This window comes from Cajanus cajan, chromosome 2 (genome assembly GCF_000230855.2).
Source record: "Cajanus cajan strain Asha chromosome 2, NIPB_CcT2T_4, whole genome shotgun sequence".
Lineage (NCBI taxonomy): Eukaryota > Viridiplantae > Streptophyta > Magnoliopsida > Fabales > Fabaceae > Cajanus > Cajanus cajan.
In genome coordinates, this window is record NC_138518.1 from 70377281 (window position 1) to 70449369 (window position 72089).

At 35.0% G+C, this 72089-nt stretch overlaps 6 protein-coding genes across 10 annotated transcripts in view; 3 read left to right on the top strand and 3 right to left on the bottom strand.

Moving 5' to 3' along the window:
- Window positions 1-210: 210 nt before the first annotated feature.
- Window positions 211-1635, top strand: LOC145955168 (uncharacterized). The gene is made up of 3 exons (XM_083069877.1): window positions 211-808; window positions 902-1227; window positions 1282-1635. Exons 1-3 carry the CDS (start codon window positions 211-213, stop codon window positions 1633-1635), a joined length of 1278 nt encoding a protein of 425 aa, XP_082926003.1.
- Window positions 1636-12603: 10968 nt separating this feature from the next.
- On the top strand, window positions 12604-13825 carry LOC109805169 (Protein prenylyltransferase superfamily protein). The gene has a single exon (XM_083068880.1). It carries the CDS (start codon window positions 12704-12706, stop codon window positions 13547-13549), a length of 846 nt encoding a protein of 281 aa, XP_082925006.1. The 5' UTR covers window positions 12604-12703; the 3' UTR covers window positions 13550-13825.
- A 2969-nt stretch (window positions 13826-16794) lies between these two features.
- Window positions 16795-35648, bottom strand: LOC145954509 (uncharacterized). Of its 3 annotated transcripts, none has more exons than XM_083068887.1 (14): window positions 35499-35648; window positions 35307-35422; window positions 34307-34858; window positions 32689-33903; window positions 32239-32566; window positions 31667-31925; window positions 31342-31558; window positions 30880-31235; window positions 30271-30801; window positions 27046-28246; window positions 26601-26954; window positions 26069-26306; window positions 17039-19656; window positions 16795-16934 (listed from the first exon to the last, which is right to left on the bottom strand). In XM_083068887.1, exons 2-13 carry the CDS (start codon window positions 35412-35414, stop codon window positions 17183-17185), a joined length of 7833 nt encoding a protein of 2610 aa, XP_082925013.1. In that variant the 5' UTR covers window positions 35415-35422; window positions 35499-35648; the 3' UTR covers window positions 16795-16934; window positions 17039-17182. The 3 variants fall into 3 exon arrangements, with proteins under 3 accessions (XP_082925013.1, XP_082925012.1, XP_082925014.1); XM_083068886.1 differs by having other exon boundaries at window positions 35307-35427; window positions 35499-35637; XM_083068888.1 differs by lacking the exons at window positions 16795-16934; window positions 17039-19656 and adding an exon at window positions 25326-25917 and having other exon boundaries at window positions 35307-35427; window positions 35499-35639.
- An 8074-nt stretch (window positions 35649-43722) lies between these two features.
- On the top strand, window positions 43723-45464 carry LOC109792311 (uncharacterized). Of its 2 annotated transcripts, none has more exons than XM_020351709.3 (3): window positions 43723-43888; window positions 43981-44118; window positions 45206-45464. In XM_020351709.3, exons 1-3 carry the CDS (start codon window positions 43792-43794, stop codon window positions 45220-45222), a joined length of 252 nt encoding a protein of 83 aa, XP_020207298.1. In that variant the 5' UTR covers window positions 43723-43791; the 3' UTR covers window positions 45223-45464. The 2 variants fall into 2 exon arrangements, with proteins under 2 accessions (XP_020207298.1, XP_082925008.1); XM_083068882.1 differs by having other exon boundaries at window positions 43737-43897.
- Window positions 45465-47691: 2227 nt separating this feature from the next.
- LOC145954508 (LRR receptor-like serine/threonine-protein kinase GSO1) lies at window positions 47692-48696 on the bottom strand. The gene is made up of 2 exons (XM_083068881.1): window positions 48342-48696; window positions 47692-48232 (listed from the first exon to the last, which is right to left on the bottom strand). The coding sequence occupies exons 1-2, from the start codon at window positions 48451-48453 to the stop codon at window positions 47862-47864; spliced, it is 483 nt and encodes a 160-aa protein (XP_082925007.1). The 5' UTR covers window positions 48454-48696; the 3' UTR covers window positions 47692-47861.
- A 12193-nt stretch (window positions 48697-60889) lies between these two features.
- Window positions 60890-72089, bottom strand: part of LOC109804810 (uncharacterized) — a 14779-nt gene continuing 3579 nt past the window's right edge. For both annotated transcript variants that reach the window (XM_083068883.1, XM_083068884.1), the window contains exons 6-15: window positions 71691-71949; window positions 71366-71582; window positions 70904-71259; window positions 70295-70825; window positions 67136-68336; window positions 66690-67043; window positions 66158-66395; window positions 61732-64376; window positions 61465-61628; window positions 60890-61386 (exon numbers count right to left, since the gene is read on the bottom strand). In XM_083068883.1, the coding sequence (XP_082925009.1) occupies window positions 61062-61386; window positions 61465-61628; window positions 61732-64376; window positions 66158-66395; window positions 66690-67043; window positions 67136-68336; window positions 70295-70825; window positions 70904-71259; window positions 71366-71582; window positions 71691-71949 (6290 nt within the window). In that variant the 3' untranslated portion in view covers window positions 60890-61061. The remainder of the gene's footprint in view (window positions 61387-61464; window positions 61629-61731; window positions 64377-66157; window positions 66396-66689; window positions 67044-67135; window positions 68337-70294; window positions 70826-70903; window positions 71260-71365; window positions 71583-71690; window positions 71950-72089) is intronic.

A 72089-nucleotide genomic window follows, 5' to 3' on the forward strand; every position in this document is an offset into this window, starting at 1 on the left:
GACGATGCTGCCTTGTGTCAGATTTTTCCCACATCACTCAAAGGTAGGGCATTGAGTTGGTTTACTCGGCTCCCTCCCAATTCCATCGATTCCTTCAACACTTTGTCATCTTAGTTCACCATTCAGTTCGCAACAAGTCGCCCTCACAGTCTGACGTCCCTATCTTTGGTCAACCTTCGCCAAGACAAAAAAGAATCTCTCCGGACTTTCATGGATCGGTTTAATAAGGCAACTTTGGAAATCAGAGACCTTAACCCAGCTGTGGCACTACACCATCTTACAACGGCATTGAAGCCGGGACCATTTGTCAACAGCATTTGCAAGAAGCCTCTTTCGGACATGAATGACCTACGAAGGAGGGCCAATAAATACATGCAGATGGAAGAATTGGCAGAATTTCGAAATCAAGCCCGAGCCAAACAGTCGGCTAAGCCCGAGAAACCAGTAGAACAGACATACAGGGGGCAAGGCAAGGAGATAGCTCTTCGGGACCGACCCGTGCGAGGTCCCAAGTACTCCCATTATACTCCTCTTAATGCAAGCCAGGCTGTGGTCCTTGAACAAGCCTTGGTAGCAGAAGTGTTGGCGGTTCCAAAGAGAGCTTCCACTCCACCACGTGCTGATACCAGCAAAGCCTGTAGGTATCACCGCAATCGCAGACACTCAACTGAAGAATGTGCTGCCTTAAAAGATAAAATTGAGGATTTAATTAAACAGGGCAAGTTGCATAATTTTGTGGATCGGCCAGAATCATCTCGTCCTCGCTCTTTGTACCAGTATCGACACAATGATCGGCATAGGCAGGATCGTTCTGATAGACCTTAGCGTCAGCGAAGCAGGTCGCAAGAAAGGAAGGATGATTCGACACCTTCACATCGAAGGGTCATTAATACAATCGCAGGAGGATTTGCGGGTGGGGGTTCAACATCTTCAGCCCGAAAGAGACACCTTAGAGTTATTCGATCGGTCAATACTGTAGAGAAGCAACCTTCCTGGCGATTGCCAATAATAACTTTCACTGATGCTGATTTTCAAGGCATTGATCCTGTGCAAGATGATCCAATGGTGATCAGCGTGGACATTCACAATTGTATAGTCAAGAAAACGCTGGTGGATCAAGGCAGTTCGACAGATATTTTGTATTGGAATACCTTTAAGCAATTGGGTATCTCCGAGAAAGAATTAATCCCTTATGACGACCCGCTAGTTGGTTTTGCAGGAGAAAGGGTAAGCACCAAAGGATATATTAAACTTTTCACTCGCTTTTGTTTTGATGAACAGGAAAGCAGGGAAATTCAAATAAAATATATCGTGGTCGATGCTAACACCTCTTATAACATCCTCCTCGGTCGACCTTCATTGAACACACTAGGGGCAATTGTCTCAACACCGCATCTGGCGATGAAGTTTTCATCCGATAAGGGGAAGATCATCACGGTACATGCCGATCTGAAGGCTGCCCGAGAGTGCTACTTTGCTAGTTTGCGAGTTGCACCCATGGAAGCAAGGAAGTCAAAATCCAAGAGGGTTCATGTTGTTAACCCTTCGGCTCATCTGGTTGAAGAGTCGGTTTGGGATCTTGACCCGAGAATGAACGACGAAGAGCGTGTAGAACCAGTTGAATCAAAAAGGTAGCTACAAATCGGGTTACACCCAGGTCAGGTTACATACATTGGTGTCGATATATCTGAAGAAAATCGTTCCATCCTATGCCAAGTGATAATGAAAAACAAAGACCTTTTTGCATGGACACCTTCGAACATGCTTGGCATAGACCCCAATGTCATGTGTCATAAGTTGTCAATTTGTGCCGAGGCAAGACCGATTGCCCAACGTAAAAGGAAGATGGGAACGGAACGGAAGCTTCCAGTCGAATTAGAGGTAGCCAAATTGCTTGCAGCCGGGTTCATTCGGGAAGTTCACTACACCACTTGGTTGGCAAATATGGTAATGGTGAAAAAGCCGAACGGAAAATGGAGAATGTGTACTGATTACACTAATCTCAATAAAGCATGCCCCAAAGATGCTTACCCACTCCCGAATATAGATCGGCTAGTCGATGGTGCCTCCGGCCACAGAGTCCTCACCTTTCTCGACGCTTATTCGGGGTATAATCAAATCCCCATGCACCCACGCGACGAAGAAAAGACAGCTTTCATAACTGACTCGGCCAATTACTGTTACCAGGTAATGCCTTTCGGGTTGAAAAATGTAGGTGCAACTTATCAAAGATTGATGAATAAAGTTTTTCGACACCAACTCGGCAGGAATATGGAGGTGTATGTGGACGATATGGTTGTCAAATCCAGAGACCTTGTGCAACACGTAATTGACCTTTCGGAGGTGTTCCAACAGTTACGCAAATATGATATGAGACTTAACCCGGAAAAGTGCGTATTTGGTGTGCAGGGGGAAAGTTCCTCGGCTTTATGCTGTCGGCAAGAGGCATTGAAGCCAATCCTGATAAATGCATGGCAATCATCAACATGGTGAGCCCTCGGAACCTCAAAGAAGTTCAAAAGCTAGCAGGACGGCTCACAACTTTGTCACGATTCCTTCCATGTTTGGCCGAGATAACAAAACCTATTGTTGGATTGCTAAGGAAAGTGAAAAAATTCGAATGGTCTATCGGATGTGAGGAGGCTTTTCGGACTTTAAAGGAACGTCTCGGCTCACCACCTATACTTTCCAAACCCGATCCCGAGGTACCAATCGTGGTTTATTTGTGCGTATCAAATGATGCAATTAGTGTCGTTCTAGTTCAAGAAAGAGAGGGGCAACAACCCATCTACTTCATCAGTCGCATGTTACAGGAGGCCGAGACAAGGTATCAGCTTCTGGAAAAGGTGGCACTCGGGCTCGTCCACACCGCTCGGCGCCTCAGGCAGTATTTTCAGAGTCACCATGTCGTCATTCGAACTGACTGCCCAATAGCCAAGGTGTTGCGTAAACCAGAATTAGCAGGAAGGATGATGGCTTGGTCTATTGAGCTATCAGAGTTCGACATTAGTTTTAAGCCACGAGGGCCGATCAAATCCCAATACTTGGCGGATTTTGTTAATGAGTTACAACCGAAAGGTCATTTCCTGAGCGATTTGTGGACAATGCACGTAGATGGCTCTTCAAACAATCAAGGCAGTGGAACAGGTATAATCCTCGAGGGACCAACGAGGGTGAATCTTCAGCAATCTTTACGATTTGCGTTCAAAGCGTCAAATAACCAAGCCGAGTACGAAGCATTGTTGGCAGGTTTAAGACTAGCACAAGAGATCGGGGCCAAACGATTGGTATGCTGGACCGATTCAAATGTCATAGCAGAGCAGGTAAATGACAACTTCCAGGTTAAAGATTCCAGCTTGTTGAAATACTATCATTTATTTCAGAGAATGCGTAGTACTTTTGATGAAGTCCAAGTCAGGCACACACTGAGAGAACACAACGAAAGGCCTGATCAGTTGGCTCGGTTAGCAAGCAGTACTCGGAAACCTGGACAGTTGCGAACCACACTTCACCTTGACCTTGCAACTTCGAGTGTGGTAACTACCGAATGCATGACGATTGGGGAGCCCACTCGAACATGGATCACCGATATAACAAATTACCTTGAAAATGGAAAAGTGCCATCCGACCCATCTGCCGCCAAAAAGCTCCGAACACAGGCAGTCAAGTATTCAATTGTTGGAGGAGAGTTATACCACAGAGGGTTTTCAGTCCCGCTGTTGAAATGTATTGATGCGGAGCAGGCGGAGTATGTCTTGAGAGAGATTCATGAAGGAATATGCGGTTTCCACTCGGGTGGACGAACCCTAGCCACCAAGGTGCTTCGGGCGGGGTATTATTGGCCAACCCTCAAGGATGACTGCGTAAAATTTGTTAAGCGTTGTGTGTCATGCCAACGGCACGACAACCTTATTCATGCTTCAGCCGAAGAGTTACATGGTATTAGCTCACCTTGGCCATTTGCAATGTGGGGCATGGATATCCTCGGACCATTCCCAATTGCTAAGGGCCAATGCAAGTTTTTATTGGTAGCTGTAAACTACTTCACGAAATGGGTCGAGGCCGAGCCGTTGGCCAACATCACAGCTGCCAATGTCCAAAAGTTTTTATGGAAGAACATTGTTACTCGCTTTGGCATTCCACATGCCATTGTAACTGACAATGGGTTGCAATTCACTGATCAGAAACTCAATCGATTTATTCAAGATCTCGGCATCAAACACAGGTTTACATCAGTAGAGCATTCGCAATCTAATGGTCAAGCCGAAGCGGCTAATAAAGTGATCCTCACCGAATTAAAAAAGCGATTGGGAGAAGCCAAGGGAGCTTGGGCCGAAGAGTTGTTAGAAGTCTTGTGGGCTTATCGGTGTACGTCGTAATCCACAACTAAGGAGACACCCTTTCGGTTAACATATGGCACTGACGCCATGATCCCTGTCGAAGTTGGGGAACCATTCTTTCGGCGGCAACATTTTGATGAGGTTACTAATGATGCATCACTCCGAGCCGAAGTCGACATGATTGACGAAGTACGCACCAAGGCCCAGATAATAGCTGAAGCTTGTAAACAGCGAATGATCAGGCGATTCAGTTCTAATCTCACCAAGAGAAGCTTCAAGGAAGGAGATTTGGTGTGGAGAGTTCAAGGAACGGCAAGACGTAATCCACGAGAAGGCAAATTGGCAGCAAATTGGGATGGTCCATTTCGGATCCGACACAGCCTTGACAACGGTGCATATAAGCTTGAAGAACTCTCGGGCAAAGTCATCCCAAGGACATGGAATGCGTCGCATTTGAAAACATACTATAGTTAGCTTTTGTAATATGATGGCAAACAATGTAATCACAAGAGTGCACTCTTTTCCTTGATCGGTCTTTTCTCCCCTAATAAAAAATGAAAAGGGGTTTTGGCCGACAAGGTTTTTAATGGCACATATCAATGAAATACAGTTCAATTATTCCCTTTCATTATTAGTCTTACTTTAAAATCAAATCGATCAAAAAGGCTTCCCTCCCGAGTTGATCAACTCGGCCAAGGATGCGCCTTCGAAAAATCACTCAAAAAGGCTTCCCTCCCGAGTTGATCAACTCGGCCAAGGATGCGCCTTCGAAAAATCACTCAAAAAGGCTTCCCTCCCGAGTTGATCAACTCGGCCAAGGATGCGCCTTCGAAAAAACACTTAAAAAGGCTTCCTTCCCGAGTTGATCAACTCGGCTAAGGATGCACCTTCGGAAAATCGATCAAAAAGGCTTCCCTACCGAGTTGATCAACTCGGCCAAGGATGCGCCTTCGAAAAATCACTCAAAGAGGCTTCCCTCCCGAGTTGATCAACTTGGCCAAGGATGCGCCTTCGGAATATCACGCAAAAAGAAGCGCAAATCCGAGTGAATCCATTTGGTCTTGCTCAGTAAGAAGCGCAAATCCGAATGAATCCACTCGGTCTTTCTCACAAGAAACGCAAGTCCGAATGAGTCCACTCGACCTTGCTCAGAAAGAAACGCAATTCCAAGTGAATCAACTCGGCCTTGCGTAGAAAGAAACGCAAGTCTGAATGAGTCCACTCGGCCTTGCTCAAAAAGAAACGCAATTCCAAGTGAATCAACTCGACCTTGCATAGAAAGAAGCGCAAATCCAAATGAATCAACTCGGCCTCGCTCAGAAAGAAATGCAATTCCGAGTGAATCCATTCGGCCTTGCTCAGAAAGAAACGCAAGTCCAAATGAATCCACTCGACCTTGCTCAGAAAGAAACGCAATTCCGAGTGAATCCACTCGGCCTTGCGTAGAAAGAAGCGCAAATCCAAATGAATCAACTCGGCCTCGCTCAGAAAGAAATGCAATTCCGAGTGAATCCATTCGGCCTTGCTCAGAAAGAAACGCAAGTCCAAATGAATCCACTCGGCCTTGCTCAGAAAGAAACGCAATTCCGAGTGAATCCACTCGGCCTTGCATAGAAAGAAGCGCAAATCCGAATGAATCAACTCGGCCTCGCTCAGAAAGAAATGCAATTCCGAATGAATCAACTCGGCCTTGTGTAGAAAGAAGCGCAAATCCGAATGAATCAACTCGGCCTCGCTCAGAAAGAAATGCAATTCCGAGTGAATCCATTCGGCCTTGCTCAGAAAGAAACCCAAGTCCAAATGAATCCACTCGGCCTTGCTCAGAAAGAAATGCAATTCTGAGTGAATCCACTCGGCCTTGCGTAGAAAGAAGCGCAATTCTGAGTGAATCAACTCGGCCTTGCGTAGAAAGAAACGCATATCCGAATGAGTCCACTCGGCCTTGCTCAGAAAGAAACGCAATTCCAAGTGAATCAACTCGGCCTTGCGTAGAAAGAAGCGCAAATCCGAATGAATCCACTCCGTCTTTCTCATAAGAAACGCAATTCTGAGTGAATCCACTTGATCTTGCTCACCAAGAAATGCAATCCTGAATAAATCCACTCGGTCTTGCTCAGAAATAAGCACAACTCCGAGTGCATCCACTCGGTCTTCCTCAGAATGAAATTCGATTCCGAGTGAATCCACTCGGTCTTGCTTAAGAATGCAAGTGGTTTTCATGTTACAAGAAAAAATATTGATTCGACCATTCATTACTTGAGTCTTACGTACAAATTGGATAAGTACTTGGAATGAAGACTTATTAAAGACAACAGAAGTCAACAAAAGGGATAATATCATTTCATTCCAAAGTGGGAGGCTCTATCGGCCCCTGATCTACATCTATTCAAGCAAAAAGTTAAAGGTTACATAAGAATTATAAAAAACTAGGCTACTCCTCGGGAGTTCGGGTTGGATCGGTTTGAATGACAGTTTCGGGATTTCCCTCGGCCTCATTCTCGGGTCCTGGGTTCTCCTCGTCAACGGTGTTTTCCTCAGAAGAAGTTTTAGTGTCATCTTCTGCTTGGGGGGCAACAGTCGGTTCAGCGTCATCAGGATCGGCCCCCTCAGGCATATCAACAAAAGAAATCAACGACCCTTGATAAAAATCTTGGGTCATATCAAACTCGAAGCCTTCTTCAAATTGACCGAAGTGCTTGGCCTGCCGAACAGCGTGTTTAAAACTGGCTTCATGTTGAGCAACAATTTTCTCTTTCACCTGCTCCTTAAGGCTGTTATACGCAGCCTGAGCTTCCTCCAGTTGGCGACGCTCTTCATTAGCTACCTTTTGAAGGTCTAGAAGAAGAGTATCGTTGTCTCGCCGAACAACATCCAACTCGGCCGCTAGACCCCGATTTTTGGCCGTTATTTCTTCATTAACCGCAATTGCTTCGGCTGCAGTCCTCTCGACCCCCTCCAGACTTTGCTTCAGATTCATTACCTCGCCGATAAGCTCCATGGCTAGGTGATGAGCCAGGGCCAATGAGCGAGTTTGCACCTTGCAGAAAAGCCTCCACTTGGCTCTTACGTCCAGAGTAGCCAAGAACTCCTACCCAAATAGAGACACCATGTCAGACCGAATCACTGTCTCGACCGATGCATCATTGCTAAGAAACGCCCGAGACATCAGCTGAGGTGGCACCACAATCACAGTCCGATTAGGTGATGCCTCGGGCACTAATTTGGCCTTCTTGGCCTGTTCTTGTCGTTCATCGGAGCTCTTTCTTTTTGTGTGTTCCCGATTGGCTTCTTTCCCCTTCTTTCCTTTCTTTTTTTTGTGTTCAGGAGGAGGAGGCAATCGGTCATCATTATCGGGCCGGGGGGAGCGCGCAACAGCCGAAGTACCTACCCCCCCAGATTGTTGGACTTGCTTCACCCGAGCAGCAAGTAGGTTGCGAATGTTCAGCTCGTCGGCACCACTGGTAACCATGATTCCTGCAAAAAGGGTTAGGTAAACATTAATAGGAATTAAGCTTACAGTTGAAATAGGACAGATAGCATACCTATCAGGTCATTCCACCAACGAGAAGATTCAACCAAGTTAATTAAAGACCTAGTCGACAAGCACCGAGGAAGACGAAGTAATAACTTTAGATTCGTACGCTCTTCGGTCGTCAGCATCTTCTTCGGCACTACTTCGTAAGGCTGAGGGGTACGAGTCCAGTACAGTGGAAATAGAGGCTTCTCGTCCTTGTCAAAGAAAAAGCGTCGTCCATTTGGCCTGATAGTCACTCGAAAAAATCTGGCCTTGAAGTTTTTATATGATGAAGTGAAACTATCCAGTAGTAGTCGATCGCTCACTCGGCTTAAGGAATGCCACTTCGCCAATATAGAAGTCCGGGATGAGTAGAAATACAAAAAGAGGAATGGAGAGGGCTTAATGTGAAGACACTTACACAGGTGTTTGAAACCTTGCAACTGTGCCCAACTATTCGGGTGCAGTTGGGTAGGGGCAACGTTCAACACCCTCAACACCTCCATAGTAAACTCATCAAACGACAGCTTTACCTTGAGATCCCGAAGGAGGCAATCGTACATGTAGAACGACTCCATCTTCGCACCACTTTGATCAAGACAGAGCATGTCGAGATTCGGAGAAGCATTGTTTCGGCATGACCGAACTCTAACCGGATAAGGATTCTCAGTAGCGTCAAAGTTCAGGCAGTTGGTATAGTCCAGTAGGTTAGTGATCATATCCGTGTCTCTGTATCGCGAGTAGTAGGAGATTACCTCCCCATTCACCCACTCGTATCCAGGCACCTCGGATGGACCGTATCGCTGCCGATTCGATACACATTTTGTCTTTTCCTGAACTTCTTCACTCCCACTAGTAGAAGTCTCTTCCGAAGCAGAAACACCATCATTTGGCCTTTCGGCATCAACAGGGGACTGAACCGTGCTGGGACGACTTGAGTCTCTGGACAAGGACTCCTCGGACGACGACGACCGAGAGCCGCTGGCCGAAGAGCTTAAAGTAGTATTAACCATGGCGATAAAAACTTACCAGTTTCTTCGCAGGAACGCAATCGTTCGTCGGATCGGCTTCTAAGACCTTCGGCTACCACAATTCGGTTGAGAGCAGTACGTGCAAATGGCCCTACCACTCACCTTATTTATAAGCTCAAAAAGAGGCGAGAAAATTCAAGGTTTTAAAAAATGTAACCGTTTGATCTCCGAGATCCAACGGTTACAAATGCGCACCCGTTCACCTTACCTTAACAACCGTCTCCATTTTACCCTTAAAGAAAGCCTCATCTTCCTTCAAGGATGGGGGGCAGTGTACGGGTAAGGGCGTTCGGCCACCACCCTGTCGGCCGTCGAATGGCAGAACCAGGTGGCCGAGTGGCGTTCGGCCACCTAGATCGGCCCATCATCACTCATGGCCCTTAATCCATGATTAGGGGTTAATTAGCTGATTAAGGTGTATTACCTAATATGGTAAATACGTTGCAGGGCCCATGGGGTCCAGGGCCCATAAATGTCAGTATAAATAGCTCAGGTCAAAAGGTAATGTCACTGTTCATTAATTATCCTAGATATTCGTGCTTGTCCTGACTTGAGCGTTGGAGTGCCTTTTGCAGGTACCAACCCCTCCACTCGCATTGGATCGGAGCACTCATTCGGCCCTCAGATTACGAGAAGATTATTGGTATATCCTTTTGACAGGTACAAAATCCATTTATAGGATTATATATACACCATGTACACATATATCATCTACATAAACTACATAATTGTGCATAAAAATCCTTAATCATTAGTCAAGCGTATATACAACAAATATGTCGTATCAAAGTAGCATTACCATACTCAGGTCATCACTAGCATGACCCTCCACTAGCTAACCAAGTCATCTTGTTAACCATGTCTTGCTCTTATATTATATATGATCATTGCAGTTTTAATCACAAGAAAAAGAAAGGATAAGTTTGTGAAAAAATTCAACATAGAACGACAACATAAATAACTTGAACAACAACAAATTATCTTACAACACATGTTCAACTTATTACCAATTGCAACACATACATCTTACTATACAACATGACTTAACAACTTTAACCAACCAACATTCTCAACATGAAAACCAATAAACAAGTAATGTGTCATCACACATCAGTTATAAAGATCACATACAATAAATGTGAGCAGTTTAAGTAGCTAAACCTTATCGAACCATAATATCTGACTTATCCCAACCATGTCAAGTAAAGACAACTTTAAATCTCTCAAAGTGTCAAATATACAAGTTAAATTGATTTATCAGGTTTACTACTTAAATTAGGAAATTTTAGTACTACTACCAGGGTATAACAACTTGGGTGTGAGTATAATATAACATTAGCATGCATAAACTGAATTTTCTATGAGATTATTAGCTCATCGACTACCTTTAAAGTATTAGGCACCCGTCTAGTAATCGGTTAAGGATTTTATTCCTTGACTTCATACTTTACTCAATTAGTCACTTAATACATGTATGGTTCAACTTGACCCATACATCTTCCACATAAAACCTAAAGGAGATAACTTAAAACAACTACCCATTCAAAAACCAACTCATTTATTGAAGGATTCTTAACTTAGGCTCTCAGAGCACCATAACTTATATCCACACAATGAAATATTTTAATTTTTAAAATAACTTTTACTATCCTCTAGTTTTTTTTTATGTATCTCAATCAAGACATATATCTTCACCACATGCCTAACAACTTAATCAACTATAAAATATCATACAACCTTACATCATTCTTCAACTATTAAGCAACTTAAAACATCACATTTTATAAATTAACTAATGTCCAATGCCACCTGCATGCCCGACGCTATTGAGACATAGAACTTTTCTGTCTCACTCATGCTTACACCTATCCATTTGTTTGGAGTATGGATGAGACAGAAAGCTTCTTAGTCTCTCATGCTTGGTGTGGCAAAATCAACGCCTAACCTTACTCAAGCAAAGAATCTTTGCCTGACTCATGTATGATGTCACTAAACTGGCATTTGTCTTGATTACACTTGTCACTTCTCAAGTAGGGCCCGACATCAACAAGTCAAAGACATTCCTCTCATCATGCATGACGTCATTCAAATTACGTTTGAAGTGATTAAGTTAGAGATATTTCCGATGCCATTCAACTCATATTCGACATGACTAATTAAAGAGTCCCTAATTTGAGTCATGTAGATACCATGAAAACACACTCAATGTGATGAGAATTTTTGCACATGTAAATTCTCCTTTGCTTACCAACCAAATTTATTAACATATAATGACATATAAAGACACACATTATGATGATTTAATCTTACATTCTCATAAATATATAGTTCCAAGATAGACAATCTCATAATAAATTTGTAAGTAATATTAAAATACACTTCTAAGAAAATTGTGAAGAATTACTCCCCTTTTATAAGATTATAGTTGAATTAAAAATTAATGATTGAAGTGTTTCTTGTATCGATTAATTTTTTGACCAAAGTACTCTTCATTATTTTATATTTTTTGTAGTTAAATAAAAAACAAATGTAAACCACTACGATCAACCTTGATGATGAGAGTTGTACATAATTATTAAGTTTAAAACTTTAAGTCATGTTACCGTCATAATAATTTGATTAAAGTAAAGATAACCAACACACATTAATTAAATAAAAAACAATTAAGGGAAAAGAATAAAATAACAAGCACATAAAAATTAATTAAGCGAAAAGAATAAAATAACAAGTGTTGAATAATTTTAAAAGATTACTTTAAAAATAATAAAATTGTTAACAATTTTATTATTAACTAAATTAATCAATTTTAATAAATATACATTATTATTGTACAATATTTAAACCATCAAATAATCAAAAATCAATTTTGGTGTAATATTTAAAATAATTACTATTAAAGTTAATAAACTTATCTTATATTATTATAATAGTAAAAAAAAAAACTTTACATTGTCGATACATATTATTTTTTTTTCCCATTTTTATAAGTCAATTTTCTTAATTCTTAAATTAATTAAAACAATTTTATACATAAAACGAAAGTAAGATATGATACATTAAAATCTGTGTTAGTTAGGAATTCTCAATAAAAACAAGTCGATTCCATTCCCACCTACCACTGACTGATATATTTTTTTTTTGACAATTCAAAATTTGAGGTAAAACTGTAAAAAAAAAAAATAAAAAAAAACCTCTAGTTCCTAAAATAATTTTTTTTAAAAATGTTGCTGAAAATTTTAATTTTTTACTTTATTTTAAATTTATATTAAATAAAATTTAATTAATATAATTTTCTAATTATTATTTTACGTTTAGTTTTTTTTAATAAAAAAAAATTAATTAATTTTTAAATGATTACAAAACAAATAAAGATATTCTTCGTTCTCGACACAGACGGAAGATAATTTCTATGCCCATCAAATATGAACACGAGGGGATGAATATGAAATATGAGAACAAAAACAGATACGAAAACATTGAAATTCAAAGCAGTTTCCATTCCGACAAAACCAAAGATCTCACTGTATACAGTTTGGAGACTCAAACGTGTTTTTGATTTACCCTCGAGATTTGTTTCGATTTTAGAAACATTGTTGTTTTACTATACATGGGTGATGTGTTTTAATTTTAATTTTAATAGTATACATGTGTTTTGGTTTTAACATAAAATAAATTTTTTAATTTAAAAAAAAAAACCGAAAGTCCTTAAACGTTTAAAGTTTAAACCCCAAACACGGCCCAAGGCAAAGTTCACCAACCCCTCTTTCTTCTTCATCACCATCGCAGTACGCACACTTTCCATAAACCCTAATTTCACCATGTTCACTTCCACAGCTTCCTCCATCTTCTCCTTCACGCCCACTCTCACTCCAACTCGAATCCCACCCTCTCGCTTCACCGTCAGAGCGCACTCTTCCAAACCCCTCTCATTCCCCAACCTCAAAACGCTCGCCGGCGCCGCCGTATTCGCCGCCGTCGCCCTCCAATTCCCCGCCCGCGCCTGTCCTCCGCCGCCGCCCGAGGCCCCCGCCGCGCTCGCCGACCTCCTCGAGAGCAACGCCGAAGCCACCGCCGCGCTCAAGTCGCTGCTGCAGCAGAAGCTCGAGCTCGGGGAGGACGACGAGGCCCTCGCCATCCTCCGCCGCCTCATCGCCGCCCAGCCGGAGGTTGCCGACTGGAAGTTCCTCGCGGCGCGCCTGGCGAGCGAGGGCGGCGACGCCGAGGGCGCGCGCGCGCTCTACGAGGAGATCCTGGCGGCGAGCCCGCTGTCGTTCGAGGCGCTGTTCGAGAACGCGCTCCTGATGGACCGGTCCGGCGACGGCGAGGCGGCGCTGCGGCGGCTGGAGGAGGCGCTGCGCGCGGCGGAGGGGGAGAATAAGGCGAAGGAGGCTCGGGACGTGAGGCTGATCATGGCGCAGATTTTGTTCCTGCAGAAGAATGTTGACGAAGCGTTAGGGTTTTATAACGATTTGACGAAAGAGGATCCTAAAGATTTCAGGCCTTACTTCTGCAGAGGTATGATTTATAGTTTGCTTGATCGGAACGACGAGGCTAAGGAACAGTTTGCCAAATACAGAGAGTTGAGTCCCAAGAAGTTTGAGGTGGATGGTTATTTGAGAACCCCTTTGTCCAGGATGAAGCTCTTCAGCACTGATGAGAGCTGATAAATTTTTATTTATCATAAAAACAATAAATTTGCAGCAATTGGAATATGGGTGGATTGGGAAAGGGTTTTGGGGCTGATTTTGTGGGGTAAAGTGAGTTCAATTCTTTTGCTTTTGCTGTGCTTTGTAAACTTGTTTGTATTTTTAGTGAGAATGAATCATACGGAAATAAGGATTATGATTGTGATGCCAGTAATAATAGTAGGGTTACTTTGCCTTTTCTCACATCATGTAATTTGGTACGCATTCAACTGTTTTATGAATTTTATCGTGTTATCTCTCTCTTTTAGTTTTTGCTGCCTCAAATGAAATTACAAAAACTAGAATGCTTGTGGGAAGATATTGATTACATGAAATGTCTTGGCCGTAGAAGGAATGAGCTCAACAATTTGTATGAGAAAGGGAGATGAAAGACCCGAGGGATCTCTGATAAGCCAAATTGCTTGAGTTGCAGAACAGTCTCTAATATTTATCAAGTTATTAATCTTGGTTGTGGTGAGTTGGTGACTTTCTGGGAGTTTGAATCAGAGGAAGGATGGAGATAACTTTTGGTTTGGTTGAAGAAAAGGAATGGAAAAGAAAATATACTTGTTTCTTCAAAGGAGAAGAAAAAGAAAGATTAGATTCCCACTAATAAAAATTAAATAAAAAAGGAGAAGAAAGAGAAAATGGCCTTCCAAGTAATGAAAAACATGTTTTATATATCCTCGATTATTAAATCTAAGTTTAAATATATTTTTTCTCCTTTTAAAATTAAGATAAATTTATTTATTTTTTTTTCATTTAAAATTATTTTTTTTAATCCTTTTAATTTTTTATAATTTGGTTTTAGCCTTTAAATTTAAATTTTTTAAAGAATTTGTGATATATTGTCATCATAATAATATCTATTGGTAAAAACATAACATAATTATTTTAATTTGTTATTTTTATATGTGTTATTAGTAATTATGAATTAAAATAAATTTTTAGAAATTATAAGATTGAAAAGATTAATTATAAATTTAAAAAATTTAAAATTAAATTATTTTAAATTTAAATGTCTAAAAATATATTTAAAATTTTAATTTATATATATAATTATAACAAGAATTTTAAAATTATTATTATTATTATTATTATTATTATTATTATTATTATTATTATTATACGTCAATTTAGCCTTTAAATTATTATTGCAATTCTTGAAACAATAAGATTATAAAAGTACTACAAAATCAATTGGTTTGAAATTATTTAGCTTTATTTGTAATTTTAAGTTTAACGTTAAATAATAAGATGGAAGAGCTTTGTTCATATTAATTTTCCTTCACTCAAGTAGAATTAGCAATAGAAGAGGGTATTTGTACGTATTTAAAAAAAATTATACCAGCGAGGTTATGACAAAGGAAAAAAAGATAGAAAAGAAAGGAAAAATAATTATAAAGACTAATTTTAAGTTTGATGAAAAAAAAAAAGTATAGTTTTTTTTTCTTGTTTAATTGTGTAAAAAAAGAATAAAATATGTATTAAAAGATATAAACAATTTTTTTTTTTTGGTGAATATAAAGAATGGGATGTATATAAATAAGAATATTTTTGTGTTTTATATCCATTGTTTCCATCCTTGTTGGAGCAGTCGAAGCATAGAAAAAACGAAATATTGGGTTGATTTCCGTTTCTCCTTTTTCCGTGGAATCCAACAAAGCTTTTGGGAGTGGCAGTGGGGACTTTCAAGTTTAATGGAAATACCATGTCTTTTTGTTTTCATATAAAAGCATCTCACTTTTTTCGTTACTTTCATAAATAATTCTCCTCACCACTTACAACTTACAAGTTGCACTATTTTTATTTTTTTACAAAATCAAAGAATGAAACTTGACTTAAAATGGCCTAATTTTCCCACACGTACAAATGTGATTTTGCATGCAGCATATATACTTCACGTTTACATGAGGCACAACTCTAGGGTTCAACAGTATTGGAAAACATGCATTAATACTGTAAAGATATTTTAAGGAGTGTTTGGTAGAGAGAAAAAAAATAATATAGAAAGTGAAAGTGTTTAATACAAAAAGAAAGAAAAATAAATATAAATACTTTTGATTGAAAAGAAAGAATATAAATTAAATTTAAGAGTTATTTAATTTTAAAAACAATATACAAAACTACTATTTATTTTAATACAATAGTTTTCAAACTATTTATACAAAAAAAAAACTTTAAAACAGGACCAATTAAGTTTTAATAAAATGTTTGAAAATTATAATTAAAATATTATGTACTCAATAATAAATAAAAAAGTCATGTGATCATTTGATGATGTTGATTAATTAAAAAATCACATTTAAAATGGATGACTTAAATTTATTCTATCAAAATTAATATAGTGATTTTTTAATGAGTAATCCTAGAAAATACAATAAAATTTAAACTTAAAACCTCATGTATACTATCTTAATTCTTCCACTACTAAACAAATCCTAGTAGTTTAAGTTAATATTGTGATGAATATAAATTTTAAAATAGATATTGTTGTGATGTGATTTAAAAACACTAAAGCAATTTCTTGTTAGTTTTTTTTTTTTTTTTTTTTAAGATCTCATCATCTTATCTTAACTACAATGAAACACGCTCAAGGGAGTCCTACATTACTACAAAAGGATTCAACCAGACAGTTCTTCATTTATGGTCAAAGACCAAAAAAGGTCCACAGCAAAGAAAGCAAAAAATAAGGACAGATCAACCAGAATCAGTTTGAAGGTTGAACACAAATATTCCTACATATCTGCATGATATATATTAAAAATCTGACCAAGATTTTCATAAGTACATCTTCACTTCTTACCCTTTCTCTTTCCCTTGCCTTTCTTGTTTTTGCTTTTCTTCCCCTTGGCATTATTTTCCTTGGTGTCTCCATGTCCTAAGTTGATGGAACCTGTCGAATTCTTGGACACCTTATCTTTTGATTCTTCCAAATCATTTTGTTCAGGTTCATCATTGGCCGCTGCAGTTTTGGCTTGTGATGGCTCACAATCAACATTGCTATTCATCATTGACGGCAGAAACAGTTGATTCAAGATAGGTCCTACTTTTGTTCGTCTTGAAAGAATTCTCCTACAGAGTTCCTCAATTAGAATGTGGTTCTCAATCACTGCATCACCACTGCAAAAAGGGGAAGAATAAAAGGTTAAAGATAGAAGTGGCAAAAAAATATTTGCTATATTAATGCGAGTTACTTACATTTTGACCTGGCAGTCAATGCGGAAGAAAGTTGCTTCATTTCATCAAGCAAGCTCATCAATCCATCCATATCATTTTTGTTTTCAATAATGTTAACAGGGTTTTGTGACAAGCTTCCACGTATAGAACAAGTTAAACGCTCATACCCAGTATTCAAAGTATCCTAGAGCATAGAAAATGCGAAAACAAAAGATATGTCAGACACACCTGTGATAGAAGCCCATTTTAATGATGTATTTAATTACGCATAAATTTTTTTTGGCTTACCATTATCATTGTGAAATTAGGTAACAACTTATTGCCAGCGGTAAATTTTCCAACATTGCCCAGAAAGAGTCACCATTAATAGACATGTTAACATCATATGTAATCCCACTATCTGATGTCTGATCTGGAACAGGAACACAGCTTTTATTTGGAGAACTGGAACAGTTTTTTGAAGGAAACTCTAAACAGCGAGTCAGAAGCTTCTACAACCGCTGCAGTTTCCTCATCCACACGGTCAACTCTATTTGGAAACAATACTTCAAATATAAGATTTCTTTGGCACATTGTTAAATCCACAAACACAGCATCTGGACACAACATTTCTGGAGAAGTGTTACAGAACCTGGCGACAACCAATGGATTGTCAATCAATTTAAATGCTTCAGCAAAGACTTTCAAACCAAGCTGATTCCTTCCTCTCTTAAGAACATTACAAAATTCTGGTGGCAGACGAGATATCAAATAGTTCTTCTTCAACAAATTTTGAAGCAACTCTAAACATTTTCCAGAGCTCAGATGAAGCAAACATAATGAAACAACCAATCTCAGAAGAAACGACGGGAAATAATCTTCCACGACTAGGCTTGATCTTGTTATCCAATTTATGGTACCATTTTGATCATAAAGACGATCACGAATGACAGCAAAAATAAAATTATGGACATTTTCGAAACATGGTTGTTGCTTAGCCAATAAACTTAAATTTGCAGGGGAATTTTCATCCTGATGAATGAGCCATTCAACAAAAGATGATTTTGTAGCAAAAATGATCCCCTTCCAGCATGATGTTAAGAGCAAAAGGCGGTCAAGGAGGTACATAAAACAATTGGGAGATATATAGTCAACTTCTCTTGCCCAATTCACACTGTAAGTGTACTGCAAAGCTTCATATAGGTTAAAAACATCATGCATGCACTGCCTCTCGTAAAAAGCTTCATTGCCTGGTGAATTTCCCTTAGCTGAATTTAATTGCAAGCCACTAATGAACTCTTCCCAAGCTGGATTATCTTTAAATCTTGACAAAATGTTCATGAACAGTTCACCTTTTAGATTAGCTGTACCAAGAATCATGACTACCATGCGTCCAATTTGACCATAAGTCAGCCTATGCTTATCTTTCCAATTAATGCTTTCATAGATCACATCCTGAACCAGATCCTTACAAGTTTTTGTTGTTCTAAGAGAAACCATGTCTTTTAATAGTGATTTCCCCCAGTCTAGAGGAACTAAATAGCACAATGAACACTCAATTGGACTTCTGTAAAATTTCTTCAATGTTAAGTTATCATGGCTGAAGTTAAAAAATTTGGATTCTAGGAGAAATTTGGAAACCTCATAGATCAGCAACAAAGACCTAAATTGACAAAATTCTGAAAGAGCTTTATGAACAGAAAACTTGTAGAGTGAGTCAAGGATGTGCAAGACCTTCATGCCAACAGAAAGAAACTGTAAAGACCAATAGCTCTGAGCAGCAGAAACTAAATCATGAACATCAACTGAAACTAGCCTTCCTTTCTTCTTTAGAAATCTATCACCCAGTTTTTTCACCCAAGTAGCTTCAGGGATGAGCAAGATGTAAATGTGTTTAAAATTAGAAGTTTGCTTCCGAACACCCAAATAATTCAACGCAAACATTCCATAATTGCTATTATGGAGAATATCTTGAGATTTGAGATTTGGAAGAGATTCTAATATTCGAACAATGTTATCTTTCCAACATGTCCAACAATGAAACAATGTATCAACAGAAAATTGATCCTTCGATATCATTTCTTCCGCAGAATCATCAATTAAATTGTCTAGCCAGACAAACTTGGAGGAGTTCAGATGAATATGAGCATCCAAAAGCTTCCACAAACATAATATTTCACCTTTGATACTCCCATATGTGCGAGAAGATATCAAATGATTGACCGTCTCAAAAATGCTCTTATGCTCATTTGATAATATCTCAGCTTCAGTAGATGCAATCACATTAAAGATGCTCAACTCTTCCTTTGCAAATGATAATGCTCTACTCAAAAGCCCATCTTTATGTTTAAACTGCTTTAAGGGCCATCCTTCACTTTCAGCGGACCAAAGAGAATTCCCGAGTACATACAACAGCATAAGTTCACAAGCTTCCTTGAATTTACCAGCTTTACCAAGTAGATCAACTTCATGTAGAACATCACCCATCATGTTAGCAATGTTTACGGCCTCCACAAAGTTCCCTGACTCTTCTTCTAACACAAGAAGCTCATCAAGTAAATTTAAAGATTGTAAGAACTGGCGCTTCAAATCCATTGAATGAAAAGCTTTAACAAATTTCATCATGGTTCTGGTATCTTTACGGACAAAGTAATTACGAGCACAACTTTCCAGAAATTTTTGTTCTATTGTGTGTAGTTCATGACATTTTACTATACAATTGTCAGCATTTTCATTCTGTTTCCAATGTTGAATGTAATACAAGCCAATGTCAAACAACCGTCCTTTTGCACAAACATTCAAACAATCTCTGAAGAAACTGCCTCTTGCATACACTCGAGCTGCAACTTCATAACAACCCGCCAAGTAAAAACAATCCCCAGCTCTTTTCAAATCAGGCTCTTGACATTTCTCCAAATAGAGCTTCCCTGTTATGTTAGCATAAACAAGATTAATATCGTAGATTAATTTCCAATGAAGCATAAATATGAGAATGCGAAAAAAAAACGTGTAGATAAGAATGAAAAAATAAACATGAATATGTTATTTATGAGTCGATGACTAAAACAAAGAGAGAAAAGGAAAATTTGCCTCCCATGGCATGGGTTTTTCCCCTTCTACAGAATGTTGACAGAGAATTTGTTATTTTGTTTAGTTTGATTAAGTTTTGTAGTGTGTTTTTTTTAGTCCCACATTGCTTAGTATTGTGAGATGTGTTTTTAGTCCCACATTGTTTAGTATTGTGAGATGGTGTGTCTCACTTTTGTTATATAAGAAAGCTTATGTAAGGTTTACAAATGCACCAAAACAAATACTTCTTAGTATTGTTTATTTCTCTCTTCTCTCCTTTATTGCCCTTGTTCCTAACAATTGGTATCAAGAGCCCATTTCTTAGTAAGCTCTGTGGTTGCAGCAGCGTCTGATCTTCCACATCAGAGTAAAATTTTTCTTAGTATGCTCTGTGATTGCAGTTGTGTCTGATCTTTCACATCAGAAAAGATTTTTTCTCTTGTTCTTGGGATCTCAGTTTAGAGAACTAGTGGGGGAGCTTTTCTTCAAAAGCAGTAGGAGTGATGGCAATGGACGAAGGCAAGATGAAGATTGAAAGGTTCGATGGTGCAGACTTTGGCTTTTGGAAGATGCAAATAGAGGACTATCTGTATCAGAAAGGCTTGCACGAACCTCTCACGGGCAAGAAACCAGAAGCCATGAAGGAAGATGAGTGGAGCTTTCTAGACAGAAAAGCTTCGAAGCCATCCGTTTAACGTTATCCCGTAATGTTGCATTCAACATTGCAAAAGAAAAGACTACAGCTAGTCTTATGGCGACCCTTTCTAGCATGTACGAAAAGCCGTCAGTGATTGCAAAAGAAAAGACTACAGCTAGTCTTATGGCGACCCTTTCCAGCATGTACGAAAAGCCGTCAGCCGCAAACAAAGTCCACTTGATAAGGCGGTTGTTCAACCTAAGGATGACAGAAGGTGCATCAACAGCGCAAGATATAAACGAACTCAACACAATTACAATCCAGTTGAGTTCAGTTGGAATCAATTTCGATGAAGAAGTACGAGGTCTAATACTTCTTTCTTCCCTACCAGAAAGTTAGAATGCTACTGTCACAGCTGTGAGTAGCTCCTCAGGAAGTAACAAGTTAAAGTTTGATGATGTTCGTGATTTGGTCCTTAGTGAAGAAGTCCGCCGGAGAGAGACGGGTGAATCAACAACCTCTTCAGTATTGCATACAGAGTCAAGAGGTAGAAGTTCAACCAGAGGAACCAGACGTGACAAATCAAAGGAGAGGTCCAAATCTAGAAATCATCAAAGCTCTAACAAATTGAAAACTATCGAATGTTGGAATTGTGGGAAGACTGGTCACTATAAAAATCAATGCAGGAGTGCCTCAAAGAAACAGGAGGTGAAAGACGAAGAAAACGTTGCTACGACCTCAGGAGGAGGTGAAGCGCTAATATGTTCTTTAGAAAACAAGGAAGAGTCTTGGGTGATAGACTCTGGAGCATCTTTCCATGCAACCTCACAGAAAGAACTCTTCAAGAATTATGTTCCCGGAAACCTTGGTAGTCTACCTTGGTAATGAACAATCTTGTGAGATTGTTGGTAAAGGTGTAGTGAAGATTAAGCTAAAAGGGTCTGTATGGGAATTGAAGAATGTCAGACATATTCCTGACTTGACGAAGACCTTAATCTCAGTAGGCCAGTTGGCCAGTGAAGGCTACACAATAACCTTCCATGGTGATGATTGGAAGATTTCTAAGGGTGCAATGACGATTGCTCGTGGCAAGAAGAGTGGTACTCTTTACAAGACAACAGAAGCATGTCATCTGATCACAGTTGCTGCAAATGACAATCCTAATCTATGGCACCAGAGACTTGGCTATATGAGTGAGAAAGGGATGAAGATCATGCACTCGAAGGGAAAATTACCAGGTCTTCAGTTAGTGGAAATTGAAATGTGTGAAGACTGTATATTTGGAAAGCAGAAGAGAGTTAGCTTTCAAAAGCATGGAAGAACCCCAAAGAAGGAGAGGCTCGAGCTTGTTCACTCATATGTGTGGGGTCCAACGACTGTCTCATCCATCAGTGGGAAGCAATACTTCGTGACTTTTATTGATGATCACTCCAGGAAAGTATGGGTATACTTCCTAAAGCATAAGTCTGAAGTATTTGAAGCTTTCAAGATGTGGAAAGCTATGGTAGAAAATGAGACAAGGTTGAAGATCAAAAGGCTCAGAACTGACAATGGAGGTGAATATGAAGACACCAGATTCAAAAGGTTTTGCTATGAGCACGGGATCAGAATGGAGAGGACTGTGCCAGGAATGCCTCAACAAAATGGTGTAGCTGAGCGTATGAACCGAACATTGACTGAAAGAGCCAGAAGCATGCGTGTGCAATCAGGCCTACCGAAGCAATTCTGGGCTGATGCAGTAAATACAGCAGCTTACCTGATCAACCGAGGTCCATCGGTACCATTGGAGCATAAAATACCAGAAGAGGTATGGAGTGGAAAAGAAGTAAAACTCTCACATCTTAGAGTTTTTGGTTGTACAGCTTATGTACACATTAGCAATCAAGGAAGGAACAAACTTGATCCTAAATCAAAAAGGTGCACTTTCATCGGTTATGGTGAAGATGAGTTTGGCTACCGTCTTTGGGATGATGAAAACAAAAAGATGATTCGTAGTAGAGACGTGATCTTCAACGAAGGAGTCATGTACAAGGACAAACAAAATACAAGTGTCAGCAACTCAACCGATTGGGCCAACTTATGTAGAGATAGACGATGCTCTTGAAAGTCCTCTAGTTGAAAGTTCTCAATCAGAGGAATCAATTGAACCAGACAGAGGGCAACAATTTGCTCCAGAACCTGAATTGAGAAGGTCTTCTCGAGTTCCTGTGCCTAACAGGAGATACATGAACTACATGTTGTTAACAGATGGAGAAAAACCTGAAGACTATTCAGAAGCATGTCAAACCAGAGATGCGAGCAAGTGGGAGCTTGCAATGAAAGATGAAATGAAGTCTTTGATCTCAAACCAAACATGGGAACTAGCAAAGTTACCTATGGGAAAGAAGGCACTTCACAACAAATGGGTGTATTGAGTAAAAGAGGAGCATGATGGCTCTAAAAGATATAAAGCTCGATTAGTCGTCAAAGGATTCCAGCAAAAGGAAGGAGTTGACTACACAGAGATTTTTTCTCCAGTTGTGAAGCTCAATACAATCAGAACAGTGTTGAGTATTGTTACTAGTGAAGAGCTCTACCTAGAACAGTTGGATGTGAAGACCGCTCATGGAGATCTAGATGAGGAGATATACATGCACCAACCAGAAGGCTTCTCAGAGAAAGGAAAAGAGAATATGGTGTGCAGGTTGAAGAAGAGCTTGTATGGTCTGAAACAAGCTCCAAGACAGTGGAATAGGAAGTTTGAAAGCTTCATGCACAAGGAAGGTTTTAAGAAGTGCAATGCTGACCATTGTTGTTTCTTCAAGAGGTATAACTCCAGTTATATCATTTTGCTATTTTATGTCTATGATATGTTAGTAGCAGGTTCAAATATGATTGAGATCAGAAACTTGAAGAAGCAGTTGTCAAAAGAATTTCACATGAAAGATTTAAGACCAGCAAAGAAGATCCTCGGAATGCAAATTACGAGAGATAAGCAAAAGGGAACCTTGCAGTTATCTCAAGTGGAGTACATTAACCGTGTTCTACAAAGATTCAACATGAGCAATGCCAAACCAGTTAGCACACCTTTGGCTAGTCATTTTCGCCTATCAACAGACCAATCTCCTAAGACAGAGGAAGAAAAAGAATTAATGGCTAAAACTCCGTATGCTTCAGCCATTGAAAGTTTGATGTACGCGATGGTATGCACAAGGCCAGACATTGGCTATGCAGTGGGAGTTGTAAGCAGGTTTATGTCAAATCCAGGTAAAGCTCACTGGGAAGCTGTGAAATGGATTTTGAGATATCTACGAAGGTGAACTAAAGGTACAAGGTTACGTAGATGCAGACTTTGCTGGAGAAATTGATCATCGAAGAAGTACCACTAGCTACATATTTACTGTTGGAACTACAGCTGTTAGTTGGATGTCACAAATACAAAAGATCGTTGCTCTATCCACTACAGAGGCTGAGTATGTAGCAGTAACAGAAGCTAGCAAAGAATTGATATGGCTTCAAGGATTGTTGACAGAGTTGGGATTCATCCAGGAAAGGAGTGTTTTGCATAGTGATAGTCAAAGTGCAATACATCTGGCTAAGAATTCAACATTTCACTCCAGAACGAAGCATATTGATCTCCGTTATCACTTCATCAGATCTCTGCTTGAGGACGAAGTACTAACGTTGAGGAAGATACTAGGAAGTAAGAACCCAGCAGATATGTTGACAAAGGTTGTCACAACAGAGAAATTGAGGCTTTGCAGTACCTCAATTGGCCTTCAAGAATAACTGATGATGAAGGCAATTACACTATGTATTAATCAAACTTCAAGTGGGAGAATTGTTATTTTGTGTAGTTTGATTAAGTTTTGTAGTGTGTTTTTTTTAGTCCCACATTGCTTAGTATTGTGAGATGTGTTTTTAGTCCCACATTGTTTAGTATTGTGAGATGGTGTGTCTCACTTTTGTTATATAAGAAAGCTTATGTAAGGTTTACAAATGCACCAAAACAAATACTTCTTAGTATTGTTTATTTCTCTCTTCTCTCCTTTATTGCCCTTGTTCCTAACAAAATTTGCCTTGGAAAATGATGAAATGCATTCATCTTCAACGATGTAATAAAATAACACTCATATGACTTGAATAGGAACAATTAGGTACTTTAACATTAAAAAAGTGATATTAGATTCTCATCCATATATTTTGTACTAAAACAAACTTTTATATTGAATCCGTCTGCTTAAAGTTAAAAAGAAGTGATTCTAAATAAATGTTTTATAAAAAAACAATTTTTTTAGAAGTAGACAATACTTGCTTCTAAAAAGCAGAAAATAGCTTCTTTTTTTTTTTAATAAAAAAAGTTTAGACAAACACATCAAACAATAAAAAGTGCTCATTTTATTTATAAAAAATTATTAAAAAAAGTTTAAACAAACAGACTCATTATCTGAATAAGCCTTTCATATTTTGCTGCACTTTAGTATGCCTAGAAAACATATTTTCTTTGTTTTCTCATCGCAATAAAATTGTAACTATTTTTTTTAGTCTCTGATTTTCATGTGATCATTTGTAACTATTTTTTATTTATTAAAAGGTTAAGTAACCTTCTTATATGCTACCTACAAGTCTACAACCATTACCAATATCATATTGATATTTAACATCTCTAAAGAATTTTATAAGTCCTTAAAATAAATGTTATTTATCTATCTTAAAATGATCATTAAGAACTAAAAATAATGAGTTTAGATTTTAGAGAAATGAAAATCAAAGAAAAATATTTTACAGGAATTAAATCCAAAATTTACTTATTTTACAAGAATTGAAAACGTTTATAGATTTTAGAAAGACAAAAAACAGAATTTTTTTTTCAGGAACCAAAATAAAAATCATCTATTTTACAAGGAATAAAAATATATTTAAACCTAAAAAAAAAATAGACATGTATCTAGCATTAGCATAATCCCCATGTATACATAAAAGAAAGTAAGAAGTAAGAACAAACAACAAGTATTTATTCAATTTCATTTGTGCAAATGGTTTAGAAAAAATAAAAACTATCAATCAATGTACATAAATAGGCAAGGTAAGTACAACAAAAGTTCAAAAATATGAATTTGTACAATAAAAGACAGTACTCAATACTCTAAGTAAATTGATTTATAATAGTATGCAATGCAATAACACATATCGAACATAAGACATAACAGTGAGTTACAACTGCGGATTTTTTTTCCTTCTACATAAAATAAACTTATTAAGATGAAGAAAAAAAAAATGGAACCCTCATAAAAAAGAACAAAATAGAGAACGAGGAAAAAACACAATGAAAAAGCTTCCCAATCCCACATGACCACATCATATAAAAGTAAATATTTGTGTATTTAATTTGCACATCATAGGACTACATATCAGACTTGTATCAGTTCCAACATTTATATTAATTAGTGAAATGAACTTTTTTTTTTTTTTTTCTGTTATTGAGCTGGTTCCAATCTGCAACCTGGGTATCCACAGCCAACGAATGCAAAACATGACCATTTAAGATACTTTATAAACTGATTTCTTAATTCATAACAACCAAAACTAGCAAAATATTTTATAACCAAATGACATTAAAATATAAACATGGATGCAAAAGATCAAGTTCATACCAGCACTTTCGTAATCCCCTAAATCAGAAAAACACTGAGCAGCAGATTCAGCCATTCCTATGCCTTCAAAAATTTCAGCAGCTTCCCTAAGCATTGCATTTGCATCCTCAGAATTCAAATCACGCAAACGGTTTGCATTTGCCCTAAGACCAGCAGCCTTAGACTTTCTCTCCCAGTAAGAATCCCCTGCTCTTTCAAAACACATTGTTGCCATCTCATAGTTATTTTGATAATATAGCTGCAAAGGAACAATTAAATTGATTCAATATCATTTGTAGATAAACAAAATTGCTAGACAGAAGAAGTGCACTGAAGTAATTTGATTTATTCCTAATAGTAACAAACTATTAGAGATATTACATCCAATTTATGAGGTATATTTAATATGAAAAGTTCAAAGCAAAAAAAAATGAACAACCTCACGAGACAACAATAAACAATCATTCAATCTAATGAAAAAACAGCATGATGTGTTATTTTAATTCATTTCTATTAAAGCACAATGAATATAACGGTTGATTATAAAAACAACCTTCTTGCCACGTGACCTCCATTCTTCTGGACTACTAGCAACTTTCATTGCCTGAGCAAGTGAACCATCCAGTTCTTTAAATTGTACCAGACCCTTTTTTCTCCAATAATCAAACATGGGTCTAGAGTACTCCTCTATATTCTCACATATCCACAATCTCTGTCTTGTACGAGTTATAGCCACATATAGCTGCTTAAGTTCAGAGCACAAGAGATTGTGTTTGGAATCATTGAAACTTGGACACGACTTAATTTCAGTAGGTTCCAGCATATCTTGTTCCTTCATATACTCATATATCACTCTCCATTGATTCTTGAAAGGTGAAGAGCTAAAAAAGTTGAATAGGAACACATCCTATAAAAAAACACGTCAGTTAAAAAAAATTACACAACATTAATTAACATATACAATAGAAATAAATCTGATAAGATGCTTTTATAACAACCTGAAACTCAAGCCCTTTGCATTCTAAAATGGTTAAAACAAGAGCATGTTTCCCCACAAAGTCTAAAATTTCCTTACGGGCAGAATCATCTCGTACCAAAATTACTTGCTCTGCACCAAATCCAACAATTTTCCCACCCACATGTCCACTATTGCCAAAAATAGTTACAATTGCATTTTTTATACTTCCACATTCAAGAACCACAGGACCTTCCCCATTTATCAAACTGGTCTCAGGTTTCAAAACATCAATAGAATGAGGGAAAAAACGAAAAAGAAGTTCAATGGTGCTCTGGGATAGTTTGAGCACTCCTGCATGAGTGCGAAAGTTCTGATTCAATAAAAAAATATCTGAAGTTTTCCCTTTCACTTTTCCTTGATTATATATGCTTCCTTTTGATTCTAGCACAAATTTCCTGTAAAAGAGAGATTTTATATCTTGGAACCTAAAATCAATTCCCCTTGCAATAGTTTGTGCTGTATCTCCACAGAAAACAAAACCTTCATCTACATTCTTGCAAACATATTTGAATAAAGCAATTTGATTCATGGTTAAATCTTGCACCTCATCAATATACACGAAGTGCATCTCATCACCCTCATATCTGTTTATTTTGAGCCGACGATGAAGGTCAATTACAATATCAGCCAAATCAAAATCCCCTCTATGCATCTTCATTTTCTCATAACTTTGATAAATATCATATATGATATCTCTTTTCTGCTTGATTAAACTTGATGCACGGTTTTCAGACAGTGAAAGATATTCCTCGCGGCTTAGCTTACCTTCACTAGACTCCACAGCTTGCATACATCCTTTTATATGGGATATGATTTCAGTAAACACTCTGGAGGAATCAAGTTTCTTTGTATACTGGGAGTTAAAATGGGGCCAATATAACAAATCAAACCTGTCATAAGTCACCTCTTTCTTCCTAATGAATGTTTCCAAAGCAACAGATCTTACACCAAGATTCTGACCATCAGAAGATAAGTCACTAAATCTCTCAAAATAGGAAACCCCCACAGTCCCATCAAGCATCATTAGAAACTTCTGAAATGTTATCACAAGGGGATATGAGTCAATAGGAAGATTCATCAAAGAGTCTGGCATATTCTTAAATTGTATTGATGTATCAACATCAACAATATCTTCCTCAATTGAACTGCTGTCAACAGAAATATTCGCACCACATATAAATCTGTATGCATAACAAGGTCAAATAACGTTAATATCAAACTACGAATAAAATCTATGAAATAAATGAAATTAAGTGAAACATGAGAACAAAATTATTTCAAAGGAACTCACATGTTATAATCTAATGATATCTGGAATTAAGAACTTTTAAATACTATTATTACATGGTATCTTGTACAAATAACAAAACAAAAAATTCATAATCTCATAAAAGAAACATTTCACATACTGATCCACAAATAACAAAATATACCCAAAATAATATACTGATCCACAAATAACAAAATATACCCAAACCATAACATTGGAAAGAAGAAATAAAATATAAAAAAATTGGTAGAGTACATCAAGTCAATAATGCTCATTTTTGTAATAAAACGTCTTATAACAAAATATACCCAAATGAATGAAGGTTCAGTTTGTAATTTAACTTCTTTTAATCAAAATAATATGTATTTCTAGAAAACATACTGATCCACAAATAACAAAATATACCCAAACCATAACATTGGAAAGAAGAAATAAAATATAAAAAAAATTGGTAGAGTACATCAAGTCAATAATGCTCATTTTTGTAATAAAACGTCTTATAATCTGAATAATATACATTTACAAAAAATTACTGATCAACAACTACCCATGACAAAAAATAATAAAACCTTTTTATTGATTAAAAAAATAAAATTGGTAAATCTTTATCAATAATCTATCTTTTGACTAAAGAAACAAATGAAGGTTTATTTTGTAACAAAATCTATTTCAATTAAACAATTTGCATTTCTAAAAGTCATATCAATCAACAAATATGAATGAAAGAAAAAAAAGACTTTAACCTTTACAAAAAAGAACTTGAAATAAATAAAGTAATTCAACTATATTTCAACACAAATAGACTATTAAAAAAAGTAAAAAATATTTATATATTATTATTTATATTTCAGAATTAATGAATAATATCCAAAGAAAATTATACTCAAATTATTCAATGCTTCACCACTAAAGTGATTTAACATTGTAAGAGTCGCAAACAAAACAAGCAGATGATTACTTGAGATTGACAAACAAGATTCTTCCCTGAATATTTTGTTGTTGCTTTTATGACTTAACTAGTAAGGTAATAGATTATATTTTACAACCACATAACTCTACAAATTTAGTCTCTAGTACAAGTTAGTCTAAAAATTCTTTTGTTTAAAATAAAACTATTAATGGATTAAGTTAAGCTTTTAAGTTATCTATAAAATTATCATCTAGGAAGGTAGATCCCTGAACATGACAATAAATCATATTACCGTTTTTAATACACTATATTTCAATAAAACTAAATTCTGTTTAAAATTCTTATATTTGATTCATAACAACTATATTTAAATTTGTTGGGGTGTCATATAGTATATTATAACATATTAGTTGTTTAAAAAGTAAAAACTCATAAACAACCATTTCTCTCCCAATACCCCCTTCCCTCCACTTGGCCAACAAGACAATTGTAAAAGATATTGATACAAAAAAAAAAAAAAAAAAAGAAAAAAAGAAGAAAAATACTACAATCAATGACAGCATAAGTTGCTAATTTCATAACAAAATGAAAAAAAAAAATCTTTTCATTGAACTATTGCATTTCATGAAATCCTCTATATACTAAACAATCACATAACAGTGTTATATCCTTCATATTGACAGAACCCCAAATTTTGATCCAGTTCTTTTTCCACATGAAAACTTATTCCACAACCTACATGTATAAGAAATATGGAGAAAATATAACAATACAAAAAATCTCCCAATAAATTATTTTCAAGTTTGCATGTATGTAATATATCAATACAAACGTTCCCTTTCAATAAATCCAAATATTTCAAAGAGAAGACAAATAGACAAATCGGTAATGTTAAGAATTAAGATTAACAGAAGGGATTTATCCAAAGATTGCCAGCTAATGTCAAATTCAACATGTGTTACCTGTCACTCATCAACTATGAGAAAGAAAAGCATATTGTCTATTCTATAGTAGAAGTTCCGCACCTTTTCAATCGCACAACGTGATGTTTTACTGCTTGACATAATTTAGGACTCACTGTAACAAATAACTGGTGCAAGACAGGCCTATCATTCACAGAAGAACTCTCTTTATACTCTTTATCACGATTCAAACAAGGAACTGAAGCAGTGTTAATTCCATATATTTCTTCAACAGCCATATGATGCTTGCTCTCCTTTTGAAATAACTTCATAGTCAAAACAGTGGTTTTTCCAGTACCAGAGCGACCCAATACAAATGCACTTTTAGGAAAGTGGATTATTTCATATTCTTCATCTGACACTTCAAATGGAAGATCCAATTCATCACTGTTACAATCAGACAGCAAGTGGCCAACTACAACTGATGATAAGGAGTAGAATTTTATCAATAACAAGCTCTCCTCAACCTTTGAGTTCTCCACATAAGTTCTTTGATCACAACCACATAATTCAGCATCATTTCCATCATTATCAAGATTCTTAAATTTAATGATCTCGATTGATTTTTCCCAACTTACTGGGACCTCCAAATTCCTAGAAGAGAAGCAAAACACATGATATCAGTCAGCTATAACAGTTTAGGTCTAACTGAATGTAACTTATAAAACTTACCCCTCTGTGCATTTCTCACAGCAGCGACTTATAAATTCATCACTGTAGCTTCCAAATATACTATCCAGACGCTTCACTAATTTTGGGATATCCTCTAGAGGCAGTACATCCCATATCTTCAAAACTTGAGTATACCTTGATTCTTTTACTATATCTGTTGAACAAATAACAAAGAGACCTCCAACTCTGAATTGCTTCAATATCCGTGATGTTCCATTTCCACAAAGTAAGTCCACTTTCATCCTTTTAGGTCTCCACCCACTGGAAAGTTTGAGCAAAAGGCTAACAACGAACTTTTTAGTCTGCTCTGATTGCAGTTTCTTAAATGATCTAAGGAAGATATCACTGAAAATAACCTGCAATACACACAAGAAGGAAATGTGATCCAAAAGGTCAAACTCCTGATCAGAAAATCGGCAAAAAGAACAAAAAGTAAAATTACAAGAATGAGTTTACAAATACCTTCCACCTGGAGTTTTTGAAAACAAAGCTATCTGCATTAAGTAAATCATCTAATTGATCCAACTCTTTCTTGGTGTCCCAGATGCTTTTTGCCAAATCCTTGTCTTCATCAGCATTGAAGAAACATAGACGCTTTTTAGCATCATGAATCAAAGATTTCCAAACATTTTCATCCTTTGACAAGGTCCTTTCATTTCCCAAAATCCACAAACAGTATCTGTTCAATATCAAAGTAATAGCATTACTCCATGTCTCAAGACTAATACAAATTTTATTTTCACACAAAAAACAAATGCAAAAACGAATAGTACATAGTAAGCTCTACCTAGCTCTTGTGAGAGCAACATTAGTCCTCTGGTGATTGGAGATAAATTGAAGTGAAGTAGTACTGCAATTGGTTCGGACAGTTGATAATATAATAACATCCTGCTCTCCTCCCTGAAAACCATCAATGGTTTTTACCTTTACATCAAATCCATCGTAACTATCATACTGCTTTCCAAGGAAATCCTGTATTGCTACAACTTGGGCAGCATACGGAGACACTACACCTATACTGAGGTTCTCCTTGGAGTCACGCCATGCTGCATAGGGTAAAAGAAGGGCATATATTACTTAGAAAATGTGTTTATTAACAAAGTTATTTAAAAACAAAAATTAAAACATCTAGTATATTTCACATTTTTATCATGCACCTTTCTAGAAATTTTTTTTTCCCAACATTAAAAACACTACATCGTTGATCCGCATTATAACTTAAACTATCACCTACTATACATTAAGCCAAATACAATAAAGTAGTTTTGAAATCAATGAAAAATTTTCACTTTTGATTAGTATATTCCTTTTCAAGGAAAATGAAAATACACACGATAGATTTCACATACATACACGAACCTTTAAAACAATTTTTAATTATTTTCATCACAACTGCTACTTCAACCAGATTTTTCCGACTTCGTCTAGCATCATCAAACTCTTCACTGCCACCAACTACATTTATAAAGGAATATGGTCCAAACATTGGCCCTGGGAGATATTGCTTTCTATAGTTCTTTCTCACAACATTTGGAGCATCAACAATTTGGTTGGAATAGAAGTGTGAATTTGGAAATGAACTTATTGCTGGATGCATCCTGTACTGTATGTTGAGAAAGTGATTTGGATGACCCAGAGAGCTCAGCCTCGCAAACAGGCTTCTTCCAAAACCAACTTCAAAAGCCACCTTAGACAGAACAAGGACAGGCATAAATATTAATTGCCATTGCAAAACTTTCTAGGCTTCAGAAGGTTAAAATGTACGAACCAAGGATAATGAAAATTGAAAATAAAGTAGCATGTACATACCTTACTTGCAACCATTGCTGGTAGCTGGCATTCATCTCCAACAAGAACGACATGGTCTATGATTGGAAGTAGCAGGGGTATGATTGATTCACATTCCTTCAACTGTGCAGCTTCATCAATCACCAAAACCTTCAATGGCTCCATGACAACAGAATGCAGCTTAAAGGAACTAGATGCTGTAGAAAATATTAATGATGATGATCGTAAACAAAACTCTCTAATTGATTCTTCATTCATAGTATTTGGCAGCTTGAGATCATCAAGTGAACTTTTAGCGGTTCTTAAAAAAGACAAGCATTCAGTTCTGCTCTTGTACAACAAGTATTCAACACCCACAGATGACTCGATGGAACTATCTAGCTCTTCTGGAGGAGAAAAAAGCTTTTCCAATACTTCAGAAACAATATTAGTCTGTAACAGCAATGCTTCAAAGGAAGCAACTTTGTGAATAAGGCAAACCAAATCTTCAAAGTTATGGTCCAAAATGTAACTTCTAGCAATATGAGTACACAAGATAGAAATACAGTCTTTGAGTGGCACTGCTATAGAAAGAAATCTTTCTCTCACAAACTCAAGAAAAGATTTGTGCATCCTCTTGCTACAATCTGAAGTGTTATCGTCTTTTGCCTTGCATATATTATTATCATCAACCTGTTCTTGCTTCTTTCTCAATTCATTTTCAATGAATATATGATAATGGGAAACACAATTTTCAAGAAAATCAATCATTAAAGTAAAACAACATCTCCAACCAGTATGTGGTGCAAAGCATATTATGAGCTGCTTGACACGATGATCCAAATATATGTCTTCAATATCTGCACCAACTTTGAGCCGCTCATGATTCCCAAATAATACCATTTCTCCTAATGCACAGAACAAAGCATCAGAGTTTCTATCAAATGATTCTCTCACCATGCTCAAGACATGAGATGCCACTTCTTTAATGGCAACATTTGTGGGTGCACAGACAAGAGTCCTAAGGTTCATCTTCATAAGAGCAAAAAGCAATGTGCCCAGAGTTTTGGTTTTTCCCGTTCCTGATGGACCCCAAATGAGATCTACAGTAGACTTATGATGGCACTGGGAGGAAGATAGGCACGCCCAAATTGCCTTATATTGAGACTCATTCAACTCTGATGATAACCTTTGATACGTTTTGTCACCCTTTACAGCATCTGTCTGTAGAGAGCAGTAATCACAACTTTCCTCAACCTGCGCCCCATCACATATCCATTAGTTGTAGCAATAAGTAAATTTTAAGAAAATGTTCTACTTGAAAGTGCCACATAGCCTCCATAACGATCAAAGAGTAAATGCCACTACCAATTTTATAAACATTTCATATTGTTGGTATGAATCCTAAGATATTACATATATCACAATATGGCTTCCCACTCTCTACTTTGTAAAAGGTGATAGAAATAACTATGACTATAATAGACAATCATCAATTAATAACACTTAATATTAAAATAACCAGAACATCATCGCAGTGTTATGTTTTGATATAGGTTAACTCAGTAAGAGTGATGACAACAGCTTATCACTTCATTACAGTATAAATTAAAATTTGAAACATTGACTTAAAACCGTAATATAATATTAACTTTCTTACCACACCACCAGCGCATAAAATCTTCTTGATTAGCTTTGAATTTCTTGACATGTGCAGTGCACTCCATATTCTTTTATCAGGGATAATATTAGTCAAAAATACTATAAACAAAGACTTTTGTCCTTCTTCATTGATGTCAATCTCTTTAGGTGCAGCAACTTTAAAAGTGGACATGATATTAGGCTCATCATTCTCACTCTCCTCCTCAGCAACCCAAGTTGATACTACAAGAGTCCATGTCCTTCCCTCCCTTTGTAAATCATAGACAGTTTCAGGTTTAAAATCAGCCAAAATAAAAACATTTCCAGGCAATGTTTTATACAGCTCTTTTCCATGACCAGAGAGCCTGTTTTTCCAACTGTAAGTTCTAACATAGTAGAGTGCATCACCACGAGAGTTGGCCGCCTCGAGAGAAATTACTTCAGCAAAAGGAGCACTGGTTAGGATTTCCATGCTTGAGCATAACTGTGCTCGAGTTTCTTCCAACAAGGGGTACACATAGGACCCAAAATAATGCTGAACAGAATTGAACGATAGATCAATAGGTTTCACCTGTAAAATGTACACAGTAAGAAACTCGTTTTAAAATTGAACCTACAAGCAAGTTTTGTTTGAGTAATAATGTATATAAGTAAGAACCGATCATCATCTTATAAGCTGATTTTGTTTGAAGTATACAAAAAGTAAACTAAGTGTAAAAACAACTAGTCCTTAAAGTAAATGCTAAACAACATGATACCAAAACCAAACTCACATGTTAAGTGGTTGGAAGATGACAGTCAACGGTCAACTCCATGGAACATGGATAACCAATCTAAACTAAACCCATTTTTAACTAGCCGATTCGATTCAAGGCATTGCACACAAACATATTTAGGTAAGGAAAGAAAAATAAAGGTGATTTTTTTATTACTTGTCAATCAGTTACTAAGCGGTTTCACACTTTCACTTTCACACTAGGAAACAGAATGAAAAAAGAAGTTAACGGAAATAAACAGACCATGTCCTTGTAAAGATCTTCATTCAAAATGTCTTCAAGAGACCAAGAAAATATAACGTCTACGAGATCATCAAAAGTTTTCCTCCTCTCGTTTGAACTTCGTCTCATGCTGCTTCCTTCACTACAAAAGGTTTGATCAAGAAACAATTTTGACATGGACCCTAAAATATACACAAAAACTAGATTCCTTACCAAGAAAGGAAGAATCCTCGTACTATATTTGTCGTCGTCCACACAGAAGAGCCTTTACAGAAAACCAACCCAAAGATAAAGAGAAAATGGAGTTTTAACTTTCAACTTTCTCACTGCATGCTTTTGCTTGAGTTTTGCAATAATAACTTCACACTCTTATATTTTGGATTGTTAGTTGGTATAATAAGATAAATTATCAATTTTATAATAATAATTTTAAAAGTTATATATCTAAACTAAAATTCCTTCCTATCGATTAATAGTCTAAAAAATTTACGTTGATTATTTGTTAATAATATAATTGATATTAAACTCAAAATTATAAGTGGTTTTTGTTTGCTTGCAAGAAAATTATAAAAAAAAATAAAAGTGAGACTAAATTAAAATAAATAATTATTATAAGGGACCAAAATAAGTTTTTAGCCTATAAAATACACACAAATTTTTGTATTCAATACAAAATTAGTTACATTGGAATCAATCTTAAATGTAGTATCCATATTTACCAAAATGTCGGTCTCTCCTTTAAAATCAATTATAATATAACTCATTTTTAAGTCTAATTTCATAGCCTTTTTTCGCACCAATGTTCTTATATAAAAAAAAAGTCATATTTTAGACAAAATTTTAGATAATTTGTTAGTAAAAAAAAAAAACCATTTAAAATTATAAACCATTTAAAGTTGATTGACATTGGTTCTGCGGTCTCCGCTTCAACTGAACTCTGATTATCATTTGTTTAAGATTCGTACATCAAAAGTAATAATTTAGCATTAATTATTATCTTACTATTTTAGCATAAATATTTTTTTAATATAATTTTAATTATCACATGTAAAGAGAGGGGAGAGAGAATTTATCACTTAAAATAAAATCATTTTTAAATGTTATAAATAATTTATATTTTTTATATTATAATTCATTTTAATAACTTACAATTTTATAAAATATCTTTCAAATCAAATATATTTTTACTATAGTGTATATTTGAGAAAAAATATTTTAATAACTTGTAATTTTATAAAAATATATTTTATGTTATGTGTCAATGTCTTATATCAATATTATATATTTGAAGATAAAAAAAAATATTGCAAGTTGATTTGATTTAATTTAATTTAAATCAATTTTACATTTCAATCTGAAATATGTAGTTAAAAAAAACAAACAAACAAACAAAATTGTTGGTTTAATATTTTTCATTGGTTTTCTGCTTTTTTTATTGATTTTTTTTTATTAATTCGATTTTGAACATCCTAATAGTTACAACTCTTTCAGCTATGTAGCTTTGCTTATACTTTCTTTTACTAAAAAGTGACATAAGTTTCAATTACTGACGGTAAGCAGATTCTATATATAATTGTTTTGATTTTAAAAAGGAAGCTCTGTGGCTACCTTTATCACAAAAACGAATAAGTTAAAGCAAATTCACATTCCTTTTTCCAATTCAAATTATCAAGGAAGATAGATATTAACAGAGTACAGTCCACAGACAATTATGCTACGCATAAGGACATATGCTCTCTATGTTGGTATCAACTATCAAGTATATATGCTGATAGAGGTGGATTTTTTTAATATTCTACTTAATAATTAATATTTTATATTAAATTTTTAAAAACTTAATTGTTAAATTAAAAAGTTTTTTATGTATAGATCAAATTTATAAAAAATTTTAAAAAATTAAAAATTATATAATATTTTATTAAATTAATTCAAATTAATATATAAAATATTTTTATTTTAAATAAGTATAAAAATTTAGAGGATACTAAAATAAAATAAATTAATAATTTTATTATGTTTATCCTATTAATTTTTATCATTTTATTTCTCTAATTTTAAATAAGTTGTAAAAAATTATAAAGTAACACTTAAATATTTCTTTAGATAGAAAGAGAAAAAGAAAAAGTTATCACTTTATTTATAAGACAATTGTATTTTATAAAAATAAGTAATGTTAAAACTTTCACTATTTAAAAAAATTTAATTATTATTTTTAATAAAATTAATATAGAATATTCTGTTATTTTTACGTAACTGGTATTCTGGAACGAATCCAGAACGACCCGTTCTAATTTCAGAGCGGGCTATTTTGGATTCAGAACGGGACGTTCTAATGTACTGGTGGTGTGTGAATTTTAAATATGAAACGGCCCGTTTCAGATGCAAAATTAACACACCAATAGTGCACCCAAAACGGACCATTCTGGTTCTAGGTGTTTTTCAGAAATTTGGCATCCACCTATGCATCTACGTGACATCCACGTGACCAACAGTTAACTCCGTTTAAATAATTTTGACTGAAGTCTGACATTAAAACCAATTAATTTATTAGGGACCAAATCGAGACCAAAAATAAAAGTGGGACTAAATTAAAACAAATAATTATTATAAAGAACCAAAATAAGTTTTTAACCTATAAAATACACACAAATTTTTGTATTCAATACAAAATTAGTTACATTGGAATCAATCTTAAATGTGGTATCCATATTTACCAAAATGTCGGTCTCTCCTTTAAAATCAATTATAATATAACTCATTTTTAAGTCTAATTTCATAGCCTTTTTTCGCACCAATGTTCTTATATAAAAAAAAAGTCATATTTTAGACAAAATTTTAGATAATTTGTTAGTAAAAAAAAACCATTTAAAATTATAAACCATTTAAAGTTGATTGACATTGGTTCTGCGCTCTCCGCTTCAACTGAACTCTGATTATCATTTGTTTAAGATTCGTACATCAAAAGTAATAATTTAGCATTAATTATTATCTTACTATTTTAGCATAAATATTTTTTTAATATAATTTTAATTATCACATGTAAAGAGAGGGGAGAGAGAATTTATCACTTAAAATAAAATCATTTTTAAATGTTATAAATAATTTATATTTTTTATATTATAATTCATTTTAATAACTTACAATTTTATAAAATATCTTTCAAATCAAATATATTTTTACTATAGTGTATATTTGAGAAAAAATATTTTAATAACTTGTAATTTATAAAAATATATTTTATGTTATGTGTCAATGTCTTATATCAATATTATATATTTGAAGATAAAAAAAAATATTGCAAGTTGATTTGATTTAATTTAATTTAAATCAATTTTACATTTCAATCTGAAATATGTAGTTAAAAAAAACAAACAAACAAACAAAATTGTTGGTTTAATATTTTTCATTGGTTTTCTGCTTTTTTTATTGATTTTTTTTTATTAATTCGATTTTGAACATCCTAATAGTTACAACTCTTTCAGCTATGTAGCTTTGCTTATACTTTCTTTTACTAAAAAGTGACATAAGTTTCAATTACTGACGGTAAGCAGATTCTATATATAATTGTTTTGATTTTAAAAAGGAAGCTCTGTGGCTACCTTTATCACAAAAACGAATAAGTTAAAGCAAATTCACATTCCTTTTTCCAATTCAAATTATCAAGGAAGATAGATATTAACAGAGTACAGTCCACAGACAATTATGCTACGCATAAGGACATATGCTCTCTATGTTGGTATCAACTATCAAGTATATATGCTGATAGAGGTGGATTTTTTTAATATTCTACTTAATAATTAATATTTTATATTAAATTTTTAAAAACTTAATTGTTAAATTAAAAAGCTTTTTATGTATAGATCAAATTTATAAAAAATTTTAAAAAATTAAAAATCATATAATATTTTATTAAATTAATTCAAATTAATATATAAAATATTTTTATTTTAAATAAGTATAAAAATTTAGAGGATACTAAAATAAAATAAATTAATAATTTTATTATGTTTATCCTATTAATTTTTATCATTTTATTTCTCTAATTTTAAATAAGTTGTAAAAAATTATAAAGTAACACTTAAATATTTCTTTAGATAGAAAGAGAAAAAGAAAAAGTTATCACTTTATTTATAAGACAATTGTATTTTATAAAAATAAGTAATGTTAAAACTTTCACTATAAAAAAAAAAATTTAATTATTATTTTTAATAAAATTAATATAGAATATTCTATTATTTTTACGTACTGGTATTCTGGAACGAATCCAGAACGACCCGTTCTAGTTTCAGAGCGGGCCATTTTCGATTCAGAACGGGACGTTCTAATGTACTGGTGGTGTGTGAATTTTAAATATGAAACGGCCCGTTTCAGATGCAAAATTAACACACCAATAGTGCACCCAAAACGGACCATTCTGGTTCTAGGTGTTTTTCAGAAATTTGGCATCCACCTATGCATCTACGTGACATCCACGTGACCAACAGTTAACTCCGTTTAAATAATTTTGCCTGAAGTCTGACATTAAAACCAATTAATTTATTAGGGACCAAATCGAGACCAAAAATAAAAGTGGGACTAAATTAAAACAAATAATTATTATAAAGAACCAAAATAAGTTTTTAGCCTATAAAATACACACAAATTTTTGTATTCAATACAAAATTAGTTACATTGGAATCAATCTTAAATGTGGTATCCATATTTACCAAAATGTCGGTCTCTCCTTTAAAATCAATTATAATATAACTCATTTTTAAGTCTAATTTCATAGCCTTTTTTCGCACCAATGTTCTTAAAAAAAAGTCATATTTTAGACAAAAGTTTAGATAATTTGTTAGTAAAAAAAACCATTTAAAATTATAAACCATTTTTTAAACTAATTTTGGTTTAATTTAAATCTTAAGAACACACAAACAATTTCATTTAGTTTAGAGTACAAAGAACAATTCAATTTTGAACATCAACTCAATTTATTTCAGTTTAGATTGCAATTCGATTCATCATAAAATCAACAAATAGTTCAATTCGATTTGTTTGAATCATTTTTTAGTTTAGTTCAATTTAAGGGAACTATTTTTCCAATTCAATTATTAAAAGTCCAACTTAATTTATTTTAATTTGCTCATTCTTAAGTAAAAGGAACAAAAATAAAATTATAATAATTTGTATAAGGACTAAAACATAAAAATAGTGAGAGTATAATAATTAAATGAATAAATCTTTGTTAATTCATAAGATTTGTCAGTTGGATATAAAATAAACTATGTTGAAAAATAAATATCTATCTTATGTGTATTCACATGATAACAACTTATGTTTTTTAATTACATTATCCAAGGCTCAAATCCCAACCTTAAATATGGAATAAATGTGCTAAGATGGATATATCCACTTTATATAAACTTGTAACTCACAATTCTTATTAAGGAATTTTTTTTTGTTACACCTGAGAGGAAAAAAGACAAAAGACAAAAATGAAACACATTCAATAAAACTAAAACAATACTGGCCTCAAGCTAGTTCCTAAGCTCGGGGCACTTCAGTACCTAGAGCATCAACAACTAATAACAAGTGCAAATCTATTGGAGCCTTTTCCACCAGATGGAAATCTTCCAAGCATGTTGTACTCCCATCCACATTCAGTGTAACCCATGACCAAGTTGAAGAAATCCAAGATGCATAGCGAGTGGGTATTCCACCTAGCTAGTTTGTGCCTCCCCCACCTGGGCAAATGCTTGTGTGACATAGAATGCCATGCGACCATCTTCTACATATATTTGAAAAGATTCATTTTCTACATGTATTAGTGTGTTAACATGACTTTTGACTATCCTCCAAAATCTCCCATATTAACTTGCCAAGTAAAACCACCTTATGCAACCGAACCACTCAAACACCAAGCCCACCCCATCTCTTGGGTCTTGTTACCATATGAAGTCCACAATCATTACTACCTTTCCAAATAAACTATCGTCCAACTTTATCTAGAAACTCATACATGTATTGTCGCATATAATGAATCTACATCTTATACAATGATATAGTAGACATGACTACATTAACAAGGGTCATCGTACTTGGTTTGTTTTGTAACTTATCCTTCTATGACAACAACTTGTTAGCATTCTCTCCATAAGTTGCACATAGTGCTCTTTTCTTCCACTTCCATTGAACATAGGAAATCCCAAGTAAATATTTATGTTATTTAAGAGTTGAATATCAGTGAGTTGCATCATTTTGGTCACCCTACTCCTTGAAACTACTTTCACTACCGGAGCATGAGACTTCCCCAAATTCACTTTTAAGCCTAAGATCATACAAAACTCATTTAGCACCCTAGCAATGATGCATGCTTGGGATGGTTTAGCCCTGACAAACAGTAAAACATCATATGCAAAAAATAAATGAGAGATACATGGGCCCCCCATTGAAACTTGAATTGGCAACCAATTTCCTCCATCCACCTCTGACCCAATAATCGCGCCCTAATCTCTCAATGCACAACACAAACAAATATAGAGATAATGGATCTCCTTCCCTCAAGCCTTGTTTAGGGGCAAAAGGACCAATTTTGTTACCATTCCACATTAAAGAAATCGAAGAAAAAGTTATACCATGCATGATGAGAAAGACAATAATCTCCAAAAACCTAAAGATCCTTAAAGTTTGTTTAAGAAATTGTCTGTCTGCCCTATCATAAGTTTTTTCAAGATCTAGTTTTAGAATCATATTTCCCTTATTATTTTTTTGATGTTTGGATAACATGAATTATCTCCTAAAGAACAATAGAATTATCCTAAGTACATTATCCCGGAACGAAACTACTCTGAAAAGGACTTACCAAATTAGCCAAATATAGATGTAACTTGCGAACCAAAACTTTTGAAACGATTTTATACACTACATTGCGCAAAGAGATTGATTTAAATTCCTTGAACTATGTAGGGCGATCCTCTTTTGGAATAAGTACTAGGAGAACTTTCGCTATACTTACATCAAAAGTGTTTGTTTGGAAAGCATTTTGTTCTAACCTCTATATATCATTCCGGAACCCTCCAAACCACCCCCCTTCCCCTCCCCTCCTTGCTAATTATTAAAAGTCCAAGTAAACTTATTTGATTTTGGCCTATCCTAAATAAGAGGAACAAATATAAAATTATAATAATTTGTATAAGGATTAAAACAAAAAAATCGTAAGTATAATAATCAACTGAATATTTTGATCTTTGTTAACTCATAAGATTAGTCTGTTAGATATAAATACTCACCTTATGCATGCTCATGCGATAATAATTTGTATTCTTTAACCATATTATTTAAGGTTCGAATCTCGATCTTGAGTATGGAATAGTTATGTTGAGAGAAAAATATTTATTTTATATGCACTCACAAATTCACAATTTACAATAGAGATTAATCACGCTTTTAATAGTGAATATTTTGTACCAATATCATAATTACAAAAAAAGTAAAAATTAAATATATTTTAATCTTTAAATTTGGAGTGAGTTTATTTTTAGTTTTCCAAATTTAAATTTTTGTTGGTATAATTTTTAATTAAAAAAATGAGTCTATTATAAATTTTATGCTTTCATTAATGTACCTGTCTAAGGGTACACTCGTAATCTTCTAGAGAGTAGAGAGCCGAACGAGAGCTTAAAGTGGATGCTTTAGAGGGGGGAGATACCTGCAAAAGACACTCTGACGCTCAAGTCAGGATAAACACGAATATCTAGGGTAGTAATTGAACAGTGACATATCTCGTTGCGTGTGACCTATTTATAATACCTGACATGGGCCTGAGTATAGTGAGCCTTCTCTGACACTTACCAAATTAGTTAATACGATGTTAATCAGCGGGTTATGCCTTAATTGTGCTTTGTCCCTTGTTAATCATGATCAGTATCCTAGTTATCCAATGCTGACTTTTGGCCGAGCCGATACAAGACGGTCGAAACGTCCTCTCTCGGCTTCTGGCCGAGTCGATAGGGGGAGAGTACGGTTCTCAATCCCTTGTCGACCCGAAGTGATATTTGAGCCATGTCATCTGATAGGACGTAACATGCTGATCCACGTGGCCGCTCCACGTGGCCGAGCCGAAGGAATATCTGAGCTGCGTCAATATTTGGTAGGACATGACGTGCTGGTCCTCGTGGCCGTTTCACGTGGCCGATAGGGTCTTTCCGATATAATTAACAAAAATACAAGTGAATTTTGTGTGATGCAATTCAATAATATATAAATTTCACGTGTCAAATATACTAATAAATTTTGGGTATATGAAATTAAATATATTTTTTTAATTTATATAAATTAAAAAGATCAATGTGGAATTGGAAAAATTAAAATAAATTTACGCCAAATTTAAAAACACTAAAAATAACTTTGTAAGGGTGTAATTCCTTTAATACCCCGTGTTCGAAAGTGTTTTTGTTAAAAAAAATAGCAGTAATAAGTATTTGGGAAAGAAATAGGTTTGGTTTGTAAGGGGAAGAGGAAGAGGAAAATGGGACTGGGACTGAGCGCGACGGCGATCGGAGCGTTACTGGGTTTGGGTACACAGATGTACTCCAATGCTCTCCGGAAACTCCCCTACATGCGCCGTATCTATTGTCTTCTCTTTCTCCTTCTCCTTCTCCTTCTCCTCGCCAATGCTAATTCAATTCCCTTTTTCACTCCTGTTTTTTTCATGTAGATCCGTGGGAGCACGTCATCGGAATGGGTTTGGGCGTTGTATTCGTGAACCAGCTTTTCAAATGGGATGCTCAGTTGGAGATTGACCGCGACAAGATGATCCAAAAGGCCAGGGACGCCAACGAAAGACGTTACATAGGTTCCCTTTCTTTTCCCTCCCAAACATTTATTTTTCTCTTATTAACTTATTTGCTCTCATTCGGTGGAATTGTTAGGGAACTGAAGCTGTTTTTCCCTTTTCTCAATGTTAGAATTAGACAAGTGATTTTTGGAAGATTTGCTCGTAAATTACTATGGCGGTTGGAAATATTATATTAGAATATGATTGATTCTTTTTTATGTTAGTGGCTTGGATTTTGTGGTAAATGGAAGTACAAATTTTGTTTCTTCCTTAGGAGTATGTATGAATAAACTTCTCCTTAAGCAATTTTAGGAGAAACAAAATAAGAAGATTAAATAAAATTAGCTTCTCCATAAGTTGAAATTAGCTTATATACAAGTTAAAAACATATTTTGGAGAAACTGATATGAGAGAGCTTCTTCAAATTGACTTATGCATAAGTTAATTTTACCGTTTGAAGAAGTATATTTTATTTTCATCTCTCCGGCAGTGCTTGTGGAGAAGTTTATCTAAATAGGTCTTTGGTGGATGATTTTATTGGAACACCAAAGTTTTGGAACTTGTGATAGCTAATAAACTACTACAATTTTAATGCAATGGGATGACTTACAGTTTATTGTAATGCATGGTGAAATTTTGGTGAGTAGCCCCGCTAAGTAATGCAACTCATCTTTTGCTCCGAAGACCTGATTGCTCCAGCTATAAATTCTATTCTTCTCAGTTCTCACGCTTTTTCTTTGTGTTATTCAATTATTTTGTGTGCTATTATGTGTGGTTGAATTCTTTTGTGGGCTATTATGGTGGGTTTTGTGAATGTGGTCCATTTTATTTTGTGTGTGCTCTTACTTGATTGTCTGTAGTTCTCTGTTAGCTTTTCAACTCAAGAATTTTATTTTTTTTTATCATCATTCAATTGTTTGAGTTTTTTAGAATTTTTTATGGCAATTTCCAGAACACGTTCCTTGTTAACAAATGAAGTATTTATGCTTTACATGTTTTGGGATTTCCAGCTGCTCCTTAACTGAATGCTTTGGATATGGTGCTTTTGCATTATCAATTTATTACCTCATTGCATCTTATTTATTTTTTTATTTTTGCATCGCAGAGGAAGATGATGATTAATACATGTCTTCAAGGACTGCAGCAGTTGGCGAAAATAATCATGAAATATGTTGAACTCGTTGCCTTTGTTTCTGATTTCATGGTGCTATGTTTGTAAGTTAAGTCTGTCGAAACATTTTCATGCTAATCAACCTATTTTTGTGCACTAGCTTTTGCAAGCAGTGAAACTGTTACATGATAATGTTCTGGCCTTGTGGCTTCATTGGTAATAAGATTAAATCCCATGACTTGCTTGACTGTAATATCACGGGAACTGTGACTTCAATACCTCTTATCTATTGTGTGCATTCCTTGAGTTTATTTTGGAGAATAAAACATCCCGTGGGAGACCTGGCATTTGTAAAATATTACAGCCTAGCAGCGGTTTTAAAAGAATGCCTTGTTTTGGGGTTTTATTGTTCCCATGTAATTTTTGTTTTTGAAAAATGCTAGATAGCAAGATTTTATCTTACCAAAGAATGTGTTGGATGAATAGGTAATTCTCATCACTGGTTATCTAACAGTCGCTCTTCAATCTTGACAAATTGTGATTGAGTTCTATCAAAACATTCTGGCTGTGTAGCTGTATTATTTGTTTACACTGCTGAAGTCAATGGTTTATATGTAAATTAAGTTATATATGCATTTTGAAGTGACAGCTATGGTTTGTCTCTTGATGATAAGTAGTGTAATTTTTTGGGCAAGGCATTTTTGGATATCATGCAAAACATTTTATTAGCCTCAGTTGTGGTTAATGTTTTAAAAGGTGTTATAACCAGAAAATTGCAAACACATTTTTAGTTTCAATACTGGAAAAACTTTGGATTCTGTGTGCTGTGCTTCAAGACTTGATTCAAGCTCCAAGACTTCTTAATGCTTATTTGCGTTTCATTTTTTTTAACGCTTGTTTTTGTTAGACGATTTCTTTCAATATGGCAAGTGAACCAATCGCACAAGTAGTAAATAGAAGTAATAGTCGTTCTTTCCAAAGGACTTGAGTAATACAATGGCAATATACGGAATTAAAGTTAATCTAGACTAAAGAATGAACTCATGTTTGGTAGGATGTAAATTGTGAGCCAAAAAGCGTAAAATGATTCAAATTGAACTTTCATCAAACACTTGAAAGATGGTTTTGTAACTTACTAGGATTAATATAATGTTAGGGTTAGACTTCACCAACTTAAATCTCATGCATAGAAAACATTCATTCTCATTCAGACATTAATGCTAGTCCACTAATTTACTCAAATTCCAATTCCTTGGTTCAAAGAGCCTAAGTTTCAGTACCAAAGATCAATCCCTTGAATGCTTCAATAAATCCACTTGCATTATGTTTAAGGACTTCATACAACAAGTAAATCAAGTTCCATTCCTAGACACAAGTTTACAAGGTACCACATTCTCAAACAAGATTACCAATGATATTCCCATACCAAAAGTAATCACAAAATCATGTAATAGTTGATCATTCCATACAAGCATTAAGCCCAAAAATATGATACTAACATTCGAATGAAGAAGATAGATACATATATGTATATTCAACAAGTTACATGAGAGTCAAATTGGCTACATCTAACCCTAACAAAAGGGTTTTAGCAAGTCATATCCATGAAGTTAACAAGATACCTCAAAAGAGCAAGAATGGAAGGAAATTAATGAGAAACAACGAAGAAAAGGTAAACCCTAGCTTCCTGCCTCTGCTCCTTGTGAGTTTCTGTCCCTCCAGACTTCTCTCCCCCTTCTCCTCACGTTTAGTTCTATTTTATACCAAAGGCACGCTTGGCATGTAATAGGGCGCGCCCAACATGTTGCAAACTTTCCAAACTCCTTGAGGCACTGAGCGAGATACAAAATGGGCTCAGCGCGTTTCTACTTAATTTTGTGAATTATGCTCCATTGGGGTTCAATCCAGCCTTCTCTTTGGCATGGTTTCTCTCAACATGATTACCTACCAAATAATTCACACCAAATGAGGCATAAATTCGTATAAAACTGTATGTGTAACCAAAATGTCTTTACTTCCAAAAAAAGAAACTAAATTGAGGATCATATAAGTCAAAAGTTAGAAAAGAGTTGAATGGATTAACAAATTTGGTCTCAAAATGTAAGTAAAAATTAACATTATCAGTTTTCCGGACATTTTTTTTAACATTTATGTTTGTTTTTAAAAGGCTGGGGCTGGGGTGGGTATGGTGATTTATTTCCTAGTTTCCTTTCTCTTTAAAGCTTTATATATATATATATATATGTCAAATTAACTTGCATTAGTTTAAATTTTATAAGTTTAGGAGTCTTGAAGAAAATATCGATATTTGAAAGGAAAGAGAGAACACCCGATTTCTATTCATCTTTCTCTTCAAACCATCGTACGCGAAATAGTTTTCGAATGAAACACGACGCCGAAGTGCCCAAATTACTCGAACTAAATGCCGACTTTTAATTTTAAATTCAAGAGCTGATCAACATTATTGAGGGATGAAACCATTGAAAAATAATAGTACATACGTGCTACCAATTCTGGCCGTTAGTTTGGAACTCTTGAATAACAGCAACCATGTCAATGTCTCTCTATACACACAGTCTAAATAATCTAATAACAAGAGGTACAAATCTTCCACAATGTTAAGATTTATTTCAATCCTCTGGAAATAAAATCACTTGTAATGATTCAAATTCAGTTTCTCAAAGTCCACCATCCCGTTGTTGAAGACATGGAGGAGAAGATCACAGACTTTCCTCGAAGATGGCCTCTGCTGTGGTGTAGTTTTCGTGCACTGTAAGGCTATTTCAAGCACTTGGAATACAGCAAATTCTTCGCCAGGTAAAAGAGGTTTCAGTTCAGGATCTACCAATTCCTCACTGGCAGAGCCATGCATATTAATGTACATCTCTACCCATCTCACCATGTCCATCTCAGCTCCAATGATTTCATTTGTTGGCATTTTTCCGCTGACAAGTTCCATAAGCACAATTCCCATGCTGTAAACATCACTTTTCTCTGTTGCATGTAGGGAGAACGCATACTCTGAAAGTCAAGCCAATATTAAACAAGTATGTTCAGTGATTGATGTTAGACAAGAAATAATGTAAGATCAAGATCAATTCAAAGTTCAAACCAGCGGTTTGATCGCTACCTGGAGCTATGTAGCCATAAGACCCGGAAAACCAAGAATTAGACTCAGTATTGGAATCATAATTCTCATTTAGTGCTTTTGCCAGTCCAAAATCTCCCAAATGTGCCTCCATTTTGGAATCTAGCAACACATTAAAATAATAGTAGGGTTACTTTGCCTTTTCTCACATCATGTAATTTGGTACTCATTCAACTGTTTTATGAATTTAATCGTGTTATCTCTCTCTTTTAGTTTTTGCTGCCTCAAATGAAATTACAAAACCTAGAATGCTTGTGGGAAGATTGATTACATGAAATTAAAATGTCTTGGCCGTAGAAGGTGTTAGGCAACTAACATTAAAAGAGAGAATAAAAAGGAGAGAAGAGAGAAATAAACAATACTAAGAAGTATTTGTTTTTGGTGTGTCTTAAACCTTACAAGGTGCCTCTATATATATAACATAAGGAAGAAGTAAGCATTACAAACTAAACAATGTGGGACTTTTACACTACTTCAATTTTAGAACTTAGACTACACACTTAACAATTCTCCCACTTGGAGTCTGAGTTCTAGTTAGCTTCCTTGTAAGCATCGAGTTCATCTGCTCCTTCGCCTAGTGCAGCGTTCTTTATCTTCAGTTATCCTTGAATACTAGCTGAGGTAATGCAGAGCCTCAGCTTGTCAGTTGTAACAGTCTTAGTTAGCATATCTGCTGGATTTTCTGATCTTGAGATCTTCTGCAAAGATAATTCTTCATCATTTATCAACTCTTTGATGAAATGGTATCTCAGTTGAATATGCTTGCATCTAGAATGGAAGACAGGATTCTTTGCAAGACATATAGCACTCTGACTGTCACTGAACAATGGAGCATTCTTTTGTTCTTTCCCTAATTCACTGAGAAAGTTCTTTAGCCAGATCATCTCCTTGGCTGCTTCTGAGATAGCTACGTACTCAGCTTCGGTAGTTGAGAGAGCAACTTTGTTCTGAAGCTTAGACTTCCAACTCACTGCAGTTCCTCCTAAGGTGAAAATGTAACCAGTGGTGCTTTTTCTAGTATCCAAATCTCCTCCCAAATCTGCATCAGAAAACCCTTGTAAAGTGAAATTACCTCTTCTGAAGAACAAATTTATTCCTGAAGTACCCTTCAGATATCTTAGTATCCACTTTACACCTTCCCAATGCTCCTTCCCAGGATTTGATAGGAATCGACTGACAACTCCAACAGCATGTGCTATGTCAGGTCTGGTACACACCATGGCATACATTAAGCTCCCAACTGCTGAAGCATATGGTACTCTTGACATGTGGCCCTTTTCTTCATCTGTCTCAGGAGATTGCTTCTTTGAGAGCTTCATGTGAGTTCCCAAAGGGGTGTTCCTGCTTTTAGCATCTACAACATTAAATCTGTCAAGAAGCTTCTCTATGTATTTCTCTTGAGACAACTTCAAGACTCTTTCTGGTCTATTTCTAGAAATCCTCATGCCAAGAATTTGTTTAGCTGGACCAAGATCATTCATCTCGAAGTGTTCTGTCAATTGCTGCTTTAGCCTGTTAATTTCTGTCATATTAGGCCCTGCAATCAGCATGTCATCAACATATAGAGCAAGGATAATATAACTGTCAGTATATTTCTTAACATAACAGCAATGATCCATGTCGCATCTGCTAAATCTTGAGTTTTGCATAAACTCATTAAATTTTTTGTACCACTGCCTCGGTGCTTGTTTCAAGCCATACAAGCTTTTATGAAGCTTGCATACAAGATTTTCCTTGCCTGAAATTTTAAAACCTTCTGGCTGAGTCATATAAATATCTTTATCTAAATCTCCATGCAAGAATGTAGTTTTAACATCTAATTGCTCCAAGTGAAGATTCTCAGCAGCAACAATACTCAGAATAACTCTGATGGTAGTCATCTTTACAACTGGAGAGAAAATCTCGGTGAAGTCAATTCCTGGTTTCTGCTGAAATCCTTTGACCACAAGTCTCGCCTTGTATCTTTTTCTGCCATCAGATTCTTCCTTCAGCCTATAGACCCACTTGTTTTGAAGAGTCACCTTTCCTTCTGGCAATTCAGTTAGTGACCATGTCCCATTCTTCTGAAGAGATGTCATCTCATCCTTCATTGCTAACTCCCACTTGACAGAATCATTCCCCTGTATAGCCTCATCGAAGTATTCTGGCTCACCAGCGTCAGTCAACAACAAATAGTGCAATGAAGGAGAATACCTTTCTGGTGCAACTGAGACTCTACAGGATCTTCTCAAAGGAGGAGATGTTGGTTCTGGTTCTAACTCAACCTTTATATCTTTACTCTGGCTTCTGTTGGCTACATCACTTTCTAAAATTTCTTCAAGTGCTACTTCTTTAGAAGACTCTGGCAATTTGCCTGTATCAGTAGATTCTGTAGAAAATCTATCCTTATAAAATAGATTCTCGTTAAAAGTGACATTCCTGCTTATAATGATTTTCTTGTTTTGGTTGTCCCAAAATCTGTAGCCATACATGTTAGAACCATAACCGATAAAATAACACTTTCTGGCCTTGGGATCCAATTTATCTATACTATCAGAGTCTATCAAAACATACAATGCGCAACCAAATACTCTTAAGTGTGAAAGGTTTACCTCCTTCCCAGACCATACCTCTTCAGGAAATTGATAACCCAAAGGAACTGATGGTCCTCTATTTATGAGATATGTCGCTGTGTTGATTGCATCTGCCCAAAACACCTTAGGCAAACCTGATTGGATCCGCATGCACCTAGCCCTCTCGTTCAATGTTTTGTTCATTCTTTCTGCAACACTGTTTTGTTCTGGTGTTCCTGGTATTGACTTGATCATTCTGATCCCATATTCTGAACAGAAGTTCTTGAATTCGTGGCTATTATACTCTCCACCATTGTTAGATTTCAGACTTTTCAACTTTAAACCTGTCTGATTTTCAACTTCTGTTTTCCATGCTTTAAATACAGAAAACACGTCAGATTTATTTTTGAGAAAATATACCCATACCTTTCTCGTAGCATCATCGATAAAGGTGACATAATAGCATGAGCCTCCAAGAGATTTCACTGGAGCTGGCCCCCAAACATCTGTATGCACCAATTCAAGCTTTATTGCTTTCAGTGTCTTCCCTAGCCTTGAGAAACTAATTTACTTCTGTTTTCCCAAGATACAGTGTTCACAAGTGCCGACATCTACATGTTTTAACTTTGATAGCTTACCATTTTCCACCATTAGCTTCATTCCTTTCTCACTTATGTGCCCAAGTCTTTGGTGCCACAAGGATGAATTATTGGCAGCCTCAGTAACTGCTATCATGTTCTCATCTGCAACCATGTAAAGTGACCCTCGGTCACTTCTTTCCATTAGCGACAATGAGATTGCCTTTCTTGACTTTCCAAGCTCCATCTCCAAAAGTGGTTTCATGCCCCTCATCATCCAACTGCCCTACAGATATTAAGTTTCTTTTTAAGGCAGGGATATGTCTGACATTTTTCAGTGTCCAATGGCTCCCACTTGAGGTCCTGATGGCAATATCTCATTTTCTAACAATACTTAGAGGTTTGTCATCTGCAAGGTAAACCTTCCCAAACCTTCCAGAAACAAAGTTAGTCAACAATTCATTAGAAGGAGTGGTGTGGAATGACGCACCTGAGTCTATAACCCATGACTCAATAGGACTATCTAGGTTGCAAATTAATGCATCGTTTATCTCGTCAGTTGCTGCATTTGTGGATTCATCATCATCACACTTCTTGTGATTCTTATTTTTCTTCGGAGCTTTGCATTGATTGGTAAAGTGACCTCTCTTGTCACAATTCCAACAGACAATGTCACTTCAGAATTTTGGCTGACCTTTAGTTCTTGACTTTGATCTTCCTCGACTGTTGTAGCCTTTTTGAGTGGTCCTTCCTCTACTTTTAGTATTTAATGCTGAACTGGAAGTAGAACTGGAAGGCTCCTTGGAATCTCTCCTATGGACATCTTTGCTTAAGATCAGGTCGCAAATGTCATTGAGCTTTAACTTGCTATCTTTTGCAGAACTACTGACTGCAGTAACAATTACAGCCCAACTTTCCGGTAACGATGACAATAGTATCAATGTCTTAACCTCATCTTCAAATTTGATTTGTACTGACTCTAACATGGCAAGAATAGTGTTAAAGTCATTAATATGATTAATCACAGGGTTACCTTCTCCCATCTTGAGGTTGAACAACCGACGCATTATGTGTACTTTGTTGGCTGCGGATGGTTTCTCATACATGTCTGATAATGTCTTCATCAGACTTGCAGTTGTCTTCTCGTTGACGATGTTGAACGCGACATTCTTGGCCAATGTCAGTCTGATCACGCCAAGAGCCTATCGATCTAGCAGGTTTCAATCTTCCTGTTTCATATCGTCTGGCTTCTCCCCTATTAAGAGTTGATATAACTTCTTCTGATACAAATAATCCTCTATCTGCATCTTCCAGAAGCCGAAGTCTTTGCCATCAAACTTCTCTATCTTCACCTTCCCCTCTTCTAACGCCATTGCTCTGCTGCTATTTTTGAGAAAAGCTCTTGCTCTCTAAACTGACTCTCTCCTCTAAGTTGAGGAATTCTAGAAAAGCTCTCACTCTCTAAACTAAGACTCTTACTTCTAAACTGAGGATTATTCTTGTCTATTGTGGAAGATAAGATAAAATGCAACCATAGAGCATACTAAGAATATTCTTCCGATTCTCACCTCTAAACTGAGGATTATTCTTTTCTATCACTTGTAGGGCCCGCGATAGTCCACCTGTTGTTCCACCATAGTATGATATTGTCCGCTTTGTGCTAGGCCCGCACGGTTTTATTTTTGGGCTCCTTCCCAAAAGGCCTCATACTATGGAATGGTGGACACCCTTATAAGCTAGCCAATGCTCCTTCATTTTACCGATGTGGGACTTGGGATGAATCCCAACAAACTTCCCCTCAGACCAAGAACCACATGTCTTGTGACCTCCTCCCCTCAAGCGATAATCCGTCACCATTTTGTACCGCCGTTAACTCTACGGGACACGCCACCTGAACATCACAATATCAGGAAGACTTTCAACACAAGGCATCTCTTCTCCATTGCGAGGCACAACACTGAGGGTCTTCCCGCATCAAAACCCGGCCGAACTGTTGGCTCTGATACCACTTGTTAGGCAACTAGCATTAAAAGAGAGAATAAAAAGGAGAGAAGAGAGAAACAAACAATACTAAGAAGTATTTATTTTTGGTGTGTCTTAAACCTTACAAGGTGCCTCTATATATATAGCATAAGGAAGAAGTAAGCATTACAAACTAAACAATGTGGGACTTTTACACTACTTCAATTTTAGAACTTAGACTACACACTTAACAGAAGGAATGAGCTCAACAATTTGTATGAGAAAGGGAGATGAAAGACCCGAGGGATCTCTGATAAGCCAAATTGCTTGAGTTGCAGAACAGTCTCTAATATTTATCAAGTTATTAATCTTGGTTGTGGTGAGCTGGTGACTTTCTGGGAGTTTGAATCAGAGGAAGGATGAAGATAACTTTTGGTTTGGTTGAAGAAAAGGAATGGAAAAGAAAATATACTTGTTTGTTCAAAGGAGAAGAAAAAGAAAGATTAGATTCCCACTAATAAAAATTAATAAAAAAAAGGAGAAGTGTTGGGTTTAAATTATACTTATTTTTAGATAAGAATTAGTAAACAATTTCTTCCATTCTTTGCACCATTGCATGATAATTGTTCTCTTTTGATTTATTTTGTATATGCAGGTATTCAGATAGAGAATTGAGGATATAAGGGATATAGGAATGGAAAAATTAAAGAATTAAGGAGCAGAGAAGGCTCCCGCGCCGGGAGCAATGTTACCTACGCCGGGCGGGCATGAAATAGAGGTCTCTCACTCTCTGGAAGTCATCGTGCCGGGCGCAGTTTTACCCACGCCGGGCACGCCACAGGGCAGAGAAATGAGAGACGCGCAAATGGAATTACGCCGGGCGCGACTTATTCCGCGCTGGGTGCGATAACCCTAATCTGCCTCCCCAGCCGCCCATTTAAGGAAAATTTCGAGGGTTTTCTCTCTCATTCACGCAGGGGCGCCTCCAGGAGCTGCGGAAGGGATTCCCAGGGCTTGGGAACGGCCATGTGTGGATCATTCCTTTGGTTCTTCACTTCCTCTTCCATCTCTATTCTAGTTTTCCCCTCTTTGTTTTGAGAGGTTCTATCCATTGTATTGGGGTTAGATGTAATCAACAAACTCTATTGTAATCCTCTTTTGTGTTTAATGATATATATGTGTGTTGTTCCATTCTTTGTTGTGTATGATTCCATGCTTAATGCTTGCTTTGCCTTGATCACCCTTTGCATGATTTAAGGTTTCATTGAGTATTGGGAAATATCCTTGAAACTAGTTCTGAACATATGCCTAGTGGGGATTGTACCTAGGGATAGGGCTTGACCCATTAGTAGTCTTAAACCCTAATCGGTAATGCAGGTGTATGTATTGGGTACTCAAGGGATTGATATTCAATATTTTGCACCTAGGCTCATTCTCTAAGAGATTAGGTCTGAGTAAATTTATGGTTGACTGAGCAATAGATGTAACAAGAGCTCTAGGATTCAGTAGTAATTTGTTTGGTAAAGTCTAACCCCCACAATCTCATGTTTCCATTTAACCATTTCTTACCCTTTTCCAATCTAAATCAATTATTTGTGTGTTTTTAACAATTCCAGTAGTTTTGTTCTTTAATTCATATTTATATAAATTGGAATTGTTCTCAAGTCACGAGTAGCCAATGAATGCTTATTTTACCTTCTAATCCCTGTGGATACGATATTTTTACTACTTGTACGGCCGATATACTTGCCGTGTTTGAGTCCGTTGAGGGAAGTAAACTAATCTATAACTATAATAAAAGTACTTCAACGGAAATCTCAACAAGTTTTTGGCACCGTTGCCAGGGATTAGAATGGCAATTTAGTATTTATAGCTATTTGTGACTTGTTCTTTGAATTCTTTGAACTGACTTGTATACTCTAGTTCTCTGTGTTCTCTTGTATGCATGGTATTATTTGAACTGATTTGATTCATTCTTCTGAGTTGTGTTGAGCAATGCTGAGATTGCATACACAGTAAGGAAGAGCAAGAGCAACAGGAGGAGAAAGAGAATTAGGGAAGTTCAAGTTAGTCACAGTCAGGCTCGGGACAGTAAACAAGCGCTTCCTGGGAGGCAACCCAGAGATCTGAATTTTGTTTATATGTATATATGTTTTGTGTTATATGTTGTTTAGTGTTATAGGTTGTTTGTGTTATATGTTGTTTGTGATATTTGTTAAGTGTGTGAATCATGTTTGAATGGGTAAATATAGGTTACATTTTATTTGGAGTGTGAGAAATGAGGTAATTCTGTTTCTAGGTGGTTATAAGGCCTTCTTTCAAAGCAAATTTAGGCAAAATCTGACCATATCAGAGTACCGCGCCGAGCCGCCCCTGACGCGCTCGGCACAATACTCAAAATTTGGTCTCTGGAACCACCACGCCCGGCGCGACATCAGCCACGCCCGGTGCGATATCAGATTTGGAACCTCGTTGGATTTTACTTATATGAAGCACGGCGCGCCTGTGCTGCGCCCGGCGCACACCCTCCTGAAACCCATATTTTTATCTATTTTTAAGCATGTTTTTGTGTGATTAATTTTGGTCTAAGGTTGTTCTTCATTTTTTCTATTATTGCCTGGTCATTACTGTGTTTAATTGTCATGCTCACCATGTTCTTACATGATTATACTCCTTCATTATTTCTGGTTATTAGGACTTTCAGGTATATACTGATTGGCCTAGAGACCAGGCTTGTAAGCTTGGGGGAGTGGAGCTGCTAATGCAGGTGTGGTGGAGCACCTACTGAGGATGATGACCAGATTGGATGGAAACAGATGGAGCTCACCTTAGTTTACCTCCGTTTGTAATTTATTTTTCTGTTTATTATTTTCAGTATTTTAATTGTTTTTGGATTACTCTGGTTGGTTCATCTTTTTGTGAATATCCTGCTAGAGCATGGTTTTTAATCTTGTTGAATACTTGTTTTGCATGTGATCAATTCTGGATTGAGGTTTGCTTGATGTTTATGGTGTGTGTACTTTAAACATTTTCAAGTCATATTAGAGCTTTAGTTCATGATATGTTGCATACGAGTTTCAATGTTGATCATTGACTGAGCTGAGTTTGATAATCTGTGGATGCCAACCGGGTGAGGTCTGAGCCTAAATACTGATGAGAGAAACTACACTTGAGTTGCATGATAGACTTTGCTTGAGTTTACCGGGTGGTTTGCTAGTGTAGTGCATTTACATGATCAAGGCATTTCTATATTTTGATAACCATCTAAGCCAAAAAGCCATATTTATTTTTCATTTGACCCATAACTTCCTAAACCTAAACACTTAACCTTCCACTTATCCTAACCAGTGAAAAATTAACCATAACCTTTGTTCTGGTTAAGAGAGTATATTGATGATATCAAACAAGTTTGGGGGAGTTGAAGAATGAGGAAATTTAGGAAAGAAGAAGTATGTGGTCAACCAATAAATGTGTTGATATATATAAAAAATAAAAAATAAATAAAAAAATAAAAAATAAATAAAAATAAATAAAAAAATAATTTTAAATAAGATGCAAAAGTGTACAGATGCATCACATAAAGGCTAATGGCTGGATCTGGTTGACGGCCTGTGCCAGAATGTTATAATGGGGTATGGAGAAGGGTATCATTGTAAAAATTTTAATTACTCTCTTAAGCTATAGCACCCTCATTCCTTGAAAAACCATGAAACTGTTATGCTTAACCCTAATTAACCCAGATTGCCCTACCAAAGCCCTTGTGATAAATGCCTGCATTTGTATTATCATTGGTTTCATTTGGAAACAAAGAGCAAAGTTGAATCTTGTGGCGTGAGTAGTAGATATGAGAGAAACACTCACCCCTATACACTAGTGTGCATAGAGAGAAACACTTTCCTAGTGAGGATGCATTCATAGATAGTCATTAACTTTTCTCAGCTCTTTGATCTCTTTTGAAACTTTTGTTTGCACCTTGTCATGTTCCATTGCAATAATTGTGGCTGAAAGTTCGTTCAAGGTTCATGCTTGTGAAAAGAAATTACAAGTGAACTAGGAATAAGGAATTATACACATGCATTGCTTGTTATTTGCTAGATTAATTACTTTTTGCTTGAGGACAAGCAAGGTTCTAAGTTTGGGGAAATTTGTTGGGCTTAAATTATACTTATTTTTAGATAAGAATTAGTAAACAATTTCTTCCATTCTTTGCACCATTGCATGATAATTGTTCTCTTTTGATTTATTTTGTATATGCAGGTATTCAGATAGAGAATTGAGGATACAAGGGCTATAGGAATGGAAAAATTAAAGAATTAAGGAGCAGAGAAGGCTCCCGCGCCGGGTGCAGTGTTACCCGCGCCGGGCGGGCATGAAATAGAGGTCTCTCACTCTCTGGAAGTCATCGTGCCGGGCGCAGTTTTACCCACGCCGGGTGCGCCACAGGGTAGAGAAATGAGAGACGCGCAAATGGAATTGCGCCAGGCGCGACTTATTTCGCGCCGGGCGCGGTAACTCTAATCTGCCTCCCCAGCCTCCCATTTAAGGAAAATTTCGAGGGTTTTCTCCCTCATTCACGCAGGGGCGCCTCCAGGAGCTGCGGAAGGGATTCCCAGGGCTTGGGAACGACCATGTATGGATCATTCCTTCGGTTCTTCACTTCCTCTTCCATCTCTATTTTAGTTTTCCCCTCTTTGTTTTGAGAGGTTCTATCCATTGTATTGGGGTTAGATGTAATCAACAAACTCTATTGTAATCCTCTTTTGTGTTTAATGATATATATGTGTGTTGTTCCATTCTTTGTTGTGTATGATTCCATGCTTAATGCTTGCTTTGCCTTGATCACCCTTTGCATGATTTAAGGTTTCATTGAGTATTGGGAAATATCCTTGAAACTAGTTCTGAACATATGCCTAGTGGGGATTGTACCTAGGGATAGGGCTTGACCCATTAGTAGTCTTAAACCCTAATCGGTAATGCGGGTGTATGTATTGGGTACTCAAGGGATTGATATTCAATATTTTGCACCTAGGCTCATTCTCTAAGGGATTAGGTCTGAGTAAATTTATGGTTGACTGAGCAATAGATGTAACAAGAGCTCTAGGATTCAGTAGTAATTTGTTTGGTGAAGTCTAACCCCCACAATCTCATGTTTCCATTTAACCATTTCTTACCCTTTTCCAATCTAAATCAATTATTTGTGTGTTTTTAACAATTCCAGTAGTTTTGTTCTTTAATTCATATTTATATAAATTGGAATTGTTCTCAAGTCACGAGTAGTCAATGAATGCTTAATTTACCTTCTAATCCCTGTGGATACGATATTTTTACTACTTGTATGGTCGATATATTTGCCGTGTTTGAGTCCGTTAAGGGAAGTAAACTAATCTATAACTATAATAAAAGTACTTCAACGGAAACCTCAACAAGAAGAAAGAGAAAATATCCTTCCAAGTAATGAAAAACATGTTGTATATATCCTCGATAATTTAATCTAAGTTTATATTTTTTTTTCCTTTTAAATTTAAGATAAAATTATTTATTTTTCCTTCATTTAAAATTATATTTTTAATCTTTTTAATTTTTTAAAATCTTATTTTAGTTTTTAAATTTAATTTTTTTTAGAGAATTTTTAAAATATTGTCATAATAAATCTATATAATAATATCTCTATCAATAAAAATATAACATAATTATTTTGATTTTTTATTTTTAAATATGCTAGTGATTTATGAATTAAAATAAATATTTAAAAATTATAGGATTAAAAAGATTAATTATAAATATAAAGAATTAAAAATAAATTTATTTTTAAATTTAAGAGTCTAAAAATATATTTAAAATTTTAATTTGTATATATAATTATAACAAGAATTTTAAAATTATTATTATTTTTATGCGTCAATTTAGCCTTTAAATTATTATTGCAATTCTCTAAACAATAAGATTATAAAAGTACTATTGATCTTGTAGATCAATCGGTGTGAAATTATTTAGATTTATTAGTAATTTTAAGTTTAACGTTAAATAATAAGATGGAAGAGCTTTGTTCATATAAATTTTCCTTCACTCAAGTAGAATTATCTATAGAAGAAGATATTTGTACCTATATTAAAAATTATACCAGTGAGGTTATGACAAAGGAAAGAAAAAAGATAGAAAAGAAAGGAAAAATAATTATAAAGACTAATTTTAAGTTTGATGAAAAAAAAATTAAAAAAAAAGTATAGTTTTTTCCTTGTTCACTTGTGAAAAAAAAAGAATAAAATATGTATTAAAAGATATAAACAATATTTTTTTGGAGAAATGGTGTAAACATCCTATATAAAGAATGGGATGTGATATAAATGAGAATATTTTTGTGTTTTATATCCTTTGTTTCCATCCTTGTTGGAGCAGTCGAAGCATAGAAAAAACGAAATATTGGGTTGATTTCCGTTTCTCCTTTTTCCGTGGAATCCAACAAAGCTTTTGGGAGTGGCAGTGGGGACTTTCAAGTTTAATGGAAATACCATGTCTTTTTGTTTTCATATAAAAGCATCTCACTTTTTTCGTTACTTTCATAAATAATTCTCCTCACCACTTACAACTTACAAGTTGCACTATTTTTATTTTTTACAAAATCAAAGAATGAAACTCGACTTAAAATGGCCTAATTTTCCCACACGTACAAATGTGATTTTGCATGCAGCATATATACTTCACGTTTACATGAGGCAGAACTCTAGGGTTCAACAGAATTGGAAAACATGCATTAATACTGTAAAGATATTTTAAGGAGTGTTTGGTAGAGAAAAAAAAAAAATATAGAAAGTGAAAGTGTTTAATACAAAAATAAAGAAAAATAAATAAGAAATAAAATGAATATAAATACTTTTGATTGAAAAGAAAGAATATAAATTAAATTTAAAGGTTATTTAATTCTAAAAACAATATACAAAACTACTATTTATTTTAATACAATAGTTTTCAAACTATTTATACAAAAAAAAATATCTTTAAAACAGGACCAATTAAGTTTTAATAAAATGTTTGAAAATTATAATTAAAATATTATATTATATACTCAATAATAAATTAAAAAGTCATGTGATCATTTGTTGATGTTGATTAATTAAAAAATCACATTTAAAATGGATGACTTAAATTTATTCTATCAAAATTAATATAGTGATTTTTTAACGAGTAATCCTAGAAAATACAATAAAATTTAAACTTAAAACCTCATGTATACTATCTTAATTCTTCCACTACTAAACAAATCCTAGTAGTTCAAGTTAATATTATGTGATTTAAATTTTTTTTTTAATTGTTCTTTCTAGCTTATAAATAAACACTAAAGCAATTTCTTGTTAGTTTTTAATTTTTTTTTAAGATCTCATCATCTTATCTTAACTACAATGAAACACGCTCAAGGGAGTCCTACATTACTACAAAAGGATTCAACCAGACAGTTCTTCGTTTATGGTCAAAGATCAAAAAAGGTCCACAGCAAAGAAAGCAAAAAATAAGGACAGATCAACCAGAATCAGTTTGAAGGTTGAACACAAATATTCCTACATATCTGCATGATATATATTAAAAATCTGACCAAGATTTTCATAAGTACATCTTCACTTACCCTTTCTCTTTCCCTTGCCTTTCTTGTTTTTGCTTTTCTTCCCCTTGGCATTATTTTCCTTGGTGTCTCCATGTCCTAAGTTGATGGAACCTATCGAATTCTTGGACACCTTATCTTTTGATTCTTCCAAATCATTTTGTTCAGGTTCATCATTGGCCGCTGCAGTTTTGGCTTGTGATGGCTCACAATCAACATTGCTATTCATCATTGACAGCAGAAACAGTTGATTCAAGATAGGTCCTACTTTTGTTCGTCTTGAAAGAATTCTCCTACAGAGTTCCTCAATTAGAATGTGGTTCTCAATCACTGCATCACCACTGCAAAAAGGGGAAGAATAAAAGGTTAAAGATAGAAGTGGCAAAAAAATATTTGCTGTATTAATGCGAGTTGCTTACATTTTGAACCTGGCAGTCAATGCGGAAGAAAGTTGCTTCATTTCATCAAGCAAGCTCATCAATCCCTCCATATCATTTTTGTTTTCAATAATGTTAACAGGGTTTTGTGACAAGCTTCCACGTATAGAACAAGTTAAACGCTCATACCCAGTGTTCAAAGTATCCTAGAGCATAGAAAATGCGAAAACAAAAGATATGTCAGACACACCTGTGATAGAAGCCCATTTTAATGATGTATTTAATTACACATCAAATTTTTTGGCTTACCATTATCATTGTGAAATTAGGTAACAACTTATCATCAACACCCAATTCATCAATTGCCAGCCGTAAATTTTCCAACATAGCCCAGAAAGAGTCACCATTAATAGACATGTTAACATCATATGTAATCCCACTATCTGATGTCTGATCTGGAACAGGAACACAGCTTTTATTTGGAGAACTGGAACAGTTTTTTGAAGGAAACTCTTTAGACAGCGAGTCAGAAGCTTCTACAACCGCTGCAGTTTCCTCATCCACACGGTCAACTCTATTTGGAAACAATACTTCAAATATAAGATTTCTTTGGCACATTGTTAAATCCACAAACACAGCATCTGGACACAACATTTCTGGAGAAGTGTTACAGAACCTGGCGACAACCAATGGATTGTCAATCGATTTAAATGCTTCAGCAAAGACTTTCAAACCAAGCTGATTCCTTCCTCTCTTAAGAACATTACAAAATTCTGGTGGCAGACGAGACATCAAATAGTTCTTCTTCAACAAATTGCGAAGCAACTCTAAACATTTTCCAGAGCTCAGATGAAGCAAACATAATGAAACAACCAATCTCAGAAGAAACAACGGGAAATAATCTTCCTCGACTAGGTATGACCTTCTTATCCAATTTATGGTACCATTTTGATCATAAAGAAGATCACGAATGACAGCAAAAATAAAATTATGGACATTTTCAAAACATGGTTGTAGCTTAGCCAATGAACTCAAATTTGCAGGGGAATTTTCATCCTGATGAATGAGCCATTCAACAAAAGATGATTTTGTAGCAAAAATGATCCCCTTCCAGCATGATGTTAAGAGCAAAAGGCGGTCAAGGAGGTACATAAAACAATTGGGAGATATATAGTCAACTTCTCTTGCCCAATTCACACTGTAAGTGTACCGCAAAGCTTCATATAGGTTAAAAACATCATGCATGCACTGCCTCTCGTAAAAAGCTTCATTGCCTGGTGAATTTCCCTTAGCTGAATTTAATTGCAAGCCACTAATGAACTCTTCCCAAGCTGGATTATCTTTAAATCTTGACAAAATGTTCATGAACAGTTCACCTTTTAGATTAGCTGTACCAAGAATCATGACTACCATGCGTCCAATTTGACCATAAGTCAGCCTATGCTTATCTTTCCGATTAATGCTTTCATAGATCACATCCTGAACCAAATCCTTACAAGTTTTTGTTGTTCTAAGAGAAACCATGTCTTTTAATAGTGATTTCCCCCAGTCTAGAGGAACTAAATAGCGCAATGAACACTCAATTGGACTTCTGTAAAATTTCCCCAATGTTATCAAGTTATCATGGCTGAAGTTAAAAAATTTGGATTCTAGGAGAAATTTGGAAACCTCATAGATCAGCAACAAAGACCTGAATTGACAAAATTCTGAAAGAGCTTTATTAACAGAAAATTTGTAGAGTGAGTCAAGGATGTGCAAGACCTTCATGCCAACAGAAAGAAACTGTAAAGACCAATAGCTCTGAGCAGCAGAAACTAAATCATGAACATCAACTGAAACTAGCCTTCCTTTCTTCTTTAGAAATCTATCACCCAGTTTTTTCACCCAAGTAGCTTCAGGGATGAGCAAGATGTAAATGTCATTAAAATTAGAAGTTTGCTTCCGAACACCCAAATAATTCAACGCAAACATTCCATAACTGCTATTATGGTGAATATCTTGAGATTTGAGATTTGGAAGAGATTCTAATATTCGAACAATGTTATCTTTCCAACATGTCCAACAATGAAACAATGTATCAACAGAAAATTGATTCTTCGATATCATTTCTTCCACAGAATCATCAATTAAATTGTCTAGCCAGACAAACTTGGAGGAGTTCAGATGAATATGAGCATCCAAAAGCTTCCACAAACATAATATTTCACCTTTGATACTCCCATATGTGCGAGAAGATATCAAATGATTGACCGTCTCAAAAATGCTCTTATGCTCATTTGATAATATCTCAGCTTCAGTAGATGCAATCACATTAAAGATGCTCAACTCTTCCTTTGCAAATGATAATGCTCTACTCAAAAGCCCATCTTTATGTTTAAACTGCTTTAAGGGCCATCCTTCACTTTCAGCGGACCAAAGAGAATTCCCGAGTACATACAACAGCATAAGTTCACAAGCTTCCATGAATTTACCAGCTTTACCAAGTAGATCAACCTCATGTAGAACATCACCCATCATGTTAGCAATGTTTACGGCCTCCACAAAGTTCCCTGACTCTTCTTCTAACACAAGAAGCTCATCAAGTAAATTTAAAGATTGTAAGAACTGGCGCTTCAAATCCATTGAATGAAAAGCTTTAACAAATTTCATCATGGTTCTGGTATCTTTACGGTCAAAGTAATTACGAGCACAACTTTCCAGAAATTTTTGTTCTATTGTGTGTAGTTCATGACATTTTACTATACAATTGTCAGCATTTTCATTCTGTTTCCAATGTTGAATGTAATACAAGCCAATGTCAAACAACCCTCCTTTTGCACAAACATTCAAACAATCCGTGAAGAAACTGCCTCTTGCATACACTCGAGCTGCAACTTCATAACAACCCGCCAAGTAAAAACAATCCCCAGCTCTTTTCAAATCAGGCTCTTGACATTTCTCCAAATAGAGCTTCCCTGTTATGTTAGCATAAACAAGATTAATATCGTAGATTAATTTCCAATGAAGCATAAATATGAGAATGCGAAAAAAACGTGTAGATAAGAATGAAAAAATAAACATGAATATGTTATTTATGAGTCGATGACTAAAACAAAGAGAGAAAAGGAAAATTTGCCTCCCATGGCATGGGTTTTTCCCCTTCTACAGAATGTTGACAGAAATTTTGCCTTGGAAAATGATGAAATGCATTCATCTTCAACGATGTAATAAAATAACACTCATATGACTTGAATAGGGACAATTAGGTACTTTAACATTAAAAAAGTGATATTAGATTCTCATCCATATATTTTGTACTAAAACAAACTTTTATATTGAATCCGTTTGCTTAAAGTTAAAAAGAAGTGATTCTAAATAAATGTTTTTATAAAAAAACAATTTTTTAAGAAGTAGACAAGACTTGCTTCTAAAAAGCAGAAAATAGCTTCTTTTTTTTTTTTTTTTTTAAATCAAAAAATAAAAAGTGCTTATTTTTTATTTATAAAAAATTATTAAAAAAAGTTTAAACAAACAGACCCATTATCTGAATAAGCCTTTCATATTTTGCTGCACTTTAGTATGCCCAGAAAACATATTTTCTTTGTTTTCTAATCGCTATAAAATTGTAACTATTTTTTTTAGTCTCTGATTTTTATGTGATCATTTTTAACTATTTTTTATTTATTAAAAGGTTAAGTAACCTTCTTATATGTTACCTACAAGTCTACAACCATTACCAATATCATATAGATATTTAACATCTCTAAAGAATTTTATAAATCCTTAAAATGAATGTTATTTATCTATCTTAAAATGATCATTAAGAACTAAAAATAATGAGTTTAGATTTTAGAGAAATGAAAATCAAAGAAAAATATTTTACAGGAATTAAATCCAAAATTTACTCATTTTACAAGAATTGAAAACAATGTTTATAAATTTTAGAAAGATGAAAAACAAAGAATTTTTTTTCTCAGGAACCAAAATAAAAATCATCTATTTTACAGGGAATAAAAATATATTTAAACTTAAAAAAAAATAGACATGTATCTAGCATTAGCATAATCCCTACGTATACATAAAAGAAAGTAAGAAGTAAGAACAAACAACAAGTATTTATTCAATTTCATTTGTGCAAATGGTTTAGAAAAAAAAAACTATCAATCAATGTACATAAATAGGCAAGGTAAAGTACAACAAAAGTTCAAAAATATGAATTTGTACAATAAAAGACAGTACTCAATACTCAAAGTAAATTGATTTATTATAGTATGCAATGCAATAACACATATCGAACATAAGACATAACAGTGAGTTACAACTGCGGATTTTTTTTTTCCTTCTACATAAAATAAAATTATTAAGATGAAGAAAGAAAAAATGGAACCCTCATAAAAAAGAACAAAATAGAGAACGAGGAAAAAACACAATGAAAAAGCTTCCCAATCCCACATGGCCACATCATATAAAAGTAAATATTTGTGTATTTAATATGTACATCATAGGACTACATCTCAGACTTGTATTTATCAGTTCCAACATTTATATTAATTAGTGAAATGAATTTTTTTTTTTTCTGTTATTGAGCTGGTTCCAATCTGCAACCTGGGTATCCACAGCCAACGAATGCAAAACATGACCATGTAAGATACTTTATAAACTGATTTCTTAATTCATAACAACCAAAACTAGCAAAATATTTTATAAGCAAATGACATTAAAATATAAACATGGATGCAAAAGATCAAGTTCATACCAGCTCTTTCGTAATCCCCTAAATCAGAAAAACACTGAGCAGCAGATTCAGCCATTCCTATGCCTTCAAAAATTTCAGCAGCTTCCCTAAGCATTGCATTTGCATCCTCAGAATTCAAATCACGCAAACGGTTTGCATTTGCCCTAAGACCAGCAGCCTTAGACTTTCTCTCCCAGTAAGAATCCCCTGCTCTTTCAAAACACATTGTTGCCATCTCATAGTTATTTTGATAATATAGCTGCAAAGGAACAATCAAATTGATTCAATATCATTTGTAGATAAACAAAATTGCTAGACAGAAGAAGTGCACTGAAATAATTTGATTTATTCCTAATAGTAACAAACTATTAGAGATATTACATCCAATTTATGAGGTATATTTAATATGTAAAGTTCAAAGCAAACAAAAATGAACAACCTCACGAGACAACAATAAACAATCATTCAATCTAATGAAAAAACAGCATGATGTGTTATTTTAATTCATTTCTATTAAAGCACAATGAATATAACGGTTGATTATAAAAACAACCTTCTTGCCACGTGACCTCCATTCTTCTGGACTACTAGCAACTTTCATTGCCTGAGCAAGTGAACCATCCAGTTCTTTAAATTGTACCAGACCCTTTTTTCTCCAATAATCAAACATGGGTCTAGAGTACTCCTCTATATTCTCACATATCCACAATCTCTGTCTTGTACGAGTTATAGCCACATATAGCTGCTTAAGTTCAGAGCACAAGAGATTGTGTTTGGAATCATTGAAACTTGGACACGACTTAATTTCAGTAGGTTCCAGCATATCTTGTTCCTTCATATACTCATATATCACTCTCCATCGATTCTTCAAAGGTGAAGAGCTAAAAAAGTTGAATAGCAACACATCCTATAAAAAAAACACGTCAGTTAAAAAAAATTACACAACATTAATTAACATATACAATAGAAAAAAATCCGATAAGATGCTTTTATAACAACCTGAAACTCAAGCCCTTTGCATTCTAAAATGGTTAAAACAAGAGCATGTTTCCCCACATAGTCTAAAATTTCCTTACGGGCAGAATCATCTCGTACTAAAATTACTTGCTCTGCACCAAATCCAACAATTTTCCCACCCACATGTCCACTATTGCCAAAAATAGTTACAATTGCATTTTTTCTACTTCCACATTCAAGAACCACTGGACCTTCCCCATATATCAAACTGGTCTCAGGTTTCAAAACATCAATAGAATGAGGGAAAAAACGAAAAAGAAGTTCAATGGTGCTCTGGGATAGTTTGAGCACTCCTGCATGAGTGCGAAAGTTCTGATTCAATAAAAAAATATCTGAAGTTTTCCCTTTCACTTTTCCTTGATTATATGTGCTTCCCTTTGATTCTAGCACAAATTTCCTGTAAAAGAGAGATTTTATATCTTGGAACCTAAAATCAATTCCCCTTGCAATAGTTTGTGCTGTATCTCCACAGAAAACAAAACCTTCATCTACATTCTTGCAAACATATTTGAATAAAGCAATTTGATTCATGGTTAAATCTTGCACCTCATCAATATACACGAAGTGCATCTCATCACCCTCATATCTGTTTATTTTGAGCCGACGATGAAGGTCAATTACAATATCAGCCAAATCAAAATCCCCTCTATCCATCTTCATTTTCTCATAACTATGATAAATATCATATATGATATCTCTTTTCTGCTTGATTAAACTTGATGCACGGTTTTCAGACAGTGAAAGATATTCCTCGCGGCTTAGCTTACCTTCACTAGACTCCACAGCTTGCATACCTCCTTTTATATGGGATATGATTTCAGTAAACACTCTGGAGGAATCAAGTTTCTTTGTATACTGGGAGTTAAAATGGGGCCAATATAACAAATCAAACCTGTCATAAGTCACCTCTTTCTTCCTAATGAATGTTTCCAAAGCAACAGATCTTACACCAAGATTCTGATCATCAGAAGATAAGTCACTAAATCTCTCAAAATAGGAAACCCCCACAGTCCCATCAAGCATCATTAGAAACTTCTGAAATGTTATCACAAGGGGATATGAGTCAATAGGAAGATTCATAAAAGAGTCTGGCATATTCTTAAATTGTATTGATGTATCAACATCAACAATATCTTCCTCAATTGAACTGCTGTCAACAGAAATATTCGCACCACATATAAATCTGTATGCATAACAAGGTCAAATAACGTTAATATCAAACTAACTACGAATAAAAACTATGAAATAAATGAAATTAAGTGAAATGAGTGAAACATGAGAACAAAATTATTTCAAAGGAACTCCACATGTTATAATCTAATGATATCTGGAATTAAGAACTTTTAAATACTATTATTACATGCTATCTTGTACAAATAACAAAACAAAAAATTCATAATCTCATAAAAGACATTTCACATGCATTATATCAAGCAATTCACTACCACAATTGTGACTCATGCAGTCAAAATAAGGGTGAAACCAAAGATTTTATCTTACCAAGGTCGAGAGCAGCAATTCCAAGAAAATGAATGAAGGTTCAGTTTGTAATTTAACTTCTTTTAATCAAAATAATATGTATTTCTAGAAAACATACTGATCCACAAATAACAAAATATACCCAAACTATAACATCGGAAAGAAGAAATAAAATAAAAAAAAATTGGTAGAGTACATCAAGTCAATAATGCTCATTTTTGTAATAAAACGTCTTATAATCTGAATAATATACATTTACAAAAAATTACTGATCAACAACTACCCATGACAAAAAATAATAAAACCTTTTTATTGATTAAAAAAATAAAATTGGTAAATCTTTATCAATAACCTATCTTTTGACTAATGAAACAAATGAAGGTTTATTTTGTAATAAAATCTATTTCAATTAAACAATTTGCATTTCTAAAAGTCATATCAATCAACAAATATGAATGAAAGAAAAAAAAAAACTTTAACCTTTACAAAAAAGAACTTGAAATAAATAAAGTAAAACAACTATATTTCAACACAAATAGACTATTAAAAAAAAAGTAAAAAATATTTATATATTATTATTTATATTTCAGAATTAATGAATAATATCCAAAGAAAATTATACTCAAATTATTCAATGCTTCACCACTAAAGTGATTTAACATTGTAAGAGTCGCAAACAAAACAAACAGATGATTACTTGAGATTGTGACAAACAAGATTCTTCCCTGAATATTTTGTTGTTGCTTTTATGACTTAACTAGTAAGGTAATAGATTATATTTTACAACCACATAACTCTACAAATTTAGTCTCTAGTACAAGTTAGTCTAAAAATTCTTTTGTTTAAAATAAAACTATTAATGGATTAAGTTAAGCTTTTAAGTTATCTATAAAATTATCATCTAGGAAGGTAGATCCCTGAACATGACAATAAATCATATTACCGTTTTTAATACACTGTATTTCAATAAAACTAAATTCTGTTTAAAATTCTTATATTTGATTCATAATAACTACATTTAAATTTGTTGGGGTGTCATATAGTATATTATAACATATTAGTTGTTTAAAAAGTAAAAACTCATAAATGACCATCTCTCCCAATCCCCCCTTCCCTCCACTTGGCCAACAAGACAATTGTATAAGATATTGATACAAAAAAAAAAAAAGAAAAATACTACAATCAATGACAGCATAAGTTGCTAATTTCATAACAAAATGAAAAAAAAATAAATAAATCTTTTCATTGAACTATTGCATTTCATGAAATCCTCTATATACTAAACAATCACATAACAGTGTTATATCCTTCATATTGACAGAACCCCAAATTTTGATCCAGTTCTTTTTCCACATGAAAACTTATTCCACAACCTACATGTATAAAAAAATGGAGAAAATATAACAATACAAAAAATCTCCGAATAAATTATTTTCAAGTTTGCATGTATCTAATATATCAATACAAACGTTCCCTTTCAATAAATTCAAATATTTCAAAGAGAAGACAAATAGACAAATCGGTAATGGTAAGAATTAAGAAATACAGAAGGGATTAATCCAGAGATTGCCAGATAATGTCAAATTCAACATTTGTTACCTGTCACTCATCAACTATGAGAAAGAAAAGCATATTGTCTATTCTATAGTAGAAGTTCCGCACCTTTTCAATCGCACAACGTGATGTTTTACTGCTTGACATAATTTAGGACTCACTGTAACAAATAACTGGTGCAAGACAGGCCTATCATTCACAGCAGAACTCTCTTTATACTCTTTATCACGATTCAAACAAGGAACTGAAGCAGTGTTAATTCCATATGTTTCTTCAACAGCCATATGATGCTTGCTCTCCTTTTGAAATAACTTCATAGTCAAAACAGTGGTTTTTCCAGTACCAGAGCGACCCAATACAAATGTACTTTTAGGAAAGAGGATTATTTCATATTCTTCATCTGACACTTCAAATGGAAGATCCAATTCATCACTGTTGCGATCAGACAGCAAGTGGCCAACTACAACTGATGATAAGGAGTAGAATTTCATCAATAACAAGCTCTCCTCAACCTTTGAGTTCTCCACATAAATTCTTTGATCACAACCACTTAATTCAGCATCATTTCCATCATTATAAAGATTCTTAAATTTAATGATCTCAATTGTTTTTTCCCAACTTACTGGGACCTCCAAATTCCTAGAAGAGAAGCAAAACACATGATATCAGTCAGCTATAACAGTTTAGGTCTAACTGAATGTAACTTATAAAACTTACCCCTCTGTGCATTTCTCACAGCAGCGACTTATAAATTCATCACTGTAGCTTCCAAATATACTATCCAGACGCTTCACTAATTTTGGAATATCCTCTAGAGGCAGTACATCCCATATCTTCAAAACTTGAGTATACCTTGATTCTTTTACTATATCTGTTGAACAAATAACAAAGAGACCTCCAACTTTGAATTGCTTCAATATCCGTGATGTTCCATTTCCACAATGTAAGTCCACTTTCATCCTTTTAGGTCTCCACCCACTGGAGAGTTTGAGCAAAAGGCTAACAACTGACTTTTTAGTCTGCTCTGATCGCAGTTTCTTAAATGATCTAAGGAAGATATCACTGAAAAGAACCTGCAATAAACACAAGGCGGGAATGTGATCTAAAAGGTCAGACACCTGATCAGAAAATCGGCAAAAAGAACAAAAAGTAAAATTACAAGAATGAGATTACAAATACCTTCCACCTGGAGTTTTTGAAAAGAAAACTATCTGCATTAAGTAAATCATCTAATTGATCCAACTCTTTCTTGGTGTCCCAGATGCTTTTTGCCAAATCCTTGTCTTCATCAGCATTGAAGAAACATAGACGCTTTTTAGCATCATGAACCAAAGATTTCCAAACATTTTCCTCCTTTGACAAGGTCCTTTCATTTCCCAAAATCCACAAACAGTACCTGTTCAATATCAAAGTGCAAACATTACTCCATGTGTCAAGACTAATACAAATTTTATTTTCGCACAAAAAACAAATGCAAAAACGAATAGTACATAGTAAGCTCTACCTAGCTCTTGTGAGAGCAACATTAGTCCTCTGGTGATTGGAGATAAATTGAAGTGAAGTAGTACTGCAATTGGTTCGGACAGTTGATAATATAATAACATCCCGCTCTCCACCCTGGAAACCATCAATGGTTTTTACCTTTACATCAAATCCATGGTAACTATCATACTGCTTTCCAAGTAAATCCTGTATTGCTACAACTTGGGCAGCATAGGGAGACACTACACCTATACTGAGGTTCTCCTTGGAGTCACGCCATGCTGCATAGGGTAAAAGAAGGGCATATATTACTTAGAAAATGTGTATATTAACAAAGTTATTTAAAAACAAAAATTAAAATATCTAGTATATTTCACACATTTATCATACACATTTCTAGAAAAAAAATTTCCCTTAAAAA

Bases quoted from the DNA above. Each gene is read 5' to 3' on its own strand.
- LOC145954509 (XM_083068887.1), bottom strand. From the start codon at position 35,414: ATGAGACGAAGTTCAAACGAGAGGAGGAAAACTTTTGATGATCTCGTA. The intron at 32,567-32,688 runs GTATGTACATGC...GTTCTGTCTAAG, and splicing joins CAGCAATGGTTGCAAGTAAG to GTGGCTTTTGAAGTTGGTTT. The intron at 31,236-31,341 runs GTATTTGTAAAC...TGTGTATTGCAG, and splicing joins TCAAAAACTCCAGGTGGAAG to GTTATTTTCAGTGATATCTT.
- LOC109805169 (XM_083068880.1), top strand. From the start codon at position 12,704: ATGTTCACTTCCACAGCTTCCTCCATCTTCTCCTTCACGCCCACTCTC.
- LOC145954508 (XM_083068881.1), bottom strand. From the start codon at position 48,453: ATGGAGGCACATTTGGGAGATTTTGGACTGGCAAAAGCACTAAATGAG. The intron at 48,233-48,341 runs GTAGCGATCAAA...CTTGACTTTCAG, and splicing joins TTATGGCTACATAGCTCCAG to AGTATGCGTTCTCCCTACAT.
- LOC109792311 (XM_083068882.1), top strand. From the start codon at position 43,792: ATGGGACTGGGACTGAGCGCGACGGCGATCGGAGCGTTACTGGGTTTG. The intron at 43,898-43,980 runs GTCTTCTCTTTC...TTTTTCATGTAG, and splicing joins CTACATGCGCCGTATCTATT to ATCCGTGGGAGCACGTCATC.
- LOC145955168 (XM_083069877.1), top strand. From the start codon at position 211: ATGGATCGGTTTAATAAGGCAACTTTGGAAATCAGAGACCTTAACCCA. The intron at 809-901 runs GTTCTGATAGAC...ATACAATCGCAG, and splicing joins TGATCGGCATAGGCAGGATC to GAGGATTTGCGGGTGGGGGT. The intron at 1,228-1,281 runs GTAAGCACCAAA...TTTGATGAACAG, and splicing joins TTGGTTTTGCAGGAGAAAGG to GAAAGCAGGGAAATTCAAAT.